The following is a 72,089-nucleotide window of genomic DNA, read 5'->3' as shown; positions in this document are numbered from 1 at the left end:
AGCCCTGTTTCATAGCTTCGAAACGGTGGGTCTTACACCCCCATCCGATAATCATAGTGAAATTGACACCATTACCGCAAAATGACGTCAAAACTGTTTTTCTGGTTTTGAGCTTAACCTTCATTTCCGGACTTTTTCCTAGCTTGACTTGTACTAGTACTACTTGGAGCTTGCTGAATGGATATTAGATGAACTTAGTTGTGTGACTTTGGGACTGGCTGAAGAAATAATGAAGCCATGATGGCTGGGAAAGTAAGCAAATTTAGGGGAAGTGCTATCCGAAGTTTTAAAGGACTTGTTTGCATTGAGTTTGTGATCTAAGACTTGGATTTGAGCAAGGCAATGTTATGTGATGGATGATTTCTGAGCCGTGGAGGTGAGTGACCCCAAACTATTGTTAAAGCTTCTTATGAACCGTTTCTTGCACTATTTACTTGATTGCATATCATGAGTGCTTGCATGTGGCCCATGACATGTTTTGGCTTAAATGAGTGCTTGGAATTCGTGTGCTGAACACCAACGTCTCCACCTCTGTGTACTGTTCATCTGGAGCAAATGGCTTCCCCACTGACTGTTTACTGTTTAATGTTTGTTTGGAGCGTTGGGTGTTTAAGTACAACGATCTCGCTGGCTCACGAGAGCAATAAATGTACATTTGATCTTGAAATCATGACATCACTGAAATGAACGACTGTGAAACTGAATTGATTACTGATTTTAATGGTTACTCGCTGAGCTTCTAGCTCACCCCAAAAATGTTTTATTTCCCCCCCACAGGGCTCAAGGCGAAGAAAAGCTTGGAGTGCTTATTCACGTGACTGGATGGCTTATATCGTGTACAGTTTAAGTTTGGATCTATTTTATGTATGAGTTGGTCTTGTGTAAATATTTGAAATTGATATGGATGTAAGTATACGTTCCACGATTGGAATCAGTTTCCGCTGCATTTGTAATATGTAATCATTGGAGAATTTGAGGTAATTTTGAGATTTATATTGTAATTGGGTTGAGAACTGTAGTGATCGACTGAGTCCCGGCGAGAGCTGGGCAGGCGGCCGCCGAACCCTCTGGTTCGCCTTAGGGGGAGGTGGGGCCGTTACAAGTGGTATCAGAGCTTAGGCTTCAGATCTCTGTAGTGTATCCTAGGCTTGAAGTTTAGGATGCCGGACTGTGGGCTTGGCTTGAAATATTAGTGATTCTTGCGGGATATCTCGACCTGATTAGTACAAGTGGAATGTCGAGGACGACATTCTTTTAAGGAGGGGAGATTGTGACGCCCCGAAAAAAAAAGAGTTTGAGAACCCGTAAAAACCCTAATCTTTTCCGAGGGTTTTATTTCCTTTAATAGCATGTTTTCTGCATTTCCTGGCTTAGGAAATTTTCCTGAGGAATTTTTATGAGTAATTATAGTTTTTAGATGGTTTTTCTAGTATTGGAGAGTTTTTGGAAAATTAAGAGTGTATAATGGACGTGGGACCCACTAGTGCGAAAAGTTCGGAAAAATTCGGCCAATAAGGTTAAGTTTCGGATACTGTGTAAAATTTATCGGGTGTTAAGAGATAAGTAGAGAGTGAGATTTGATTGAGGTGAGAGGAAAAAGAAGTGATAAGATTGCATTAATGAGGTGACAAGTGTCACCCTATTATTGGTTTTACTTTAAGATTTACTATTCCAATTTTTGACTTTTTTTGACCAAAGGTTAAATATCTTAAAAATTGCCCAAAAATCACCATTTCTTACCTTTGGATGGCCGGCCCTCTCTAGCAAGAAGAAAGACAAAACTCTTCAACATCTTGGCAAATTCCTAGCTCAAATCATCCAAACTACTTGCCTAAATTAGTTTTTACTCCATAAAATTCCTTCCTTGGGTGCTAGTAGGTAGTTTAGTGAAGTTTGTTTGAAGAGCTAAGGTGTCCAACATCTCTATCTCTCTTGGTTACTAGGTGAGTGGTGTGTGAATTCCCTCTTGCACTTAATGAAGCTTAAGTTATGCTTATTAGTGATTAAAGTGCTGAAATTTCTGGTTTTCATCTCGGTTTGAAGTGATTTGGTGAAGTTTTTATTTTATTGATGATTTTTCTGGTTTAATTGGATTATGATGGTGTGGTTGTTTATGATGATTGGCAATGGCCTATAATGACACTAGTAGGTGTGAATTGTTGATATTTGCAATCAATTTTGGGTTTGGAATGAATTGTGAAAAGTTAGGGTTCATAAACCCCTAATTCTGTCCGGTTTTAGATCATAGGGTTAGAGGCCGAATTGGACTTTGCTCAAAACATGAAAGTTGTAGGTATTGATGAGTTTGAAGTGCCTGCAAAATTTCAGGTCATTTGGATTAGTGTAGAGTGAGATATGTCAATTTTACTATTGCTGATCTGGGTTGCTCAGAATGTGAAACTGCGCTTGTAATCGTTTGTTTTGACTGGAATTGGTTTGGATTTTGTTGTTGGTGTCTTCTGAGGAAATGTAGCTGGATGTCTTAGCTAACATATGCCTTTGGAATTTCGGCATTTGGACCTGTATAGACTGAGTTGGACTCATTACAGCATTGTGTGATTTGTGAACCTGTTTTAGTGGTTCTGGTTTGGTATTTTTGGCATATTTGACCTAGTTGTGCTAGGATTTGGATTGAGTGGCCTTCTACATTGTTGTAGCCCTGTTTCATAGCTTCGAAACGGTGGGTCTTACACCCCCATCCGATAATCATAGTGAAATTGACACCATTACCGCAAAATGACGTCAAAACTGTTTTTCTGGTTTTGAGCTTAACCTTCATTTCCGGACTTTTTCCTAGCTTGACTTGTACTAGTACTACTTGGAGCTTGCTGAATGGATATTAGATGAACTTAGTTGTGTGACTTTGGGACTGGCTGAAGAAATAATGAAGCCATGATGGCTGGGAAAGTAAGCAAATTTAGGGGAAGTGCTATCCGAAGTTTTAAAGGACTTGTTTGCATTGAGTTTGTGATCTAAGACTTGGATTTGAGCAAGGCAATGTTATGTGATGGATGATTTCTGAGCCGTGGAGGTGAGTGACCCCAAACTATTGTTAAAGCTTCTTATGAACCGTTTCTTGCACTATTTACTTGATTGCATATCATGAGTGCTTGCATGTGGCCCATGACATGTTTTGGCTTAAATGAGTGCTTGGAATTCGTGTGCTGAACACCAACGTCTCCACCTCTGTGTACTGTTCATCTGGAGCAAATGGCTTCCCCACTGACTGTTTACTGTTTAATGTTTGTTTGGAGCGTTGGGTGTTTAAGTACAACGATCTCGCTGGCTCACGAGAGCAATAAATGTACATTTGATCTTGAAATCATGACATCACTGAAATGAACGACTGTGAAACTGAATTGATTACTGATTTTAATGGTTACTCGCTGAGCTTCTAGCTCACCCCAAAAATGTTTTATTTCCCCCCCACAGGGCTCAAGGCGAAGAAAAGCTTGGAGTGCTTATTCACGTGACTGGATGGCTTATATCGTGTACAGTTTAAGTTTGGATCTATTTTATGTATGAGTTGGTCTTGTGTAAATATTTGAAATTGATATGGATGTAAGTATACGTTCCACGATTGGAATCAGTTTCCGCTGCATTTGTAATATGTAATCATTGGAGAATTTGAGGTAATTTTGAGATTTATATTGTAATTGGGTTGAGAACTGTAGTGATCGACTGAGTCCCGGCGAGAGCTGGGCAGGCGGCCGCCGAACCCTCTGGTTCGCCTTAGGGGGAGGTGGGGCCGTTACAAGTGGTATCAGAGCTTAGGCTTCAGATCTCTGTAGTGTATCCTAGGCTTGAAGTTTAGGATGCCGGACTGTGGGCTTGGCTTGAAATATTAGTGATTCTTGCGGGATATCTCGACCTGATTAGTACAAGTGGAATGTCGAGGACGACATTCTTTTAAGGAGGGGAGATTGTGACGCCCCGAAAAAAAAAGAGTTTGAGAACCCGTAAAAACCCTAATCTTTTCCGAGGGTTTTATTTCCTTTAATAGCATGTTTTCTGCATTTCCTGGCTTAGGAAATTTTCCTGAGGAATTTTTATGAGTAATTATAGTTTTTAGATGGTTTTTCTAGTATTGGAGAGTTTTTGGAAAATTAAGAGTGTATAATGGACGTGGGACCCACTAGTGCGAAAAGTTCGGAAAAATTCGGCCAATAAGGTTAAGTTTCGGATACTGTGTAAAATTTATCGGGTGTTAAGAGATAAGTAGAGAGTGAGATTTGATTGAGGTGAGAGGAAAAAGAAGTGATAAGATTGCATTAATGAGGTGACAAGTGTCACCCTATTATTGGTTTTACTTTAAGATTTACTATTCCAATTTTTGACTTTTTTTGACCAAAGGTTAAATATCTTAAAAATTGCCCAAAAATCACCATTTCTTACCTTTGGATGGCCGGCCCTCTCTAGCAAGAAGAAAGACAAAACTCTTCAACATCTTGGCAAATTCCTAGCTCAAATCATCCAAACTACTTGCCTAAATTAGTTTTTACTCCATAAAATTCCTTCCTTGGGTGCTAGTAGGTAGTTTAGTGAAGTTTGTTTGAAGAGCTAAGGTGTCCAACATCTCTATCTCTCTTGGTTACTAGGTGAGTGGTGTGTGAATTCCCTCTTGCACTTAATGAAGCTTAAGTTATGCTTATTAGTGATTAAAGTGCTGAAATTTCTGGTTTTCATCTCGGTTTGAAGTGATTTGGTGAAGTTTTTATTTTATTGATGATTTTTCTGGTTTAATTGGATTATGATGGTGTGGTTGTTTATGATGATTGGCAATGGCCTATAATGACACTAGTAGGTGTGAATTGTTGATATTTGCAATCAATTTTGGGTTTGGAATGAATTGTGAAAAGTTAGGGTTCATAAACCCCTAATTCTGTCCGGTTTTAGATCATAGGGTTAGAGGCCGAATTGGACTTTTCTCAAAACATGAAAGTTGTAGGTATTGATGAGTTTGAAGTGCCTGCAAAATTTCAGGTCATTTGGATTAGTGTAGAGTGAGATATGTCAATTTTACTATTGCTGATCTGGGTTGCTCAGAATGTGAAACTGCGCTTGTAATCGTTTGTTTTGACTGGAATTGGTTTGGATTTTGTTGTTGGTGTCTTCTGAGGAAATGTAGCTGGATGTCTTAGCTAACATATGCCTTTGGAATTTCGGCATTTGGACCTGTATAGACTGAGTTGGACTCATTACAGCATTGTGTGATTTGTGAACCTGTTTTAGTGGTTCTGGTTTGGTATTTTTGGCATATTTGACCTAGTTGTGCTAGGATTTGGATTGAGTGGCCTTCTACATTGTTGTAGCCCTGTTTCATAGCTTCGAAACGGTGGGTCTTACACCCCCATCCGATAATCATAGTGAAATTGACACCATTACCGCAAAATGACGTCAAAACTGTTTTTCTGGTTTTGAGCTTAACCTTCATTTCCGGACTTTTTCCTAGCTTGACTTGTACTAGTACTACTTGGAGCTTGCTGAATGGATATTAGATGAACTTAGTTGTGTGACTTTGGGACTGGCTGAAGAAATAATGAAGCCATGATGGCTGGGAAAGTAAGCAAATTTAGGGGAAGTGCTATCCGAAGTTTTAAAGGACTTGTTTGCATTGAGTTTGTGATCTAAGACTTGGATTTGAGCAAGGCAATGTTATGTGATGGATGATTTCTGAGCCGTGGAGGTGAGTGACCCCAAACTATTGTTAAAGCTTCTTATGAACCGTTTCTTGCACTATTTACTTGATTGCATATCATGAGTGCTTGCATGTGGCCCATGACATGTTTTGGCTTAAATGAGTGCTTGGAATTCGTGTGCTGAACACCAACGTCTCCACCTCTGTGTACTGTTCATCTGGAGCAAATGGCTTCCCCACTGACTGTTTACTGTTTAATGTTTGTTTGGAGCGTTGGGTGTTTAAGTACAACGATCTCGCTGGCTCACGAGAGCAATAAATGTACATTTGATCTTGAAATCATGACATCACTGAAATGAACGACTGTGAAACTGAATTGATTACTGATTTTAATGGTTACTCGCTGAGCTTCTAGCTCACCCCAAAAATGTTTTATTTCCCCCCCACAGGGCTCAAGGCGAAGAAAAGCTTGGAGTGCTTATTCACGTGACTGGATGGCTTATATCGTGTACAGTTTAAGTTTGGATCTATTTTATGTATGAGTTGGTCTTGTGTAAATATTTGAAATTGATATGGATGTAAGTATACGTTCCACGATTGGAATCAGTTTCCGCTGCATTTGTAATATGTAATCATTGGAGAATTTGAGGTAATTTTGAGATTTATATTGTAATTGGGTTGAGAACTGTAGTGATCGACTGAGTCCCGGCGAGAGCTGGGCAGGCGGCCGCCGAACCCTCTGGTTCGCCTTAGGGGGAGGTGGGGCCGTTACAAGTGGTATCAGAGCTTAGGCTTCAGATCTCTGTAGTGTATCCTAGGCTTGAAGTTTAGGATGCCGGACTGTGGGCTTGGCTTGAAATATTAGTGATTCTTGCGGGATATCTCGACCTGATTAGTACAAGTGGAATGTCGAGGACGACATTCTTTTAAGGAGGGGAGATTGTGACGCCCCGAAAAAAAAAGAGTTTGAGAACCCGTAAAAACCCTAATCTTTTCCGAGGGTTTTATTTCCTTTAATAGCATGTTTTCTGCATTTCCTGGCTTAGGAAATTTTCCTGAGGAATTTTTATGAGTAATTATAGTTTTTAGATGGTTTTTCTAGTATTGGAGAGTTTTTGGAAAATTAAGAGTGTATAATGGACGTGGGACCCACTAGTGCGAAAAGTTCGGAAAAATTCGGCCAATAAGGTTAAGTTTCGGATACTGTGTAAAATTTATCGGGTGTTAAGAGATAAGTAGAGAGTGAGATTTGATTGAGGTGAGAGGAAAAAGAAGTGATAAGATTGCATTAATGAGGTGACAAGTGTCACCCTATTATTGGTTTTACTTTAAGATTTACTATTCCAATTTTTGACTTTTTTTGACCAAAGGTTAAATATCTTAAAAATTGCCCAAAAATCACCATTTCTTACCTTTGGATGGCCGGCCCTCTCTAGCAAGAAGAAAGACAAAACTCTTCAACATCTTGGCAAATTCCTAGCTCAAATCATCCAAACTACTTGCCTAAATTAGTTTTTACTCCATAAAATTCCTTCCTTGGGTGCTAGTAGGTAGTTTAGTGAAGTTTGTTTGAAGAGCTAAGGTGTCCAACATCTCTATCTCTCTTGGTTACTAGGTGAGTGGTGTGTGAATTCCCTCTTGCACTTAATGAAGCTTAAGTTATGCTTATTAGTGATTAAAGTGCTGAAATTTCTGGTTTTCATCTCGGTTTGAAGTGATTTGGTGAAGTTTTTATTTTATTGATGATTTTTCTGGTTTAATTGGATTATGATGGTGTGGTTGTTTATGATGATTGGCAATGGCCTATAATGACACTAGTAGGTGTGAATTGTTGATATTTGCAATCAATTTTGGGTTTGGAATGAATTGTGAAAAGTTAGGGTTCATAAACCCCTAATTCTGTCCGGTTTTAGATCATAGGGTTAGAGGCCGAATTGGACTTTTCTCAAAACATGAAAGTTGTAGGTATTGATGAGTTTGAAGTGCCTGCAAAATTTCAGGTCATTTGGATTAGTGTAGAGTGAGATATGTCAATTTTACTATTGCTGATCTGGGTTGCTCAGAATGTGAAACTGCGCTTGTAATCGTTTGTTTTGACTGGAATTGGTTTGGATTTTGTTGTTGGTGTCTTCTGAGGAAATGTAGCTGGATGTCTTAGCTAACATATGCCTTTGGAATTTCGGCATTTGGACCTGTATAGACTGAGTTGGACTCATTACAGCATTGTGTGATTTGTGAACCTGTTTTAGTGGTTCTGGTTTGGTATTTTTGGCATATTTGACCTAGTTGTGCTAGGATTTGGATTGAGTGGCCTTCTACATTGTTGTAGCCCTGTTTCATAGCTTCGAAACGGTGGGTCTTACACCCCCATCCGATAATCATAGTGAAATTGACACCATTACCGCAAAATGACGTCAAAACTGTTTTTCTGGTTTTGAGCTTAACCTTCATTTCCGGACTTTTTCCTAGCTTGACTTGTACTAGTACTACTTGGAGCTTGCTGAATGGATATTAGATGAACTTAGTTGTGTGACTTTGGGACTGGCTGAAGAAATAATGAAGCCATGATGGCTGGGAAAGTAAGCAAATTTAGGGGAAGTGCTATCCGAAGTTTTAAAGGACTTGTTTGCATTGAGTTTGTGATCTAAGACTTGGATTTGAGCAAGGCAATGTTATGTGATGGATGATTTCTGAGCCGTGGAGGTGAGTGACCCCAAACTATTGTTAAAACTTCTTATGAACCGTTTCTTGCACTATTTACTTGATTGCATATCATGAGTGCTTGCATGTGGCCCATGACATGTTTTGGCTTAAATGAGTGCTTGGAATTCGTGTGCTGAACACCAACGTCTCCACCTCTGTGTACTGTTCATCTGGAGCAAATGGCTTCCCCACTGACTGTTTACTGTTTAATGTTTGTTTGGAGCGTTGGGTGTTTAAGTACAACGATCTCGCTGGCTCACGAGAGCAATAAATGTACATTTGATCTTGAAATCATGACATCACTGAAATGAACGACTGTGAAACTGAATTGATTACTGATTTTAATGGTTACTCGCTGAGCTTCTAGCTCACCCCAAAAATGTTTTATTTCCCCCCCACAGGGCTCAAGGCGAAGAAAAGCTTGGAGTGCTTATTCACGTGACTGGATGGCTTATATCGTGTACAGTTTAAGTTTGGATCTATTTTATGTATGAGTTGGTCTTGTGTAAATATTTGAAATTGATATGGATGTAAGTATACGTTCCACGATTGGAATCAGTTTCCGCTGCATTTGTAATATGTAATCATTGGAGAATTTGAGGTAATTTTGAGATTTATATTGTAATTGGGTTGAGAACTGTAGTGATCGACTGAGTCCCGGCGAGAGCTGGGCAGGCGGCCGCCGAACCCTCTGGTTCGCCTTAGGGGGAGGTGGGGCCGTTACAAGTGGTATCAGAGCTTAGGCTTCAGATCTCTGTAGTGTATCCTAGGCTTGAAGTTTAGGATGCCGGACTGTGGGCTTGGCTTGAAATATTAGTGATTCTTGCGGGATATCTCGACCTGATTAGTACAAGTGGAATGTCGAGGACGACATTCTTTTAAGGAGGGGAGATTGTGACGCCCCGAAAAAAAAAGAGTTTGAGAACCCGTAAAAACCCTAATCTTTTCCGAGGGTTTTATTTCCTTTAATAGCATGTTTTCTGCATTTCCTGGCTTAGGAAATTTTCCTGAGGAATTTTTATGAGTAATTATAGTTTTTAGATGGTTTTTCTAGTATTGGAGAGTTTTTGGAAAATTAAGAGTGTATAATGGACGTGGGACCCACTAGTGCGAAAAGTTCGGAAAAATTCGGCCAATAAGGTTAAGTTTCGGATACTGTGTAAAATTTATCGGGTGTTAAGAGATAAGTAGAGAGTGAGATTTGATTGAGGTGAGAGGAAAAAGAAGTGATAAGATTGCATTAATGAGGTGACAAGTGTCACCCTATTATTGGTTTTACTTTAAGATTTACTATTCCAATTTTTGACTTTTTTTGACCAAAGGTTAAATATCTTAAAAATTGCCCAAAAATCACCATTTCTTACCTTTGGATGGCCGGCCCTCTCTAGCAAGAAGAAAGACAAAACTCTTCAACATCTTGGCAAATTCCTAGCTCAAATCATCCAAACTACTTGCCTAAATTAGTTTTTACTCCATAAAATTCCTTCCTTGGGTGCTAGTAGGTAGTTTAGTGAAGTTTGTTTGAAGAGCTAAGGTGTCCAACATCTCTATCTCTCTTGGTTACTAGGTGAGTGGTGTGTGAATTCCCTCTTGCACTTAATGAAGCTTAAGTTATGCTTATTAGTGATTAAAGTGCTGAAATTTCTGGTTTTCATCTCGGTTTGAAGTGATTTGGTGAAGTTTTTATTTTATTGATGATTTTTCTGGTTTAATTGGATTATGATGGTGTGGTTGTTTATGATGATTGGCAATGGCCTATAATGACACTAGTAGGTGTGAATTGTTGATATTTGCAATCAATTTTGGGTTTGGAATGAATTGTGAAAAGTTAGGGTTCATAAACCCCTAATTCTGTCCGGTTTTAGATCATAGGGTTAGAGGCCGAATTGGACTTTTCTCAAAACATGAAAGTTGTAGGTATTGATGAGTTTGAAGTGCCTGCAAAATTTCAGGTCATTTGGATTAGTGTAGAGTGAGATATGTCAATTTTACTATTGCTGATCTGGGTTGCTCAGAATGTGAAACTGCGCTTGTAATCGTTTGTTTTGACTGGAATTGGTTTGGATTTTGTTGTTGGTGTCTTCTGAGGAAATGTAGCTGGATGTCTTAGCTAACATATGCCTTTGGAATTTCGGCATTTGGACCTGTATAGACTGAGTTGGACTCATTACAGCATTGTGTGATTTGTGAACCTGTTTTAGTGGTTCTGGTTTGGTATTTTTGGCATATTTGACCTAGTTGTGCTAGGATTTGGATTGAGTGGCCTTCTACATTGTTGTAGCCCTGTTTCATAGCTTCGAAACGGTGAGTCTTACACCCCCATCCGATAATCATAGTGAAATTGACACCATTACCGCAAAATGACGTCAAAACTGTTTTTCTGGTTTTGAGCTTAACCTTCATTTCCGGACTTTTTCCTAGCTTGACTTGTACTAGTACTACTTGGAGCTTGCTGAATGGATATTAGATGAACTTAGTTGTGTGACTTTGGGACTGGCTGAAGAAATAATGAAGCCATGATGGCTGGGAAAGTAAGCAAATTTAGGGGAAGTGCTATCCGAAGTTTTAAAGGACTTGTTTGCATTGAGTTTGTGATCTAAGACTTGGATTTGAGCAAGGCAATGTTATGTGATGGATGATTTCTGAGCCGTGGAGGTGAGTGACCCCAAACTATTGTTAAAGCTTCTTATGAACCGTTTCTTGCACTATTTACTTGATTGCATATCATGAGTGCTTGCATGTGGCCCATGACATGTTTTGGCTTAAATGAGTGCTTGGAATTCGTGTGCTGAACACCAACGTCTCCACCTCTGTGTACTGTTCATCTGGAGCAAATGGCTTCCCCACTGACTGTTTACTGTTTAATGTTTGTTTGGAGCGTTGGGTGTTTAAGTACAACGATCTCGCTGGCTCACGAGAGCAATAAATGTACATTTGATCTTGAAATCATGACATCACTGAAATGAACGACTGTGAAACTGAATTGATTACTGATTTTAATGGTTACTCGCTGAGCTTCTAGCTCACCCCAAAAATGTTTTATTTCCCCCCCACAGGGCTCAAGGCGAAGAAAAGCTTGGAGTGCTTATTCACGTGACTGGATGGCTTATATCGTGTACAGTTTAAGTTTGGATCTATTTTATGTATGAGTTGGTCTTGTGTAAATATTTGAAATTGATATGGATGTAAGTATACGTTCCACGATTGGAATCAGTTTCCGCTGCATTTGTAATATGTAATCATTGGAGAATTTGAGGTAATTTTGAGATTTATATTGTAATTGGGTTGAGAACTGTAGTGATCGACTGAGTCCCGGCGAGAGCTGGGCAGGCGGCCGCCGAACCCTCTGGTTCGCCTTAGGGGGAGGTGGGGCCGTTACAAGTGGTATCAGAGCTTAGGCTTCAGATCTCTGTAGTGTATCCTAGGCTTGAAGTTTAGGATGCCGGACTGTGGGCTTGGCTTGAAATATTAGTGATTCTTGCGGGATATCTCGACCTGATTAGTACAAGTGGAATGTCGAGGACGACATTCTTTTAAGGAGGGGAGATTGTGACGCCCCGAAAAAAAAAGAGTTTGAGAACCCGTAAAAACCCTAATCTTTTCCGAGGGTTTTATTTCCTTTAATAGCATGTTTTCTGCATTTCCTGGCTTAGGAAATTTTCCTGAGGAATTTTTATGAGTAATTATAGTTTTTAGATGGTTTTTCTAGTATTGGAGAGTTTTTGGAAAATTAAGAGTGTATAATGGACGTGGGACCCACTAGTGCGAAAAGTTCGGAAAAATTCGACCAATAAGGTTAAGTTTCGGATACTGTGTAAAATTTATCGGGTGTTAAGAGATAAGTAGAGAGTGAGATTTGATTGAGGTGAGAGGAAAAAGAAGTGATAAGATTGCATTAATGAGGTGACAAGTGTCACCCTATTATTGGTTTTACTTTAAGATTTACTATTCCAATTTTTGACTTTTTTTGACCAAAGGTTAAATATCTTAAAAATTGCCCAAAAATCACCATTTCTTACCTTTGGATGGCCGGCCCTCTCTAGCAAGAAGAAAGACAAAACTCTTCAACATCTTGGCAAATTCCTAGCTCAAATCATCCAAACTACTTGCCTAAATTAGTTTTTACTCCATAAAATTCCTTCCTTGGGTGCTAGTAGGTAGTTTAGTGAAGTTTGTTTGAAGAGCTAAGGTGTCCAACATCTCTATCTCTCTTGGTTACTAGGTGAGTGGTGTGTGAATTCCCTCTTGCACTTAATGAAGCTTAAGTTATGCTTATTAGTGATTAAAGTGCTGAAATTTCTGGTTTTCATCTCGGTTTGAAGTGATTTGGTGAAGTTTTTATTTTATTGATGATTTTTCTGGTTTAATTGGATTATGATGGTGTGGTTGTTTATGATGATTGGCAATGGCCTATAATGACACTAGTAGGTGTGAATTGTTGATATTTGCAATCAATTTTGGGTTTGGAATGAATTGTGAAAAGTTAGGGTTCATAAACCCCTAATTCTGTCCGGTTTTAGATCATAGGGTTAGAGGCCGAATTGGACTTTTCTCAAAACATGAAAGTTGTAGGTATTGATGAGTTTGAAGTGCCTGCAAAATTTCAGGTCATTTGGATTAGTGTAGAGTGAGATATGTCAATTTTACTATTGCTGATCTGGGTTGCTCAGAATGTGAAACTGCGCTTGTAATCGTTTGTTTTGACTGGAATTGGTTTGGATTTTGTTGTTGGTGTCTTCTGAGGAAATGTAGCTGGATGTCTTAGCTAACATATGCCTTTGGAATTTCGGCATTTGGACCTGTATAGACTGAGTTGGACTCATTACAGCATTGTGTGATTTGTGAACCTGTTTTAGTGGTTCTGGTTTGGTATTTTTGGCATATTTGACCTAGTTGTGCTAGGATTTGGATTGAGTGGCCTTCTACATTGTTGTAGCCCTGTTTCATAGCTTCGAAACGGTGAGTCTTACACCCCCATCCGATAATCATAGTGAAATTGACACCATTACCGCAAAATGACGTCAAAACTATTTTTCTGGTTTTGAGCTTAACCTTCATTTCCGGACTTTTTCCTAGCTTGACTTGTACTAGTACTACTTGGAGCTTGCTGAATGGATATTAGATGAACTTAGTTGTGTGACTTTGGGACTGGCTGAAGAAATAATAAAGCCATGATGGCTGGGAAAGTAAGCAAATTTAGGGGAAGTGCTATCCGAAGTTTTAAAGGACTTGTTTGCATTGAGTTTGTGATCTAAGACTTGGATTTGAGCAAGGCAATGTTATGTGATGGATGATTTCTGAGCCGTGGAGGTGAGTGACCCCAAACTATTGTTAAAGCTTCTTATGAACCGTCTCTTGCACTATTTACTTGATTGCATATCATGAGTGCTTGCATGTGGCCCATGACATGTTTTGGCTTAAATGAGTGCTTGGAATTCGTGTGCTGAACACCAACGTCTCCACCTCTGTGTACTGTTCATCTGGAGCAAATGGCTTCCCCACTGACTGTTTACTGTTTAATGTTTGTTTGGAGCGTTGGGTGTTTAAGTACAACGATCTCGCTGGCTCACGAGAGCAATAAATGTACATTTGATCTTGAAATCATGACATCACTGAAATGAACGACTGTGAAACTGAATTGATTACTGATTTTAATGGTTACTCGCCGAGCTTCTAGCTCACCCCAAAAATGTTTTATTTCCCCCCCACAGGGCTCAAGGCGAAGAAAAGCTTGGAGTGCTTATTCACGTGACTGGATGGCTTATATCGTGTACAGTTTAAGTTTGGATCTATTTTATGTATGAGTTGGTCTTGTGTAAATATTTGAAATTGATATGGATGTAAGTATACGTTCCACGATTGGAATCAGTTTCCGCTGCATTTGTAATATGTAATCATTGGAGAATTTGAGGTAATTTTGAGATTTATATTGTAATTGGGTTGAGAACTGTAGTGATCGACTGAGTCCCGGCGAGAGCTGGGCAGGCGGCCGCCGAACCCTGTGGTTCGCCTTAGGGGGAGGTGGGGCCGTTACAAGTGGTATCAGAGCTTAGGCTTCAGATCTCTGTAGTGTATCCTAGGCTTGAAGTTTAGGATGCCGGACTGTGGGATTGGCTTGAAATATTAGTGATTCTTGCGGGATATCTCGACCTGATTAGTACAAGTGGAATGTCGAGGACGACATTCTTTTAAGGAGGGGAGATTGTGACGCCCCGAAAAAAAAAGAGTTTGAGAACCCGTAAAAACCCTAATCTTTTCCGGGGGTTTTATTTCCTTTAATAGCATGTTTTCTGCATTTCCTGGCTTAGGAAATTTTCCTGAGGAATTTTTATGAGTAATTATAGTTTTTAGATGGTTTTTCTAGTATTGGAGAGTTTTTGGAAAATTAAGAGTGTATAATGGACGTGGGACCCACTAGTGCGAAAAGTTCGGAAAAATTCGACCAATAAGGTTAAGTTTCGGATACTGTGTAAAATTTATCGGGTGTTAAGAGATAAGTAGAGAGTGAGATTTGATTGAGGTGAGAGGAAAAAGAAGTGATAAGATTGCATTAATGAGGTGACAAGTGTCACCCTATTATTGGTTTTACTTTAAGATTTACTATTCCAATTTTTGACTTTTTTTGACCAAAGGTTAAATATCTTAAAAATTGCCCAAAAATCACCATTTCTTACCTTTGGATGGCCGGCCCTCTCTAGCAAGAAGAAAGACAAAACTCTTCAACATCTTGGCAAATTCCTAGCTCAAATCATCCAAACTACTTGCCTAAATTAGTTTTTACTCCATAAAATTCCTTCCTTGGGTGCTAGTAGGTAGTTTAGTGAAGTTTGTTTGAAGAGCTAAGGTGTCCAACATCTCTATCTCTCTTGGTTACTAGGTGAGTGGTGTGTGAATTCCCTCTTGCACTTAATGAAGCTTAAGTTATGCTTATTAGTGATTAAAGTGCTGAAATTTCTGGTTTTCATCTCGGTTTGAAGTGATTTGGTGAAGTTTTTATTTTATTGATGATTTTTCTGGTTTAATTGGATTATGATGGTGTGGTTGTTTATGATGATTGGCAATGGCCTATAATGACACTAGTAGGTGTGAATTGTTGATATTTGCAATCAATTTTGGGTTTGGAATGAATTGTGAAAAGTTAGGGTTCATAAACCCCTAATTCTGTCCGGTTTTAGATCATAGGGTTAGAGGCCGAATTGGACTTTTCTCAAAACATGAAAGTTGTAGGTATTGATGAGTTTGAAGTGCCTGCAAAATTTCAGGTCATTTGGATTAGTGTAGAGTGAGATATGTCAATTTTACTATTGCTGATCTGGGTTGCTCAGAATGTGAAACTGCGCTTGTAATCGTTTGTTTTGACTGGAATTGGTTTGGATTTTGTTGTTGGTGTCTTCTGAGGAAATGTAGCTGGATGTCTTAGCTAACATATGCCTTTGGAATTTCGGCATTTGGACCTGTATAGACTGAGTTGGACTCATTACAGCATTGTGTGATTTGTGAACCTGTTTTAGTGGTTCTGGTTTGGTATTTTTGGCATATTTGACCTAGTTGTGCTAGGATTTGGATTGAGTGGCCTTCTACATTGTTGTAGCCCTGTTTCATAGCTTCGAAACGGTGAGTCTTACACCCCCATCCGATAATCATAGTGAAATTGACACCATTACCGCAAAATGACGTCAAAACTGTTTTTCTGGTTTTGAGCTTAACCTTCATTTCCGGACTTTTTCCTAGCTTGACTTGTACTAGTACTACTTGGAGCTTGCTGAATGGATATTAGATGAACTTAGTTGTGTGACTTTGGGACTGGCTGAAGAAATAATGAAGCCATGATGGCTGGGAAAGTAAGCAAATTTAGGGGAAGTGCTATCCGAAGTTTTAAAGGACTTGTTTGCATTGAGTTTGTGATCTAAGACTTGGATTTGAGCAAGGCAATGTTATGTGATGGATGATTTCTGAGCCGTGGAGGTGAGTGACCCCAAACTATTGTTAAAGCTTCTTATGAACCGTTTCTTGCACTATTTACTTGATTGCATATCATGAGTGCTTGCATGTGGCCCATGACATGTTTTGGCTTAAATGAGTGCTTGGAATTCGTGTGCTGAACACCAACGTCTCCACCTCTGTGTACTGTTCATCTGGAGCAAATGGCTTCCCCACTGACTGTTTACTGTTTAATGTTTGTTTGGAGCGTTGGGTGTTTAAGTACAACGATCTCGCTGGCTCACGAGAGCAATAAATGTACATTTGATCTTGAAATCATGACATCACTGAAATGAACGACTGTGAAACTGAATTGATTACTGATTTTAATGGTTACTCGCTGAGCTTCTAGCTCACCCCAAAAATGTTTTATTTCCCCCCCACAGGGCTCAAGGCGAAGAAAAGCTTGGAGTGCTTATTCACGTGACTGGATGGCTTATATCGTGTACAGTTTAAGTTTGGATCTATTTTATGTATGAGTTGGTCTTGTGTAAATATTTGAAATTGATATGGATGTAAGTATACGTTCCACGATTGGAATCAGTTTCCGCTGCATTTGTAATATGTAATCATTGGAGAATTTGAGGTAATTTTGAGATTTATATTGTAATTGGGTTGAGAACTGTAGTGAGCGACTGAGTCCCGGCGAGAGCTGGGCAGGCGGCCGCCGAACCCTCTGGTTCGCCTTAGGGGGAGGTGGGGCCGTTACAAGTGGTATCAGAGCTTAGGCTTCAGATCTCTGTAGTGTATCCTAGGCTTGAAGTTTAGGATGCCGGACTGTGGGCTTGGCTTGAAATATTAGTGATTCTTGCGGGATATCTCGACCTGATTAGTACAAGTGGAATGTCGAGGACGACATTCTTTTAAGGAGGGGAGATTGTGACGCCCCGAAAAAAAAAGAGTTTGAGAACCCGTAAAAACCCTAATCTTTTCCGAGGGTTTTATTTCCTTTAATAGCATGTTTTCTGCATTTCCTGGCTTAGAAAATTTTCCTGAGGAATTTTTATGAGTAATTATAGTTTTTAGATGGTTTTTCTAGTATTGGAGAGTTTTTGGAAAATTAAGAGCGTATAATGGACGTGGGACCCACTAGTGCGAAAAGTTCGGAAAAATTCGGCCAATAAGGTTAAGTTTCGGATACTGTGTAAAATTTATCGGGTGTTAAGAGATAAGTAGAGAGTGAGATTTGATTGAGGTGAGAGGAAAAAGAAGTGATAAGATTGCATTAATGAGGTGACAAGTGTCACCCTATTATTGGTTTTACTTTAAGATTTACTATTCCAATTTTTGACTTTTTTTGACCAAAGGTTAAATATCTTAAAAATTGCCCAAAAATCACCATTTCTTACCTTTGGATGGCCGGCCCTCTCTAGCAAGAAGAAAGACAAAACTCTTCAACATCTTGGCAAATTCCTAGCTCAAATCATCCAAACTACTTGCCTAAATTAGTTTTTACTCCATAAAATTCCTTCCTTGGGTGCTAGTAGGTAGTTTAGTGAAGTTTGTTTGAAGAGCTAAGGTGTCCAACATCTCTATCTCTCTTGGTTACTAGGTGAGTGGTGTGTGAATTCCCTCTTGCACTTAATGAAGCTTAAGTTATGCTTATTAGTGATTAAAGTGCTGAAATTTCTGGTTTTCATCTCGGTTTGAAGTGATTTGGTGAAGTTTTTATTTTATTGATGATTTTTCTGGTTTAATTGGATTATGATGGTGTGGTTGTTTATGATGATTGGCAATGGCCTATAATGACACTAGTAGGTGTGAATTGTTGATATTTGCAATCAATTTTGGGTTTGGAATGAATTGTGAAAAGTTAGGGTTCATAAACCCCTAATTCTGTCCGGTTTTAGATCATAGGGTTAGAGGCCGAATTGGACTTTTCTCAAAACATGAAAGTTGTAGGTATTGATGAGTTTGAAGTGCCTGCAAAATTTCAGGTCATTTGGATTAGTGTAGAGTGAGATATGTCAATTTTACTATTGCTGATCTGGGTTGCTCAGAATGTGAAACTGCGCTTGTAATCGTTTGTTTTGACTGGAATTGGTTTGGATTTTGTTGTTGGTGTCTTCTGAGGAAATGTAGCTGGATGTCTTAGCTAACATATGCCTTTGGAATTTCGGCATTTGGACCTGTATAGACTGAGTTGGACTCATTACAGCATTGTGTGATTTGTGAACCTGTTTTAGTGGTTCTGGTTTGGTATTTTTGGCATATTTGACCTAGTTGTGCTAGGATTTGGATTGAGTGGCCTTCTACATTGTTGTAGCCCTGTTTCATAGCTTCGAAACGGTGAGTTTTACACCCCCATCCGATAATCATAGTGAAATTGACACCATTACCGCAAAATGACGTCAAAACCGTTTTTCTGGTTTTGAGCTTAACCTTCATTTCCGGACTTTTTCCTAGCTTGACTTGTACTAGTACTACTTGGAGCTTGCTGAATGGATATTAGATGAACTTAGTTGTGTGACTTTGGGACTGGCTGAAGAAATAATGAAGCCATGATGGCTGGGAAAGTAAGCAAATTTAGGGGAAGTGCTATCCGAAGTTTTAAAGGACTTGTTTGCATTGAGTTTGTGATCTAAGACTTGGATTTGAGCAAGGCAATGTTATGTGATGGATGATTTCTGAGCCGTGGAGGTGAGTGACCCCAAACTATTGTTAAAACTTCTTATGAACCGTTTCTTGCACTATTTACTTGATTGCATATCATGAGTGCTTGCATGTGGCCCATGACATGTTTTGGCTTAAATGAGTGCTTGGAATTCGTGTGCTGAACACCAACGTCTCCACCTCTGTGTACTGTTCATCTGGAGCAAATGGCTTCCCCACTGACTGTTTACTGTTTAATGTTTGTTTGGAGCGTTGGGTGTTTAAGTACAACGATCTCGCTGGCTCACGAGAGCAATAAATGTACATTTGATCTTGAAATCATGACATCACTGAAATGAACGACTGTGAAACTGAATTGATTACTGATTTTAATGGTTACTCGCTGAGCTTCTAGCTCACCCCAAAAATGTTTTATTTCCCCCCCACAGGGCTCAAGGCGAAGAAATGCTTGGAGTGCTTATTCACGTGACTGGATGGCTTATATCGTGTACAGTTTAAGTTTGGATCTATTTTATGTATGAGTTGGTCTTGTGTAAATATTTGAAATTGATATGGATGTAAGTATACGTTCCACGATTGGAATCAGTTTCCGCTGCATTTGTAATATGTAATCATTGGAGAATTTGAGGTAATTTTCAGATTTATATTGTAATTGGGTTGAGAACTGTAGTGAGCGACTGAGTCCCGGCGAGAGCTGGGCAGGCGGCCGTCGAACCCTCTGGTTCACCTTAGGGGGAGGTGGGGCCGTTACAAGTGGTATCAGAGCTTAGGCTTCAGATCTTTGTAGTGTATCCTAGGCTTGAAGTTTAGGATGCCGGACTGTGGGCTTGGCTTGAAATATTAGTGATTCTTGCGGGATATCTCGACCTGATTAGTACAAGTGGAATGTCGAGGACGACATTCTTTTAAGGAGGGGAGATTGTGACGCCCCGAAAAAAAAGAGTTTGAGAACCCGTAAAAACCCTAATCTTTTCCGAGGGTTTTATTTCCTTTAATAGCATGTTTTCTGCATTTCCTGGCTTAGAAAATTTTCCTGAGGAATTTTTATGAGTAATTATAGTTTTTAGATGGTTTTTCTAGTATTGGAGAGTTTTTGGAAAATTAAGAGCGTATAATGGACGTGGGACCCACTAGTGCGAAAAGTTCGGAAAAATTCGGCCAATAAGGTTAAGTTTCGGATACTGTGTAAAATTTATCGGGTGTTAAGAGATAAGTAGAGAGTGAGATTTGATTGAGGTGAGAGGAAAAAGAAGTGATAAGATTGCATTAATGAGGTGACAAGTGTCACCCTATTATTGGTTTTACTTTAAGATTTACTATTCCAATTTTTGACTTTTTTTGACCAAAGGTTAAATATCTTAAAAATTGCCCAAAAATCACCATTTCTTACCTTTGGATGGCCGGCCCTCTCTAGCAAGAAGAAAGACAAAACTCTTCAACATCTTGGCAAATTCCTAGCTCAAATCATCCAAACTACTTGCCTAAATTAGTTTTTACTCCATAAAATTCCTTCCTTGGGTGCTAGTAGGTAGTTTAGTGAAGTTTGTTTGAAGAGCTAAGGTGTCCAACATCTCTATCTCTCTTGGTTACTAGGTGAGTGGTGTGTGAATTCCCTCTTGCACTTAATGAAGCTTAAGTTATGCTTATTAGTGATTAAAGTGCTGAAATTTCTGGTTTTCATCTCGGTTTGAAGTGATTTGGTGAAGTTTTTATTTTATTGATGATTTTTCTGGTTTAATTGGATTATGATGGTGTGGTTGTTTATGATGATTGGCAATGGCCTATAATGACACTAGTAGGTGTGAATTGTTGATATTTGCAATCAATTTTGGGTTTGGAATGAATTGTGAAAAGTTAGGGTTCATAAACCCCTAATTCTGTCCGGTTTTAGATCATAGGGTTAGAGGCCGAATTGGACTTTTCTCAAAACATGAAAGTTGTAGGTATTGATGAGTTTGAAGTGCCTGCAAAATTTCAGGTCATTTGGATTAGTGTAGAGTGAGATATGTCAATTTTACTATTGCTGATCTGGGTTGCTCAGAATGTGAAACTGCGCTTGTAATCGTTTGTTTTGACTGGAATTGGTTTGGATTTTGTTGTTGGTGTCTTCTGAGGAAATGTAGCTGGATGTCTTAGCTAACATATGCCTTTGGAATTTCGGCATTTGGACCTGTATAGACTGAGTTGGACTCATTACAGCATTGTGTGATTTGTGAACCTGTTTTAGTGGTTCTGGTTTGGTATTTTTGGCATATTTGACCTAGTTGTGCTAGGATTTGGATTGAGTGGCCTTCTACATTGTTGTAGCCCTGTTTCATAGCTTCGAAACGGTGAGTTTTACACCCCCATCCGATAATCATAGTGAAATTGACACCATTACCGCAAAATGACGTCAAAACCGTTTTTCTGGTTTTGAGCTTAACCTTCATTTCCGGACTTTTTCCTAGCTTGACTTGTACTAGTACTACTTGGAGCTTGCTGAATGGATATTAGATGAACTTAGTTGTGTGACTTTGGGACTGGCTGAAGAAATAATGAAGCCATGATGGCTGGGAAAGTAAGCAAATTTAGGGGAAGTGCTATCCGAAGTTTTAAAGGACTTGTTTGCATTGAGTTTGTGATCTAAGACTTGGATTTGAGCAAGGCAATGTTATGTGATGGATGATTTCTGAGCCGTGGAGGTGAGTGACCCCAAACTATTGTTAAAACTTCTTATGAACCGTTTCTTGCACTATTTACTTGATTGCATATCATGAGTGCTTGCATGTGGCCCATGACATGTTTTGGCTTAAATGAGTGCTTGGAATTCGTGTGCTGAACACCAACGTCTCCACCTCTGTGTACTGTTCATCTGGAGCAAATGGCTTCCCCACTGACTGTTTACTGTTTAATGTTTGTTTGGAGCGTTGGGTGTTTAAGTACAACGATCTCGCTGGCTCACGAGAGCAATAAATGTACATTTGATCTTGAAATCATGACATCACTGAAATGAACGACTGTGAAACTGAATTGATTACTGATTTTAATGGTTACTCGCTGAGCTTCTAGCTCACCCCAAAAATGTTTTATTTCCCCCCCACAGGGCTCAAGGCGAAGAAATGCTTGGAGTGCTTATTCACGTGACTGGATGGCTTATATCGTGTACAGTTTAAGTTTGGATCTATTTTATGTATGAGTTGGTCTTGTGTAAATATTTGAAATTGATATGGATGTAAGTATACGTTCCACGATTGGAATCAGTTTCCGCTGCATTTGTAATATGTAATCATTGGAGAATTTGAGGTAATTTTCAGATTTATATTGTAATTGGGTTGAGAACTGTAGTGAGCGACTGAGTCCCGGCGAGAGCTGGGCAGGCGGCCGTCGAACCCTCTGGTTCACCTTAGGGGGAGGTGGGGCCGTTACAAGTGGTATCAGAGCTTAGGCTTCAGATCTTTGTAGTGTATCCTAGGCTTGAAGTTTAGGATGCCGGACTGTGGGCTTGGCTTGAAATATTAGTGATTCTTGCGGGATATCTCGACCTGATTAGTACAAGTGGAATGTCGAGGACGACATTCTTTTAAGGAGGGGAGATTGTGACGCCCCGAAAAAAAAGAGTTTGAGAACCCGTAAAAACCCTAATCTTTTCCGAGGGTTTTATTTCCTTTAATAGCATGTTTTCTGCATTTCCTGGCTTAGAAAATTTTCCTGAGGAATTTTTATGAGTAATTATAGTTTTTAGATGGTTTTTCTAGTATTGGAGAGTTTTTGGAAAATTAAGAGCGTATAATGGACGTGGGACCCACTAGTGCGAAAAGTTCGGAAAAATTCGGCCAATAAGGTTAAGTTTCGGATACTGTGTAAAATTTATCGGGTGTTAAGAGATAAGTAGAGAGTGAGATTTGATTGAGGTGAGAGGAAAAAGAAGTGATAAGATTGCATTAATGAGGTGACAAGTGTCACCCTATTATTGGTTTTACTTTAAGATTTACTATTCCAATTTTTGACTTTTTTTGACCAAAGGTTAAATATCTTAAAAATTGCCCAAAAATCACCATTTCTTACCTTTGGATGGCCGGCCCTCTCTAGCAAGAAGAAAGACAAAACTCTTCAACATCTTGGCAAATTCCTAGCTCAAATCATCCAAACTACTTGCCTAAATTAGTTTTTACTCCATAAAATTCCTTCCTTGGGTGCTAGTAGGTAGTTTAGTGAAGTTTGTTTGAAGAGCTAAGGTGTCCAACATCTCTATCTCTCTTGGTTACTAGGTGAGTGGTGTGTGAATTCCCTCTTGCACTTAATGAAGCTTAAGTTATGCTTATTAGTGATTAAAGTGCTGAAATTTCTGGTTTTCATCTCGGTTTGAAGTGATTTGGTGAAGTTTTTATTTTATTGATGATTTTTCTGGTTTAATTGGATTATGATGGTGTGGTTGTTTATGATGATTGGCAATGGCCTATAATGACACTAGTAGGTGTGAATTGTTGATATTTGCAATCAATTTTGGGTTTGGAATGAATTGTGAAAAGTTAGGGTTCATAAACCCCTAATTCTGTCCGGTTTTAGATCATAGGGTTAGAGGCCGAATTGGACTTTTCTCAAAACATGAAAGTTGTAGGTATTGATGAGTTTGAAGTGTCTACAAAATTTCAGGTCATTTGGATAAGTGTAGAGTGAGATATGTCAATTTTACTATTGCTGATCTGGGTTGCTCAGAATGTGAAACTGCGCTTGTAATCGTTTGTTTTGACTGGAATTGGTTTGGATTTTGTTGTTGGTGTCTTCTGAGGAAATGTATCTGGATGTCTTAGCTAACAAATGCCTTTGGAATTTCAGCATTTGGACCTGTATAGACTGAGTTGGACTCATTACAGCATTGTGTGATTTGTGAACCTATTTTAGTGGTTCTGGTTTGGTATTTTTGGCATATTTGACCTAGTTGTGCTAGGATTTGGATTGAGTGGCCTTCTACATTGTTGTAGCCCTGTTTCATAGCTTCGAAACGGTGGGTCTTACACCCCCATCCGATAATCATAGTAAAATTGACACCATTACCGCAAAATGACGTCAAAACTGTTTTTCTGGTTTTGAGCTTAACTTTCATTTCCGGACTTTTTCCTAGCTTGACTTGTACTAGTACTACTTGGAGCTTGCTGAATGGATATTAGATGAACTTATTTGTGTGACTTTGGGACTGGTTGAAGAAATAATGAAGCCATGATGGCTGGGAAAGTAAGCAAATTTAGGAGAAGTGCTATCCGAAGTTTTAAAGGACTTGTTTGCATTGAGTTTGTGATCTAAGACTTGGATTTGAGTAAGGCAATGTTATGTGATGGATGATTTCTGAGCCGTGGAGGTGAGTGACCCCAAACTATTGTTAAAGCTTCTTATGAACCGTTTCTTGCACTATTTACTTGATTGCATATCATGAGTGCTTGCATGTGGCCCATGACATGTTTTGGCTTAAATGAGTGCTTGGAATTCGTGTGCTGAACACCAACGTCTCCACCTCTGTGTACTGTTCATCTGGAGCAAATGGCTTCCCCACCGACTGTTTACTGTTTAATGTTTGTTTGGAGCGTTGGGTGTTTAAGTACAACGATCTCGCTGGCTCACGAGAGCAATAAATGTACATTTGATCTTGAAATCATGACATCACTGAAATGAACGACTGTGAAACTGAATTGATTACTGATTTTAATGGTTACTCGCTGAGCTTCTAGCTCACCCCAAAAATGTTTTATTTCCCCCCCACAGGGCTCAAGGCGAAGAAAAGCTTGGAGTGCTTATTCACGTGACTGGATGGCTTATATCGTGTACAGTTTAAGTTTGGATCTATTTTATGTATGAGTTGGTCTTGTGTAAATATTTGAAATTGATATGGATGTAAGTATACGTTCCACGATTGGAATCAGTTTCCGCTGCATTTGTAATATGTAATCATTGGAGAATTTGAGGTAATTTTGAGATTTATATTGTAATTGGGTTGAGAACTGTAGTGAGCGACTGAGTCCCGGCGAGAGCTGGGCAGGCGGCCGCCGAACCCTCTGGTTCGCCTTAGGGGGAGGTGGGGCCGTTACAAGTGGTATCAGAGCTTAGGCTTCAGATCTCTGTAGTGTATCCTAGGCTTGAAGTTTAGGATGCCGGACTGTGGGCTTGGCTTGAAATATTAGTGATTCTTGCGGGATATCTCGACCTGATTAGTACAAGTGGAATGTCGAGGACGACATTCTTTTAAGGAGGGGAGATTGTGACGCCCCGAAAAAAAAAGAGTTTGAGAACCCGTAAAAACCCTAATCTTTTCCGAGGGTTTTATTTCCTTTAATAGCATGTTTTCTGCATTTCCTGGCTTAGGAAATTTTCTTGAGGAATTTTTATGAGTAATTATAGTTTTTAGATGGTTTTTCTAGTATTGGAGAGTTTTTGGAAAATTAAGAGTGTATAATGGACGTGGGACCCACTAGTGCGAAAAGTTCGGAAAAATTCGGCCAATAAGGTTAAGTTTCGGATACTGTGTAAAATTTATCGGGTGTTAAGAGATAAGTAGAGAGTGAGATTTGATTGAGGTGAGAGGAAAAAGAAGTGATAAGATTGCATTAATGAGGTGACAAGTGTCACCCTATTATTGGTTTTACTTTAAGATTTACTATTCCAATTTTTGACTTTTTTTGACTGTAGACACCAAATTTTGGTGTAATTTCATTTACTATTTATTTTTTTAGGTTGTGCTCGTTTTATTTACTCTTTAGTTTTTAGTTTTTTTAGTTTTTTGTGTTATTATTATTATTTTTAAGTTTTTAGCATAGAATTTCTCGAAAAGAAAAGAAAAGCATTCAAAAAATATGTTTTCTTGGAAAAATGGAAAAAAATGAAAATGAGAATGAAAATGAAAAAAAAGGAAAAAAAAGAGAAAAATGATAAAAATTGCAACTTTGCTGTTTATTATTTCTAGTTTATTTATTTATTTTTATCTGATGTTAATCAAATTGTTGGTTTTTACTTAATTTTATTATCATTTTTGGTAAATTATTTAAAAAAGGAAAAAGGAAAAATGATGAAAATGGAAAATGAAAAATTGCATTTTTGTTGTTTCTAGTTTGTTTATTTTATCCAATGTTAATTAAGTGGGTTTTGTTATTATTATTGTTATTATTATTATCATTTTTGGTTTTGTTAAATATCTTTTGGAAAAAAAAAGAAAAAAAAAAGACAAATGCAGAAAGCTGCGTTTTGTCGCAGCTTTGCAAGAAGGGCTCGGCAGCCCTTAGCTGCAATTATAGCAGAGATGTTTGGGTGTTTAGGGTTGGGGGGACTTCCATATAAAAGCCAAGAGAATGGCAGCCGCCAAAGGAAAAAAAAAGGGTCGACAACAGCAAAAGGAAAAGGGGAGGAAGTTTGAGAAGGTAACAAAAGAAAAGGCAGCCGAGAGGAGGGTTTTGAGTGTGGAGTGACGGCAGAAAACAGAGAAAGAGGCTGAGATAGAGGACGGCTGAAAAGAGCAGGGTGTTGGAGAGGTTGAGAAGGAGTGAAAGAAAAACGAAAGCGAGAGAGCGAGGGGGAGGTTACAGGAACTTTCTGGAAGGGAATGAAAAAGAGACCGAGAGAAAACCAGAGGCGATGGGCTGAGCAACGGAAAAGCAGCGAACACTGGACAAACTTTGGGCAGTGAGGGTTTCGGCTAAGGGAAAAGAGAGAAATAGAATCTGGAAGGGAAGAAACCAGAAATAGAGAATTTTGCTGCAAAAAGCTGCATTCGAACAGGCTGGGTTTCGGGTCACCTTGTGACCAACTTTCCGTTTTCCTGGAAGCTTGGTTTGATTGGATATTGATTTCTGCACAAATTAGTGAATCAGTAGAGCAAGTTTGTTTCAGAATGTCTACGCAAAAAGCATCAACGAGGCCCTTGAATCTGGCCCCCAAATCCACAGCTTTGACTTCGTTGGTGCGGTTTCGGATCCATAACGGGACAGCTTCAGCCGTGCTCTCACGGCATTTCCCATTTGGATTTTGATCCACCAAGCTTCATTAGGTACTCTTCTGAACTAATCCTATAGTTCCTCCCCTTGTCATTCGTTGATTTATTTCATTTGCAGTTTTCTTTCAGTCCCTTTCCTCCCCTTGATTTCTTGTTTGTTCGGTCTACTCCAAAGCTGATGTTATAAAAACAGGATATGAGGCAGCTAGATGGTTTTGTATGTTTAAGAAATATCGAATATGTTGATTGAAGTTGATAAAAGTCCAAACTTTGAATCTTTGTTTGTCTGTTATGGTGGTGATGCTAAGCTTGTTGCAGACACATTGTTTTCCTTGGTTGCTGAATTTGCAGCGGGTCTGGCATGTTTGACGTGATGTATTCTTAGGCCAAATTCACTTAAGTCAAACTCAAATGCTTGCTAGATGGATAAGCTTCCGTAGAAAATTTAGCAAAACTGGTGGAAAGTTGTTTTGAAGTAAAACTGAATTTACAAGCTTCTCCCCACGATTTGCTGGTCTCCCTCTCCTTTGTATGTTTAGTATGCTGTTTTAAGGATAAGCTTACGGCTGGATTCTTGTTTGGGATGATCCTCAAATTTGGCCGCATGAGATCACTGAAATTCCAAAGCATAGCTAATGATAACTAGAAAATTGCAGCAAGAACTATGTGAAAATATTTGGAACTTGCCAGTTTTATTTAGATTTCCTTTGCTTGCATGTTTAATTTGTGTTTTGATGAGAATCTAGGGAGTCTGAATGTTGGACATGAATCTCTGTTTCAAATTGTCTTGAGCTGCATGGGTTACTAAATGCCACAAGTCGCAGGAGCCTGCGGATGAAAATTGCATAAGAATAGCTTGGCTGTTGAAAGTTCTCTTGTTGCTGGAATATTTCTCAATTAACTTGTATGAAAAAGCTTCTAAGAATTGCATTGCCATGAGGTGTTTAGTCATGTTTTGTTTAGAGTTAGTTCAAAGTTTGTTAGTTGAAGGTTTGAAATGAAACTTGCGTGTAAAATGGAAGCTGCCAATACATTTTGTTTGAAAGGCAGTAGGCTTCATCTTAAGTTGCAGAAATTTGCAACAAGAAATCTGGTTCTATGGTCACATCTTGGCTTTATTTCATTGCGCTTTGCATGATTAGTTTTTGGGCATGATGTTGGTCTTAAGGAAGCTAATAAACGTTGAATTTGAAGCCCTGTCCAAGATGTTTGGGTGACTAGTAAAATGTTTGAGTTTGCAGAAAATATAGCAACCAGAAATGAAGAAGCTGTCCGTATGCATGCATGTAAATGTTCAAGAAAATTGCATTAAACCCCCCCAAGTCTCCCCTTGTTCCACCATGACCCAACCAATTGAATGTTTTCTCAATTTGGTCCTTGGTAGTTTTTAATTTTACAACTTCATTGCTTGTTTGCTTCAATTAACTACTATGCTTTGTTTAAATTGCACCTCATGCATGAATTTAAGAGCTTTATGACCATGTGAGCCCGTGTTTGCATGTTTTCTTTAATTTTCCCAAATAAATTGGTACCTTGACCATTTCTTTTATTTTGGAGGATAAATAAGTGATTTCACTCCATTTAGGGCATCAATTCAAAGGGGACGGTATAATTTCTTTTATCCCTTTTTGTGTCTCTCCTATGTGGCTCAACGTGCTAAGTGAATTGCATGTCCACTTTGCTTTCCTAGCTTTTCTTTAATTCCTTTTACTTGTGTCATTTACTTTTTGTTTTCATTAAGTTATTCTTTCAATGGGGTATGTGTACACCTCTTGGCTTGTAATAGATAGGGCTGTGGCGAGCAATTTGGTCCATTTTCCCTTTCCCCTTTTGTTTTAGTTAGTGAATGTAATAGGTTCATTAGCTTGGTTGCATGCCTACGTGTTACGTGTTTAATCGCCTTTTTAGGTCCTTGCATCTAGTCAAGCATGCTAAGTGTTATGTGCTACGTGTTTATAAGTGATTCGCATGTCTACTCGCTTTTTATAGTCATGAATGAATGTGATGGATGAATGGACGTCACCACACTAGTCCAATGCTAGTTGTGGCCCCCTTTCCCGTCACCACACTAGTCCAACGCTAGTTATGGTTCACTGTTCCGTTTCCGCTAGTCCAACGCTAGTCGGAATTCATAGAATGGGCTAGTCCAACGCTAGACCCTTAGGGATTTCCCCTCGTTAGTACATGTTTGCATGTTTCACTTCATTTCATTTTTCTTAGTTTTATCATTTGGCATGCACCTCGAACCCCTTTTCCCTCCATTTTAGGATTTTTGCATTTCATGCTAGTTATAGGGTTCATTTGCTTGAGAGTCCCCTTAAATATGGGATATAGACGAGTGTGGCTTTTTCTAAGCCTTAGCACGCTTGTATCCTCTCTATCAAAGGGCAAATTGAGTCACGATTTAGGTCTCCCCGTACCCATTATGCATGAATTCCCTAGGTTCATGCATCCACTCTATCATTACACTTTCACTTTTGTCTCATTTGCACACGTACACCTTTTTATCCCTTCACTTGCACACTTTCACTTTTGTCTCATTTGCACACGTACACCTTTTATCCCTTCACTTGCACACTAACACTTTTTATCATCACTTGCACATATGCACTTCATATTACCATTGCACATACCATACCTTGCCCACTCACGTGCACATTTTTCACTTATGCATCTTTGTTTTTTTATTATTACTTTTTCAAACTCATGCCTTCACATTGCATACATGCATTCCATTCATTTGCATCCCACTCGCATTATTCGTGACCTCTTCAAAAGATCGTTATTGGGCTTCACAATTGATGTGATTGGCACCATTCAACCTTTGAAGAGAAATCCCCCCAATACCCCTAGGTCTAGGGTTTGCATTCATGTAGTGCATCCAAATGTAATAAATTCTTTGGTTAAAACAAGAAAATTTTTGATTAAATCAACGCAACTAGCCTTGGCTAGGTCGAGGGGGTGCCTTGGATTTTTATCCTTGCCTTCCCCTTCGTCAAATGTGACTCCCGAACCTTTTTTTCTTTGTTTGCGTGGACTAGGAGTCGTTCAAAAGGGTTTCTTACTTTTTTTTCCTTAAAAAAATTCACTTTTTGGGTGACTTGGTACACCCTAACTCTATACCAAGTGGCGACTCCATTTCTCATATAAAAAAACCCTTTTTGAACTATTTTTCTTGGGTCAAATCGTCGCATTTTCAAACCCCCATTTAGACCCATTTTTTCTTTTAAATCACGATTCATTTTCCAATCACAAAATCCATTTTTCAAACCATTTTATTTATTTTATTCAAAAAATGGGGCGCGACATTGACCAAAGGTTAAATATCTTAAAAATTGCCCAAAAATCACCATTTCTTACCTTTGGATGGCCGGCCCTCTCTAGCAAGAAGAAAGACAAAACTCTTCAACATCTTGGCAAATTCCTAGCTCAAATCATCCAAACTACTTGCCTAAATTAGTTTTTACTCCATAAAATTCCTTCCTTGGGTGCTAGTAGGTAGTTTAGTGAAGTTTGTTTGAAGAGCTAAGGTGTCCAACATCTCTATCTCTCTTGGTTACTAGGTGAGTGGTGTGTGAATTCCCTCTTGCACTTAATGAAGCTTAAGTTATGCTTATTAGTGATTAAAGTGCTGAAATTTCTGGTTTTCATCTCGGTTTGAAGTGATTTGGTGAAGTTTTTATTTTATTGATGATTTTTCTGGTTTAATTGGATTATGATGGTGTGGTTGTTTATGATGATTGGCAATGGCCTATAATGACACTAGTAGGTGTGAATTGTTGATATTTGCAATCAATTTTGGGTTTGGAATGAATTGTGAAAAGTTAGGGTTCATAAACCCCTAATTCTGTCCGGTTTTAGATCATAGGGTTAGAGGCCGAATTGGACTTTACTCAAAACATGAAAGTTTTAGGTATTGATGAGTTTGAAGTGCCTGCAAAATTTCAGGTCATTTGGATTAGTGTAGAGTGAGATATGTCAATTTTACTATTGCTGATCTATGTTGCTCAGAATGTGATACTGCGCTTGTAATCGTTTGTTTTGACTGGAATTGGTTTGGATTTTGTTGTTGGTGTCTTCTGAGGAAATGTAGCTGGATGTCTTAGCTAACATATGCCTTTGGAATTTCGGCATTTGGACCTGTATAGACTGAGTTGGACTCATTACAGCATTGTGTGATTTGTGAACCTGTTTTAGTGGTTCTGGTTTGGTATTTTTGGCATATTTGACCTAGTTGTGCTAGGATTTGGATTGAGTGGCCTTCTACATTGTTGTAGCCCTATTTCATAGCTTCGAAACGGTGGGTCTTACACCCCCATCCGATAATCATAGTGAAATTGACACCATTACCGCAAAATGACGTCAAAACTGTTTTTCTGGTTTTGAGCTTAACCTTCATTTCCGGACTTTTTCCTAGCTTGACTTGTACTAGTACTACTTGGAGCTTTCTGAATGGATATTAGATGAACTTAGTTGTGTGACTTTGGGACTGGCTGAAGAAATAATGAAGCCATGATGGCTGGGAAAGTAAGCAAATTTAGGGGAAGTGCTATCCGAAGTTTTAAAGGACTTGTTTGCATTGAGTTTGTGATCTAAGACTTGGATTTGAGCAAGGCAATGTTATGTGATGGATGATTTCTGAGCCGTGGAGGTGAGTGACCCCAAACTATTGTTAAAGCTTCTTATGAACCGTTTCTTGCACTATTTACTTGATTGCATATCATGAGTGCTTGCATGTGGCCCATGACATGTTTTGGCTTAAATGAGTGCTTGGAATTCGTGTGCTGAACACCAACGTCTCCACCTCTGTGTACTGTTCATCTGGAGCAAATGGCTTCCCCACTGACTGTTTACTGTTTAATGTTTGTTTGGAGCGTTGGGTGTTTAAGTACAACGATCTCGCTGGCTCACGAGAGCAATAAATGTACATTTGATCTTGAAATCATGACATCACTGAAATGAACGACTGTGAAACTGAATTGATTACTAATTTTAATGGTTACTCGCTGAGCTTCTAGCTCACCCCAAAAATGTTTTATTTCCCCCCCACAGGGCTCAAGGCGAAGAAAAGCTTGGAGTGCTTATTCACGTGACTGGATGGCTTATATCGTGTACAGTTTAAGTTTGGATCTATTTTATGTATGAGTTGGTCTTGTGTAAATATTTGAAATTGATATGGATGTAAGTATACGTTCCACGATTGGAATCAGTTTCCGCTGCATTTGTAATATGTAATCATTGGAGAATTTGAGGTAATTTTGAGATTTATATTGTAATTGGGTTGAGAACTGTAGTGATCGACTGAGTCCCGGCGAGAGCTGGGCAGGCGGCCGCCGAACCCTCTGGTTCGCCTTAGGGGGAGGTGGGGCCGTTACAAGTGGTATCAGAGCTTAGGCTTCAGATCTCTGTAGTGTATCCTAGGCTTGAAGTTTAGGATGCCGGACTGTGGGCTTGGCTTGAAATATTAGTGATTCTTGCGGGATATCTCGACCTGATTAGTACAAGTGGAATGTCGAGAACGACATTCTTTTAAGGAGGGGAGATTGTGACGCCCCGAAAAAAAAAGAGTTTGAGAACCCGTAAAAACCCTAATCTTTTCCGAGGGTTTTATTTCCTTTAATAGCATGTTTTCTGCATTTCCTGGCTTAGGAAATTTTCCTGAGGAATTTTTATGAGTAATTATAGTTTTTAGATGTTTTTCTAGTATTGGAGAGTTTTTGGAAAATTAAGAGTGTATAATGGACGTGGGACCCAGTAGTGCGAAAAGTTCGGAAAAATTCGGCCAATAAGGTTAAGTTTCGGATACTGTGTAAAATTTATCGGGTGTTAAGAGATAAGTAGAGAGTGAGATTTGATTGAGGTGAGAGGAAAAAGAAGTGATAAGATTGCATTAATGAGGTTACAAGTGTCACCCTATTATTGGTTTTACTTTAAGATTTACTATTCCAATTTTTGACTTTTTTTGACCAAAGGTTAAATATCTTAAAAATTGCCCAAAAATCACCATTTCTTACCTTTGGATGGCCGGCCCTCTCTAGCAAGAAGAAAGACAAAACTCTTCAACATCTTGGCAAATTCCTAGCTCAAATCATCCAAACTACTTGCCTAAATTAGTTTTTACTCCATAAAATTCCTTCCTTGGGTGCTAGTAGGTAGTTTAGTGAAGTTTGTTTGAAGAGCTAAGGTGTCCAACATCTCTATCTCTCTTGGTTACTAGGTGAGTGGTGTGTGAATTCCCTCTTGCACTTAATGAAGCTTAAGTTATGCTTATTAGTGATTAAAGTGCTGAAATTTCTGGTTTTCATCTCGGTTTGAAGTGATTTGGTGAAGTTTTTATTTTATTGATGATTTTTCTGGTTTAATTGGATTATGATGGTGTGGTTGTTTATGATGATTGGCAATGGCCTATAATGACACTAGTAGGTGTGAATTGTTGATATTTGCAATCAATTTTGGGTTTGGAATGAATTGTGAAAAGTTAGGGTTCATAAACCCCTAATTCTGTCCGGTTTTAGATCATAGGGTTAGAGGCCGAATTGGACTTTTCTCAAAACATGCAAGTTGTAGGTATTGATGAGTTTGAAGTGTCTGCAAAATTTCAGGTCATTTGGATTAGTGTAGAGTGAGATATGTCAATTTTACTATTGCTGATCTGGGTTGCTCAGAATGTGAAACTGCGCTTGTAATCGTTTGTTTTGACTGGAATTGGTTTGGATTTTGATGTTGGTGTCTTCTGAGGAAATGTATCTGGATGTCTTAGCTAACATATGCCTTTGGAATTTCGGCATTTGGACCTGTATAGACTGAGTTGGACTCATTACAGCATTGTGTGATTTGTGAACCTGTTTTAGTGGTTCTGGTTTGGTATTTTTGGCATATTTGACCTAGTTGTGCTAGGATTTGGATTAAGTGGCCTTCTACATTGTTGTATCCCTGTTTCATAGCTTCGAAACGGTGGGTCTTACACCCCCATCCGATAATCATAGTGAAATTGACACCATTACCGCAAAATGACGTCAAAACTGTTTTTCTGGTTTTGAGCTTAACCTTCATTTCCAGACTTTTTCCTAGCTTGACTTGTACTAGTACTACTTGGAGCTTGCTGAATGGATATTAGATGAACTTAGTTGTGTGACTTTGGGATTGGCTGAAGAAATAATGAAGCCATGATGGCTGGGAAAGTAAGCAAATTTAGGGGAAGTGCTATCCGAAGTTTTAAAGGACTTGTTTGCATTGAGTTTGTGATCTAAGACTTGGATTTGAGCAAGGCAATGTTATGTGATGGATGATTTCTGAGCCGTGGAGGTGAGTGACCCCAAACTATTGTTAAAGCTTCTTATGAACCGTTTCTTGCACTATTTACTTGATTGCATATCATGAGTGCTTGCATGTGGCCCATGACATGTTTTGGCTTAAATGAGTGCTTGGAATTCGTGTGCTGAACACCAACGTCTCCACCTCTGTGTACTGTTCATCTGGAGCAAATGGCTTCCCCACTGACTGTTTACTGTTTAATGTTTGTTTGGAGCGTTGGGTGTTTAAGTACAACGATCTCGCTGGCTCACGAGAGCAATAAATGTACATTTGATCTTGAAATCATGACATCACTGAAATGAACGACTGTGAAACTGAATTGATTACTGATTTTAATGGTTACTCGCTGAGCTTCTAGCTCACCCCAAAAATGTTTTATTTCCCCCCCACAGGGCTCAAGGCGAAGAAAAGCTTGGAGTGCTTATTCACGTGACTGGATGGCTTATATCGTGTACAGTTTAAGTTTGGATCTATTTTATGTATGAGTTGGTCTTGTGTAAATATTTGAAATTGATATGGATGTAAGTATACGTTCCACGATTGGAATCAGTTTCCGCTGCATTTGTAATATGTAATCATTGGAGAATTTGAGGTAATTTTGAGATTTATATTGTAATTGGGTTGAGAACTGTAGTGATCGACTGAGTCCCGGCGAGAGCTGGGCAGGCGACCGCCGAACCCTCTGGTTCGCCTTAGGGGGAGGTGGGGCCGTTACAAGTGGTATCAGAGCTTAGGCTTCAGATCTCTGTAGTGTATCCTAGGCTTGAAGTTTAGGATGCCGGACTGTGGGCTTGGCTTGAAATATTAGTGATTCTTGCGGGATATCTCGACCTGATTAGTACATGTGGAATGTCGAGGACGACATTCTTTTAAGGAGGGGAGATTGTGACGCCCCGAAAAAAAAAGAGTTTGAGAACCCGTAAAAACCCTAATCTTTTCCGAGGGTTTTATTTCCTTTAATAGCATGTTTTCTGCATTTCCTGGCTTAGGAAATTTTCCTGAGGAATTTTTATGAGTAATTATAGTTTTTAGATGGTTTTTCTAGTATTGGAGAGTTTTTGGAAAATTAAGAGTGTATAATGGACGTGGGACCCACTAGTGCGAAAAGTTCGGAAAAATTCGGCCAATAAGGTTAAGTTTCGGATACTGTGTAAATTTTATCGGGTGTTAAGAGATAAGTAGAGAGTGAGATTTGATTGAGGTGAGAGGAAAAAGAAGTGATAAGATTGCATTAATGAGGTGACAAGTGTCACCCTATTATTGGTTTTACTTTAAGATTTACTATTCCAATTTTTGACTTTTTTTGACCAAAGGTTAAATATCTTAAAAATTGCCCAAAAATCACCATTTCTTACCTTTGGATGGCCGGCCCTCTCTAGCAAGAAGAAAGACAAAACTCTTCAACATCTTGGCAAATTCCTAGCTCAAATCATCCAAACTACTTGCCTAAATTAGTTTTTACTCCATAAAATTCCTTCCTTGGGTGCTAGTAGGTAGTTTAGTGAAGTTTGTTTGAAGAGCTAAGGTGTCCAACATCTCTATCTCTCTTGGTTACTAGGTGAGTGGTGTGTGAATTCCCTCTTGCACTTAATGAAGCTTAAGTTATGCTTATTAGTGATTAAAGTGCTGAAATTTCTGGTTTTCATCTCGGTTTGAAGTGATTTGGTGAAGTTTTTATTTTATTGATGATTTTTCTGGTTTAATTGGATTATGATGGTGTGGTTGTTTATGATGATTGGCAATGGCCTATAATGACACTAGTAGGTGTGAATTGTTGATATTTGCAATCAATTTTGGGTTTGGAATGAATTGTGAAAAGTTAGGGTTCATAAACCCCTAATTCTGTCCGGTTTTAGATCATAGGGTTAGAGGCCGAATTGGACTTTTCTCAAAACATGCAAGTTGTAGGTATTGATGAGTTTGAAGTGTCTGCAAAATTTCAGGTCATTTGGATTAGTGTAGAGTGAGATATGTCAATTTTACTATTGCTGATCTGGGTTGCTCAGAATGTGAAACTGCGCTTGTAATCGTTTGTTTTGACTGGAATTGGTTTGGATTTTGTTGTTGGTGTCTTCTGAGGAAATGTAGCTGGATGTCTTAGCTAACATATGCCTTTGGAATTTCAGCATTTGGACCTGAATAGACTGAGTTGGACTCATTACAGCATTGTGTGATTTGTGAACCTGTTTTAGTGGTTCTGGTTTGGTATTTTTGGCATATTTGACCTAGTTGTGCTAGGATTTGGATTGAGTGTCCTTCTACATTGTTGTAGCCCTGTTTCATAGCTTCGAAACGGTGGGTCTTACACCCCCATCCGATAATCATAGTGAAATTGACACCATTACCGCAAAATGACGTCAAAACTGTTTTTCTGGTTTTGAGCTTAACCTTCATTTCCGGACTTTTTCCTAGCTTGACTTGTACTAGTACTACTTGGAGCTTGCTGAATGGATATTAGATGAACTTAGTTGTGTGACTTTGGGACTGGCTAAAGAAATAATGAAGCCATGATGGCTGGGAAAGTAAGCAAATTTAGGGGAAGTGCTATCCGAAGTTTTAAAGGACTTGTTTGCATTGAGTTTGTGATCTAAGACTTGGATTTGAGCAAGGCAATGTTATGTGATGGATGATTTCTGAGCCGTGGAGGTGAGTGACCCCAAACTATTGTTAAAGCTTCTTATGAACCGTTTCTTGCACTATTTACTTGATTGCATACCATGAGTGCTTGCATGTGGCCCATGACATGTTTTGGCTTAAATGAGTGCTTGGAATTCGTGTGCTGAACACCAACGTCTCCACCTCTGTGTACTGTTCATCTGGAGCAAATGGCTTCCCCACTGACTGTTTACTGTTTAATGTTTGTTTGGAGCGTTGGGTGTTTAAGTACAACGATCTCGCTGGCTCACGAGAGCAATAAATGTACATTTGATCTTGAAATCATGACATCACTGAAATGAACGACTGTGAAACTGAATTGATTACTAATTTTAATGGTTACTCGCTGAGCTTCTAGCTCACCCCAAAAATGTTTTATTTCCCCCCCACAGGGCTCAAGGCGAAGAAAAGCTTGGAGTGCTTATTCACGTGACTGGATGGCTTATATCGTGTACAGTTTAAGTTTGGATCTATTTTATGTATGAGTTGGTCTTGTGTAAATATTTGAAATTGATATGGATGTAAGTATACGTTCCACGATTGGAATCAGTTTCCGCTGCATTTGTAATATGTAATCATTGGAGAATTTGAGGTAATTTTGAGATTTATATTGTAATTGGATTGAGAACTGTAGTGAGCGACTGAGTCCCGACGAGAGTTGGGCAGGCGGCCGCCGAACCCTCTGGTTCGCCTTAGGGGGAGGTAGGGCCGTTACAAGTGGTATCAGAGCTTAGGCTTCAGATCTCTGTAGTGTATCCTAGGCTTGAAGTTTAGGATGCCGGACTGTGGGCTTGGCTTGAAATATTAGTGATTCTTGCGGGATATCTCGACCTGATTAGTACAAGTGGAATGTCGAGGACGACATTCTTTTAAGGAGGGGAGATTGTGACGCCCCGAAAAAAAAAGAGTTTGAGAACCCGTAAAAACCCTAATCTTTTCCGAGGGTTTTATTTCCTTTAATAGCATGTTTTCTGCATTTCCTGGCTTAGGAAATTTTCCTGAGGAATTTTTATGAGTAATTATAGTTTTTAGATGGTTTTTCTAGTATTGGAGAGTTTTTGGAAAATTAAGAGTGTATAATGGACGTGGGACCCACTAGTGCGAAAAGTTCGGAAAAATTCGGCCAATAAGGTTAAGTTTCGGATACTGTGTAAAATTTATCGGGTGTTAAGAGATAAGTAGAGAGTGAGATTTGATTGAGGTGAGAGGAAAAAGAAGTGATAAGATTGCATTAATGAGGTGACAAGTGTCACCCTATTATTGGTTTTACTTTAAGATTTACTATTCCAATTTTTGACTTTTTTTGACCAAAGGTTAAATATCTTAAAAATTGCCCAAAAATCACCATTTCTTACCTTTGGATGGCCGGCCCTCTCTAGCAAGAAGAAAGACAAAACTCTTCAACATCTTGGCAAATTCCTAGCTCAAATCATCCAAACTACTTGCCTAAATTAGTTTTTACTCCATAAAATTCCTTCCTTGGGTGCTAGTAGGTAGTTTAGTGAAGTTTGTTTGAAGAGCTAAGGTGTCCAACATCTCTATCTCTCTTGGTTACTAGGTGAGTGGTGTGTGAATTCCCTCTTGCACTTAATGAAGCTTAAGTTATGCTTATTAGTGATTAAAGTGCTGAAATTTCTGGTTTTCATCTCGGTTTGAAGTGATTTGGTGAAGTTTTTATTTTATTGATGATTTTTCTGGTTTAATTGGATTATGATGGTGTGGTTGTTTATGATGATTGGCAATGGCCTATAATGACACTAGTAGGTGTGAATTGTTGATATTTGCAATCAATTTTGGGTTTGGAATGAATTGTGAAAAGTTAGGGTTCATAAACCCCTAATTCTGTCCGGTTTTAGATCATAGGGTTAGAGGCCGAATTGGACTTTTCTCAAAACATGAAAGTTGTAGGTATTGATGAGTTTGAAGTGTTTGCAAAATTTCAGGTCATTTGGATTAGTGTAGAGTGAGATATGTCAATTTTACTATTGCTGATCTGGGTTGCTCAGAATGTGAAACTGCGCTTGTAATCGTTTGTTTTGACTGGAATTGGTTTGGATTTTGTTGTTGGTGTCTTCTGAGGAAATGTAGCTGGATGTCTTAGCTAACATATGCCTTTGGAATTTCAGCATTTGGACCTGAATAGACTGAGTTGGACTCATTACAGCATTGTGTGATTTGTGAACCTGTTTTAGTGGTTCTGGTTTGGTATTTTTGGCATATTTGACCTAGTTGTGCTAGGATTTGGATTGAGTGTCCTTCTACATTGTTGTAGCCCTGTTTCATAGCTTCGAAACGGTGGGTCTTACACCCCCATCCGATAATCATAGTGAAATTGACACCATTACCGCAAAATGACGTCAAAACTGTTTTTCTGGTTTTGAGCTTAACCTTCATTTCCGGACTTTTTCCTAGCTTGACTTGTACTAGTACTACTTGGAGCTTGCTGAATGGATATTAGATGAACTTAGTTGTGTGACTTTGGGACTGGCTAAAGAAATAATGAAGCCATGATGGCTGGGAAAGTAAGCAAATTTAGGGGAAGTGCTATCCGAAGTTTTAAAGGACTTGTTTGCATTGAGTTTGTGATCTAAGACTTGGATTTGAGCAAGGCAATGTTATGTGATGGATGATTTCTGAGCCGTGGAGGTGAGTGACCCCAAACTATTGTTAAAGCTTCTTATGAACCGTTTCTTGCACTATTTACTTGATTGCATACCATGAGTGCTTGCATGTGGCCCATGACATGTTTTGGCTTAAATGAGTGCTTGGAATTCGTGTGCTGAACACCAACGTCTCCACCTCTGTGTACTGTTCATCTGGAGCAAATGGCTTCCCCACTGACTGTTTACTGTTTAATGTTTGTTTGGAGCGTTGGGTGTTTAAGTACAACGATCTCGCTGGCTCACGAGAGCAATAAATGTACATTTGATCTTGAAATCATGACATCACTGAAATGAACGACTGTGAAACTGAATTGATTACTAATTTTAATGGTTACTTGCTGAGCTTCTAGCTCACCCCAAAAATGTTTTATTTCCCCCCCCACAGGGCTCAAGGCGAAGAAAAGCTTGGAGTGCTTATTCACGTGACTGGATGGCTTATATCGTGTACAGTTTAAGTTTGGATCTATTTTATGTATGAGTTGGTCTTGTGTAAATATTTGAAATTGATATGGATGTAAGTATACGTTCCACGATTGGAATCAGTTTCCGCTGCATTTGTAATATGTAATCATTGGAGAATTTGAGGTAATTTTGAGATTTATATTGTAATTGGGTTGAGAACTGTAGTGAGCGACTGAGTCCCGGCGAGAGCTGGGCAAGCGGCCGCCGAACCCTCTGGTTCGCCTTAGGGGGAGGTGGGGCCGTTACAAGTGGTATCAGAGCTTAGGCTTCAGATCTCTGTAGTGTATCCTAGGCTTGAAGTTTAGGATACCGGACTGTGGGCTTGGCTTGAAATATTAGTGATTCTTGCGGGATATCTCGACCTGATTAGTACAAGTGGAATGTCGAGGACGACATTCTTTTAAGGAGGGGAGATTGTGACGCCCCGAAAAAAAAAGAGTTTGAGAACCCGTAAAAACCCTAATCTTTTCCGAGGGTTTTATTTCCTTTAATAGCATGTTTTCTGCATTTCCTGGCTTAGGAAATTTTCCTGAGGAATTTTTATGAGTAATTATAGTTTTTAGATGGTTTTTCTAGTATTGGAGAGTTTTTAGAAAATTAAGAGTGTATAATGGACGTGGGACCCACTAGTGCGAAAAGTTCGGAAAAATTCGGCCAATAAGGTTAAGTTTCGGATACTGTGTAAAATTTATCGGGTGTTAAGAGATAAGTAGAGAGTGAGATTTGATTGAGGTGAGAGGAAAAAGAAGTGATAAGATTGCATTAATGAGGTGACAAGTGTCACCCTATTATTGGTTTTACTTTAAGATTTACTATTCCAATTTTTGACTTTTTTTGACCAAAGGTTAAATATCTTAAAAATTGCCTAAAAATCACCATTTCTTACCTTTGGATGGCCGGCCCTCTCTAGCAAGAAGAAAGACAAAACTCTTCAACATCTTGGCAAATTCCTAGCTCAAATCATCCAAACTACTTGCCTAAATTAGTTTTTACTCCATAAAATTCCTTCCTTGGGTGCTAGTAGGTAGTTTAGTGAAGTTTGTTTGAAGAGCTAAGGTGTCCAACATCTCTATCTCTCTTGGTTACTAGGTGAGTGGTGTGTGAATTCCCTCTTGCACTTAATGAAGCTTAAGTTATGCTTATTAGTGATTAAAGTGCTGAAATTTCTGGTTTTCATCTCGGTTTGAAGTGATTTGGTGAAGTTTTTATTTTATTGATGATTTTTCTGGTTTAATTGGATTATGATGGTGTGGTTGTTTATGATGATTGGCAATGGCCTATAATGACACTAGTAGGTGTGAATTGTTGATATTTGCAATCAATTTTGGGTTTGGAATGAATTGTGAAAAGTTAGGGTTCATAAACCCCTAATTCTGTCCGGTTTTAGATCATAGGGTTAGAGGCTGAATTGGACTTTTCTCAAAACATGAAAGTTGTAGGTATTGATGAGTTTGAAGTGTCTGCAAAAGTTCAGGTCATTTGGATTAGTGTAGAGTGAGATATGTCAATTTTACTATTGCTGATCTGGGTTGCTCAGAATGTGAAACTGCGCTTGTAATCGTTTGTTTTGACTGGAATTGGTTTGGATTTTGTTGTTGGTGTCTTCTGAGGAAATGTAGCTGGATGTCTTAGCTAACATATGCCTTTGGAATTTCAGCATTTGGACCTGTATAGACTGAGTTGGACTCATTATAGCATTGTGTGATTTGTGAACCTGTTTTAGTGGTTCTGGTTTGGTATTTTTGGCATATTTGACCTAGTTGTGCTAGGATTTGGATTGAGTGTCCTTCTACATTGTTGTAGCCCTGTTTCATAGCTTCGAAACGGTGGGTCTTACACCCCCATCCGATAATCATAGTGAAATTGACACCATTACCGCAAAATGACGTCAAAACTGTTTTTCTGGTTTTGAGCTTAACCTTCATTTCCGGACTTTTTCCTAGCTTGACTTGTACTAGTACTACTTGGAGCTTGCTGAATGGATATTAGATGAACTTAGTTGTGTGACTTTGGGACTGGCTGAAGAAATAATGAAGCCATGATGGCTGGGAAAGTAAGCAAATTTAGGGGAAGTGCTATCCGAAGTTTTAAAGGACTTGTTTGCATTGAGTTTGTGATCTAAGACTTGGATTTGAGCAAGGCAATGTTATGTGATGGATGATTTCTGAACCGTGGAGGTGAGTGACCCCAAACTATTGTTAAAGCTTCTTATGAACCGTTTCTTGCACTATTTACTTGATTGCATATCATGAGTGCTTGCATGTGGCCCATGACATGTTTTGGCTTAAATGAGTGCTTGGAATTCGTGTGCTGAACACCAACGTCTCCACCTCTGTGTACTGTTCATCTGGAGCAAATGGCTTCCCCACTGACTGTTTACTGTTTAATGTTTGTTTGGAGCGTTGGGTGTTTAAGTACAACGATCTCGCTGGCTCACGAGAGCAATAAATGTACATTTGATCTTGAAATCATGACATCACTGAAATGAACGACTGTGAAACTGAATTGATTACTAATTTTAATGGTTACTCGCTGAGCTTCGAGCTCACCCCAAAAATGTTTTATTTCCCCCCCCACAGGGCTCAAGGCGAAGAAAAGCTTGGAGTGCTTATTCACGTGACTGGATGGCTTATATCGTGTACAGTTTAAGTTTGGATCTATTTTATGTATGAGTTGGTCTTGTGTAAATATTTGAAATTGATATGGATGTAAGTATACGTTCCACGATTGGAATCAGTTTCCGCTGCATTTGTAATATGTAATCATTGGAGAATTTGAGGTAATTTTGAGATTTATATTGTAATTGGGTTGAGAACTGTAGTGAGCGACTGAGTCCCGGCGAGAGCTGGGCAAGCGGCCGCCGAACCCTCTGGTTCGCCTTAGGGGGAGGTGGGGCCGTTACAAGTGGTATCAGAGCTTAGGCTTCAGATCTCTGTAGTGTATCCTAGGCTTGAAGTTTAGGATGCCGGACTGTGGGCTTGGCTTGAAATATTAGTGATTCTTGCGGGATATCTCGACCTGATTAGTACAAGTGGAATGTCGAGGACGACATTCTTTTGAGGAGGGGAGATTGTGACGCCCCGAAAAAAAAAGAGTTTGAGAACCCGTAAAAACCCTAATCTTTTCCGAGGGTTTTATTTCCTTTAATAGCATGTTTTCTGCATTTCCTGGCTTAGGAAATTTTCCTGAGGAATTTTTATGAGTAATTATAGTTTTTAGATGGTTTTTCTAGTATTGGAGAGTTTTTAGAAAATTAAGAGTGTATAATGGACGTGGGACCCACTAGTGCGAAAAGTTCGGAAAAATTCGGCCAATAAGGTTAAGTTTCGGATACTGTGTAAAATTTATCGGGTGTTAAGAGATAAGTAGAGAGTGAGATTTGATTGAGGTGAGAGGAAAAAGAAGTGATAAGATTGCATTAATGAGGTGACAAGTGTCACCCTATTATTGGTTTTACTTTAAGATTTACTATTCCAATTTTTGACTTTTTTTGACCAAAGGTTAAATATCTTAAAAATTGCCCAAAAATCACCATTTCTTACCTTTGGATGGCCGGCCCTCTCTAGCAAGAAGAAAGACAAAACTCTTCAACATCTTGGCAAATTCCTAGCTCAAATCATCCAAACTACTTGCCTAAATTAGTTTTTACTCCATAAAATTCCTTCCTTGGGTGCTAGTAGGTAGTTTAGTGAAGTTTGTTTGAAGAGCTAAGGTGTCCAACATCTCTATCTCTCTTGGTTACTAGGTGAGTGGTGTGTGAATTCCCTCTTGCACTTAATGAAGCTTAAGTTATGCTTATTAGTGATTAAAGTGCTGAAATTTCTGGTTTTCATCTCGGTTTGAAGTGATTTGGTGAAGTTTTTATTTTATTGATGATTTTTCTGGTTTAATTGGATTATGATGGTGTGGTTGTTTATGATGATTGGCAATGGCCTATAATGACACTAGTAGGTGTGAATTGTTGATATTTGCAATCAATTTTGGGTTTGGAATGAATTGTGAAAAGTTAGGGTTCATAAACCCCTAATTCTGTCCGGTTTTAGATCATAGGGTTAGAGGCTGAATTGGACTTTTCTCAAAACATGAAAGTTGTAGGTATTGATGAGTTTGAAGTGTCTGCAAAAGTTCAGGTCATTTGGATTAGTGTAGAGTGAGATATGTCAATTTTACTATTGCTGATCTGGGTTGCTCAGAATGTGAAACTGCGCTTGTAATCGTTTGTTTTGACTGGAATTGGTTTGGATTTTGTTGTTGGTGTCTTCTGAGGAAATGTAGCTGGATGTCTTAGCTAACATATGCCTTTGGAATTTCAGCATTTGGACCTGTATAGACTGAGTTGGACTCATTACAGCATTGTGTGATTTGTGAACCTGTTTTAGTGGTTCTGGTTTGGTATTTTTGGCATATTTAACGTAGTTGTGCTAGGATTTGGATTGAGTGGCCTTCTACATTGTTGTAGCCCTGTTTCATAGCTTCGAAACGGTGGGTCTTACACCCCCATCCGATAATCATAGTGAAATTGACACCATTACCGCAAAATGACGTCAAAACTATTTTTCTGGTTTTGAGCTTAACCTTCATTTTCGGACTTTTTCCTAGCTTGACTTGTACTAGTACTACTTGGAGCTTGCTGAATGGATATTAGATGAACTTAGTTGTGTGACTTTGGGACTGGCTGAAGAAATAATGAAGCCATGATGGCTGGGAAAGTAAGCAAATTTAGGGGAAGTGCTATCCGAAGTTTTAAAGGACTTGTTTGCATTGAGTTTGTGATCTAAGACTTGGATTTGAGCAAGGCAATGTTATGTGATGGATGATTTCTGAGCCGTGGAGGTGAGTGACCCCAAACTATTGTTAAAGCTTCTTATGAACCGTTTCTTGCACTATTTACTTGATTGCATATCATGAGTGCTTGCATGTGGCCCATGACATGTTTTGGCTTAAATGAGTGCTTGAAATTCGTGTGCTGAACACCAACGTCTCCACCTCTGTGTACTGTTCATCTGGAGCAAATGGCTTCCCCACTGACTGTTTACTGTTTAATGTTTGTTTGGAGCGTTGGGTGTTTAAGTACAACGATCTCGCTGGCTCACGAGAGCAATAAATGTTCATTTGATCTTCAAATCATGACATCACTGAAATGAACGACTGTGAAACTGAATTGATTACTGATTTTAATGGTTACTCGCTGAGCTTCTAGCTCACCCCAAAAATGTTTTATTTCCCCCCCCCACAGGGCTCAAGGCGAAGAAAAGCTTGGAGTGCTTATTCACGTGACTGGATGGCTTATATCGTGTACAGTTTAAGTTTGGATCTATTTTATGTATGAGTTGGTCTTGTGTAAATATTTGAAATTGATATGGATGTAAGTATACGTTCCACGATTGGAATCAGTTTCCGCTGCATTTGTAATATGTAATCATTGGAGAATTTGAGGTAATTTTGAGATTTATATTGTAATTGGGTTGAGAACTGTAGTGAGCGACTGAGTCCCGGCGAGAGTTGGGCAGGCGGCCGCCGAACCCTCTGGTTCGCCTTAGGGGGAGGTGGGGCCGTTACAATAAGACTCGATTACAAGTCATGAACCAATTCTACATACTACCAAAATAAGATTCCATAAGCATACACAAGCAATAGAGGAAACCAGAAAAAATCCGGAAATGATTTAGCTTTAACCCTGAAAAAAAAACAGTTTTCGACATCATTTTGCGGTAATGGCACCAAAGGTACTACGATGATCGGATGAAGGTACAAGATCCACCGTTTCGAAGCTAAAAGATAGGGTTACAATATTGCAGAAGGTCACTTAACCCAGTTTCGAGTGTAACCAGGTCAAAAATGCAAGAAACCACACCAGAATCTGAAAAACAGATTCACAGAACACGTTCTAGTACAAACATCATAACTCAGCCTACCCAAGTCCAAATCCAGAAATTCCAAAACCTGCTGAAAGCTAAGAAACTGGGCTACATCTCATCAGAAGACCTCAACAACCAATTCGGAAGCAATTCCAGCCAAAACAACCAATTACAGGCGCAATTCTAGCATTCGGATAAAACCAGGACAGCAAGCGTAATTTCGATATTTCTCATTCTACGCTACTCTGATTAACCTAAAATTTTGTAGGCACCTCTAAAATGTCATTCCCTAGAACTTTCATGTTTTAAGCCAAGGCCAATTCGGCCTCTAACTAGGAGCTATAAATTCGGGCAGAATGTTCCCAACTAAAACCCTAACTTTCTACAATTTCTTCCAAACCAGAAATTGGTTGCAATAACCCACTTTTTCCACCTTCTAGAGTCATTATATACCATTTCCAATCATCATAGGTAGCTACACAATCATGTTCATATTAAAACAGAAAAATCCCCAAAAATAATAAAACTTCATCACTTCAACCACAAATCAATAAATAATCCATAAACTTGCATCTCATACTACCACTAATCATGATTTAAGCATCAATTAAGGGAGGAGGGTGGTTCTTCACAACTCACCTTAGAAACAAGAGAGAGAGAGCAATAGGTCCTCTTAGCTTTCCATTTAACTCCACAAATCAACTCACAAACACTAAGTGAAGAGGTGTTTTTATGGAACAAAGACAAGTTTAAATGGTTGGTTTAGTGATTTGGTGTAACAGCCCCACTTTCCCCTAAGGCGAACCAAAGGGGTTAGCGGACTGCCTGCCCAGCTCTCGCCAGGACTACGGATCAGATTAGAGCTATCTGCTTCACTCCGGAACTTACAAACTCGCGTAAACACATCAAAATGGTAAAATAACCCAAAATAAAAAAAAATAAAATCCGGAGCCGGTCATGAATAGTAACCGACCCGTCAGAACCCAACCGAAATAGTTAACAAACATTTACATCTGAACTTTAGCGTTTACAAATCAAAATGACATACAAAAGCTTTCAAAAGTTAATACATATACACGGTTTGCCAAATCAAAAGAGAAAACGCCCCAAAAGTACACTTAGGGTTTTAATACATGAGCTATACAAAAGATATGTTCATCTAGCTCAATTTGGCAGCCATTTGTCAAATCCAGACCAAAAGGGTTTATTTTCCTGTAAGGAAAACAAAAGGAACGGAAAGGGGTGAGCTTGCGCTCAATGAGGTACCAAACAAAAAGCATTAAAATCATGGCATTTCACATTTAACAAATCAGATACACATGTCAGATGTAAAGCACAGAAACCAATGATTCAAATCAGAAGGATACGGATGGCTCTCAGGAGCCAAATTTCCAACGCAGTACTTGATCCAAACCGGTTGACTCTCCGTCAACGTATATAGAACCAAAACGTCCGTAGACCCCTCTTTACACCGAATTCCGTCCACCAAACACCCATTTACGGGGCCCGCTCACCGTAACCGAACAGAAATGGTAATACTCGAGTATACCGGAATCAAGGGTCTCAATACCCAAAAATCCCCGAACAGACTACCGTGGTTCGTTATCTAATCGTCCAGGCCCTTGCCGGCCCGACTCGAATAACTTAGCCACAGGATTGAGCTCATAGGTCATAGAAATCCGAACAGATGCAGACACAGATAACAGATTCAGATACAGATACAGAATAGCAGATTCAGATAGCAGATTCAGACGGCAGATTCAGATAGGCACTCAAATTTGGCATATGAACAGATAGAAGAACGAGTGTGATAAAGTACACCCTCGCCTCCATTTTATCAAAACAGTATTTGGCTTCAATAATCATAAATCAAGTATTCAGATATTCAGATATTTCACATAATGGGTAGCAGGTAGTGGAACACTCACCGGCTCAACTTCAAAAGTTTTCACTTCAGATTGGCCTTAATCGCCAAGAAACCCTAAAATAATCAAAATAAACCAATTGAAGGTTTTACTTCCAGAATCGAGTAAACAGAATGCACATATGAGGCTCGACTACACGTCGTACGCCTTGCCAAATAAATACTAGTGCAAGAATGCAAAAACATGATTCCCTTGGAAACGAAAAGGTAGCATGAAGACCTAGGCGCAAACAACCCAAAAGCCTTTCATTCTACCAAAAGGCAAATCCAATTTAAAGGAACCAAACGGCCTCGAAAATCGGGCAGCACTTCCCCTAAATTTCTTACTTTTCCAGGCATTAAGGCTTCATTATATCCTCAAATCAGTCCCAACATCTCACACAAAATTCATCTCATTTCCCAAAAGCCGTTCGCTAGGCTCAAAGTGGTACAAGTACAAAAGTTAGCTACGAAACATCCGAAATGAAAGCAAGCCCTAAAAGAGACTCGATAACGAGTCATATAGCCATACCAATTATAACCCTAATAGGGTTTCATATGCATAAATAAGCATCATAGGTAACCAGAAATTAAGAAATGGCTTTAACTTAGGCCTTAACAAAAAAAAACGTATTTGACCTCATAATGCGGTAATGACACCATTTTCACTACGGTTATCGGATGGGGGTGCAAGACCCACCGTTTCGAAGCTATGAAACAGGGCTACAACAATGTAGAAGGCCACTCAGTCCAAATCCTAGCACAACTAGGTCGAAAATGCAGAATACCACAACCTGAACCGTAATTGCAGGTTTACAAATCACAGAAAACTGTAATCCGTACAACTCGGTCTATACAGGTCCAAATACATTGATTCGAAAGGCATATGGTAGCTAAGACATTCAGCTACATTTCATCAGAAGACACCAACAACAAAATCCAAACCAATTCCAGCCAAAATGGCCAATTACTAGTGCAGTTTTTGCATTCTGATCAACCCAGAACAGCAATAGTAAAAATGCCATATCTCACTCTACACTACTCCAAATGACCTGAAATTTTACAGGCACCTCAAACACATCAATACCTACAACTTTCATGTTTTAGGCCAAGGCCAATTCTGTGAGGACTCGCAAAAATTTACTTATTTAATCTCCTATTTCTAGCTTATTTAATTATTTATTTGGTCTTTTACTCCGAATATTATTTTCTAAGCTCTTGAGACCTAATTACATGGAAATATTGTTTCATTATATTTTTAAAATGACTTGTTTCAAAAATTAATTTTCGGAAGCTCGTTTTGTAAAAATAGTGAACACGTCTTTGGAAATCTTGATCGATTGAGAGTACAATAGGTTTGAAATATTGGAGACATGTACAATGGACCTAAATTAGGCATTTTAATGTTTAAATACTCAAGTGACAGTTATTAGTACTATCGTTATAAGAATTTCTCGGAAGTTTCGCGTTATTGCGCTTAAATTGGAGATACGCGTTTTCACACGCGCAATTTAAATTGAGGAACTTTAGACCCTTATTTTGGGACAATTAAGAGTGAATAATATTTATATGAATATAAATGCATTAGAAGTTTAGTACACTAGTGAAACAAACGCGAGAGGAATCGAGCACAAAACGCGCGCGTGCGCGCACTTTTTGCGGTTGACTTTTGTGCACCCAATCCTTAGTCATTAAGCTTCCTTTGGAAGCCTCATTTCAGACCACAATTTCTCTCTCTTGCTCCCTCATCTGGCCGAACAACAAAGCAAGAAAAACAGCTCAAGAGCTCTTCCAATTCCTCCATCAAATCATCACCAAACCTCTTCCAATTCACTCCAAATTCGAACTACACTTAGCTTAACACTTGAGGAGTATTTTGAGCTGCAAAAGGGAGCTGAAAAGCCACGATTTTCTGGAGCAAAGAGTGACCAAAATTTCTGATCTAATCATCCAAGAAGGTAGCAAATCATCCAACCCATAGATCTTAGTTTTTGTAAGATTTATTGCACATATAAGGTTATATAATCATGTGGGTAGTCTTGTTTATGGTATAAAATGTGAAAGTGGGCTCTATGAACTCCCACTCTTGGGTTGTTGCTGATTTGATGTTGGATGATGAAATTAATGGTGGTTTAGTGCTTATATTAGTAGATTAATGTTGTATTGTTGGTAGAAAATCAAAGGAGGTGCTTGGAGCAAAAGTGACCGTTTTACCCCTGCCTTGTCCGACCGTTTTCGTGCCAGATTTTGAGATTCTAATGAATTGATTATGTTTTTTATCTATTATTGTAAGTGTGTACAAAATTTCATTGAAAAATAACATGATTTGGTTGGTCAAATGAGTTGATTTCCAAAGTTAGCAAAACTGGAAAATGAATCCCGTATTGCCCAGGCAGTCATTTTGTAACGGCCATAACTCTTTGTTCCGATGTCGAAATCAAGTGCCGTTTGTGGCATTGGAAACTAGACATTCCTAGCTTTCCATCGGTACCAATTTCACATTCTGGTTCCACTTGAGTGAGCCACACCATTCGATTGAATATCACTGTCCTGTTTCGTTGCTCTCCAGGAGACAGGACAGAAATTGCTTCTTGATGCTCAAAAACGAGCTATTTTTGAATGGAATTTGAAAATGGTTTCTTCTGAGAAAATTCAACTTTAGAAGAGAGCTTTCCAACGCCATCAACCACGCCCATTTCCAAGTTGAATGGAGTGAGTTGTGGCCAAAGTTTGAAACTGCTACAGTGATAGAATTTTCCACTTGGACAGATTTGTAACTAACAATGATTTGGGACTTGTTGTTTTGGAAACTTTGATGTCTGACATCTACCAAACTTTAGATTAGATGTTCCTTGGACTTTGTTTCACAAATAAACCAGATTTGGGTTGGTTGCTTTGGACAAAATGTTTAAAAAGGAAAGAAGAGCTAGAAGACAGTTTTACCTTGGGAAATTTCCTGAACTTTGATGGTTTAGTTAACTACCTTCCCGTGTGAATTTTCAAATGAAATTTGATAGAAGAGTAATCCTCATATGGAGGTTTAATTGTACAAAATTTGGTAATATTCTAAGACCATTTTGATATGCAAATGATGTCACAAAATTCGCTCATCGAATCTGGAAAACTTTTCGTTTTCTCTTAGCCAAATGGTCAAATCTGATTTGGAGAGTTTTATTTCTAGAATTTGGATGTCAATGGTCTTTAAATTGCTCAGTGGATGTTTATGAACTCTTGGTTTCAATAATGGAGAGATTTGGAACTGATTTCATGGTACAAAAAGTTTGTAAACGAAAGAAAAGTGAGAAGGTAGTTTAGCCTTGAAACTCTTCATAAACTTTGGTTGTTTTAATGACTACCTTACCGTGAGAGTTTTTGTACGAAACTTAGTAGAAATGTTGTTCACACATGGAAGATTTAGTGTACCAAGTTTGATGTATTTCTAATGCCAACTTGATGACCAAATGATATTTCGAATCTAGTTTTAAACCTGGAAAATAGCCCAACAGTCTTAACTTTTTCAGCAAATTGGAGGTACTATATCTTGGTGCTCGAAACTCCGTTTCTCGTTCCGCTTGTTTTGTTATACTCTTGGATTGCAACACTAATTGATTTCCAAATTTCAAAGGTTAGTTCAAAACAAGTGAATTTTGCCGAATTTCTAAAGTTGGCCAAAAACCAACTTAAATCTGTCTTGGTAATTCAAGTTACCAACTTTGAGCCAAAATTTGAGTGCCTTTCACTTACATTCGTGGAAAAGTGTCTTCTAAGAACTTTGAGTACTTTGAAAGAGGATTCCAACAGTACCAAGTTTTCCAATTTTGGACTTGTGGAGAGTGAAATATGATTTTTCAAATATTGCTTGTTAAATCTGGAATTTTCTAACTTAAAGGAAACTAAGGGTTTCAAACCCTCCATTTTCCTTCAATATCATTTGATCGTTTTACATTTGATTTCAAATATGGAAATCAGATTTGTCTTGTATTTTAAAACCCACTTTTGAAACTCGAGTTACACGAACTCTTAGACTTGTCTCTGCATTAATTTCTTAGATTGTACTAGTGTACAATTTTCCTCGATAATTAGAATGATTTTGAGTGGTAGTTGATTATTGTTTGCTCAGGCACTCGAGGGAATCTCCCAGAGGAACTCGGAGCGGACACCTAAGACGCTTGTTTAAGAACTACTCGCTTGTTTTGACTAGGTGAGTGTTCCATATAGGAATACGTAATTGGAATAAGTCTATGACATGCTTAACCCATGGTCATTAAGTATTTACCACACTCATGCACATTTGAATAATGTATACTTGAATTACTCGACATGAAACACCTGAAGTAGGTATATTTGAACTATTCGATATGAAATGCTTAAAGAGCATACTTATGTGATTACTTGAAATACTAGATATGAAATGTTTGGAGAGCATATTTACATGATGTGTTTAAATGATTAATTATGCTATGGAAGCATAAGTCGGTTGGAGTAAATCTCCTCGACTCTTACGTGGTGAAAGTGAAAAACGGCCAATGGCGGCCTATTGAAATGACATATGTCTACCAATTAACCGTAATTACTACCGTTAACCGTTTACCGTGTTTACTTACCGTTTTCTAATCTATTTGGTTACTTGCTTACTTGGTTATCTGCTTACGTGATCACCAACTTACTTGGTTACGTGACCACCTGATTACTTGATTATCATGAATCACATGTTATATGAAGCTGTCCATCATTATTAGGCGAGTGTGTACTTTACCTCACTCGACCTACTCAAATGATGAATTTTACCTTTTGTCGAATTACTTGGTTACCTGTGCATGTTGTAAGCTCTAAGCTGAACTTGGGCCCTGCCCTTGGTTACTGACCTACTCGAGCCAGGACTGGGCTCGGTCGGGTAGGTTGGAACCCTGGGCCACCGTTTCGGTATACTCGAGTATTACCACTGGAGGGATAAGGCGATGGCCAGACCGTACCGTGGGGATCAGAAGTCATAAGGTGCAGATGACCGACAGAGTTCCACTGGAACACCGTATCCTACCGTATATGTTTACCTTGTATCATGATAATTGTTTCATGCTAAAATGCCAACATGAAATCCTGAACTATGCCTGTGATATGCTCCATACCTGTTACCTGACCAATGTACTTATATCATGATACCTGTGTCATGCTAAATGTCTCAAATTACTCGTACAATGATTATCACCTCATGATAACACGCCATTGTGTAACATTGAACCATGCATATGATATGCCCAACTTACTTGATTTATTTGAACTTTTAGAGTGTATTGGAACCTCACTGGGCTATGTAGCTCATCCCACGTTGTGGTTTTCTTTTACAGGGTTCGAGACCAAGGGTGCTCGTGAGTAGTACTAGATTGTTTTCTTTTGAAAACTTTAAGTTATATTATAACGGATGGCTATTGTACCCTTTTCCGTTGGGTTGTATTTAAGCTTGGAAGCTGCATAATTGTAAGTGTGAGATATTTGGAGTACTTTAATTATGTATTGAAGTTACTTAAAGTATTTCGAGCTTTTGAATGATGGATTGTAGTGAGTCCTGGCGAGAGCTGGGCAGGCGTCCCGCGGATACCCTTTGGTTCGCCTTAGGGAGAAGTGGGGGCGTCACAATTGGTATCAGAGCTTAGGCTTCAAATCTTGTAGTGTATCCTAGGCTTAAATGTTTAGGATGCCGGACTGTGGGACTGTTCTGAAAGTTAAATGATTGCTTGTAATGATAAAATTTAGAGCCACTTCACGTGGTCTCTACAGAGGAGTAAAATAGGGCCAAGTGGTGTTATGGTCCTTCCCATGTGATTGAGTAAAGACTTAAGTGCCCTTCTAGAAATGTAAGCTGTGAATCATGAATGTTATAGGTTGTAAAACCTTTATCTTGATAATTGGAGGGAATTTGATATGTATGTTGGGTAGGAATCTCGAATGTGGTGATTTACTCTTGGGACCGGCCGGCTCGAGATGTGAATTATCCTATTTTGGATTCTTGAACCCGAGTACTTGGGAGTGGAAAGCAACCATAGGGACTTTATATCTCCATTTGTGGGGAATAAGAATGAATCGATATTTCATGTGAATGGTTACAGGAAACCAATAATTGTTTGGTTAAGATGGTACAATAATTAAGAGTGGAAGATGAAAAATATCGTAACCCAAAAGATCCTTGTTGTCGCGCCCCATTTTTTTGATAAATAAATAAAATGGTTTGAAAATGTGTTTTTTTGATTCAATTTGTGATTTGAAAAATGAATTGTGATTTAAAAGAAAGATGGGTCTAAATGGGACTTTTGAAAATGCGACGATTTGACCCAAGAAAAATAGTTCAAAAAGGGTTTTTTATATGAAAAATGGAGTCGCCACTTGGTATAGAGTTAGGGTGTACCAAGTCACCCAAAAAATGAATTTTTAAGAAAAATAGGAAAAAGTAGTAAAAAAAAACCCCTTTTAAACGACTCCTAGTCCACGCAAACAAAGAAAAAGGTTCGGGAGTCACATTTGACGAAGGGGAAGGCAAGGATAAAAATCCAAGGCACCCCTTCGACCTAGCCAAGGCTAGTTGCGTTGATTTAATCAAAGATTTTCTTGTTTTAACCAAAGAATTTATTACATTTGGATGCACTACATGAATGCCAACCCTAGACCTAGAGGTATTGGGGGAAATTTCTCTTCAAAGGTTAGGTGGTGCCAATCACATTAATTGTGAAGCCCAATAACGATCCTTTGAAGAAGTCACGAATAATGCGAGTGGGATGCAAATGAATGGAATGCATGTATGCAATGTGAAGGTATGTGAAGTGAGAAAAATAATAAAAATAATAGGATGTAAGTGGAGGTGTGCAAATGTATTTACAAGTGTTTGTGTGCAAGCGAAGGGATAAAAAGGTGCATGTGTGCAAATGACAAAAGTGAAAGTGTGCAAGTGAAGGGATAAAAGGTGTACGTGTGCAAATGGGAGGAAAAGTGAAAGTGTAATGATGGAGTGGATTTAGAATGCATGGGCCTAGGGAATGCATGCATATTGGGTACGGGGAGACCTAAATCGTGACTCAATTTACCCTTTTGTAGAGGGAATACAAGCGTGCTAAGGCTTAGAAAAAGCCACACTCGTCTATATCCCATATTTAAGGGGACTCTCAATCAAATGAACCCTATAGCTAGCATGAAATGCAAAAATCCTAAAATGGAGGGAAAAGGGGTTCGAGGGGCATGCAAAATGATAAAACTAAAAAGAATGCATGACATGTAATGATCATGCAAATATGTGCTAACGAGGGGAAATCCCTAAGGGTCTAGCATTGGACTAGCCCATTCTATGAATTCCGACTAGCGTTGGACTAGTGGAAACGTACATTCATCCATCACATTCATTCAAGGATATGGAAAGCGAGTAGACATGTCAATCACATAGCACATAACACTTAGCATGCATATCTAAATGCCAAAACCTAAGAAAACGATTAAACATATAGCACATAGACATGCAAGACACATAAGGTGATTAAGGCCCTAACTATTACATTTGCTAGCTAGGCAGAAGTCTTCAACAGCTCTTCATCGAATGCTCCTCCAAACCCTATCTATTACAAGCCAAGAGGTGTACACATACCCCATAAAGAATAACTTAAATAAAAAGCAAAAGTAAATGACATAAATAAAAGAAATTAAAGAAAGGCTAGGAAAGCAAAGTAGACATGTATATCTCACATAGCACGTTGGTTCACATAGGAGAGACACAAAAAGGGATAAAAGAAAATATACCACCCTTGAAAGGAAGCTCTAATGGAGTGAAATCAACTTATTTATCCTCCAAAATAAAAGAAATGGTCAAGGTACCAATTTATTTGGCAAATAATCACAAAGGATAAAAAATAAACATGAATTTGAATCAATTAAATCATGTCAACAACCCACATTTAAGAAGTCAAAAGAAGAAAGGACTTGATTGCACAAATTAACAAAGTTTGGAGGTTAAAATTAAAGAAAAATAAAGTTCAGGGACCTATTTGCAATTAAATTAAGGACCGAATTGAAAGAAGTTAAAAATGTCTAGGGCCACAGTACAGTTAAAGAGAAATTCAGGGACTGATTTGCAAATGCATTTTTCTAGTTTCTTAGTGGATCAGGCCACTTGGGCCATTTTATCTATTTTTGGGCCAAAGATCCCTTCAGCCTGCCGCAAAGCCCAGAGGCTACATATGGGCTGGCTTCTACTTATCAATCAAACAAACCCAACCAAAAGAGTGCCAGAAACCCAAACAAAACAAATTAAATCCACTTTTACAAATCCAAACAAATATTATTGCCCACAACCTAAATCCAAACTAAACCCAACAAGATTAGCAAATCAACTAAAATTATTAAGCCACAATTATGACCTAAAATCAAGAATTAATCTATTCAAAAAGTCACATAAAATATGCAAACAAAAGATTAAACTTAAGAGGGTAACGTTAGTTTCAATTTTCCAGATTTTGGGCCATATCAGAATAAGGGGGGAACTTAGGGAATCCAAAGTGCAATTTCCAGAGAGTTACAATTTTTACAGCCAAACAATCTTTCTGCAACGTCACAACTTTCTTGCTGCAGTTTTCTTAGGCAATCTTATCATACAAACAAAATCACTAAAAACCCAAGGTTTTGACTATGCAAGCACCAACTAAATCAAACACAAAAATTTTGTTGCGGTACTCAGGCAAGAAACTTGAATTGACCGACAGAAGTGCAGCAGAAAAATTCTCTGCAACTTTTCTCATGCTTTTGAGCTTCAACAATTTCGCGTGGCAGATTTACAAACCTCCCAAACCAAAACCCAAGCCCAAACTATTACCAATCATTGTTTCAATATTCTATCATACATGCGAGAGGATGGCAGAACCAAGAATAAATTGAGTGCCATAGCTTGGGCAGCAACTACAACAAAGCACGGCACCCTGGAGGAGCTAAAGGTTTTAAGGAGAAATTTTAGTCGGGCATTTTATCAAACGGGTTAGGGGCATCAGAAGATTTCGCCAATTCCTTGCTCAATTGAAGTTAATCAATCCCCAAAATTTATCAGAGAACACAGATTGCATTCCAATCAACCATGAAAACACATACGATCAGAAAATTATAGACAATCCCCAGGAAAATGGCAATAACAAATTCACAAGAGACATGCCTGGGATTTCCAGCGTTTGCAAGTGCTCTTGTTTCGGTGAAAATCTGCAGGCAATGACGGCGGAATCGGTGAGGTGGTCGCGGCTATGAGCGGCGACGGATCCAGCAGCGCTTCAAATGAGCAGACCTTGCTCTGTTTCATTACAGCTCTTCCTTCTCCTCTGTTTTCTTTCTCTTTTTTTTTTCAGTTTCTTTTTCTGCTCTTCGCTTAGCCCAAAACCTTTAGTTTCTTTGCAGCCCCCTTTTCTCAACTCTCCCCGTAGCTTCAACCTCTGGTTTTTTCTTCCTCCGCCGCCACAGATTTTCAGATTTCTTCTTGCGCTCTGTTTTTTCTCTCTCGGTCTCCCCCAACCGCCATAAGCCTCCCCTGCTGTTTTCTTTTCTATCCTCTGTTTTTGCTCAGCCGAAAAACCCCTCTCGGCCTTTCTCTTCTGTTTTCGGTCCCTCTCAAAGCTGTCCCGGTTAATCCTTCTTGCGTTTTTTCGATTCCTCTGTTCTCCGCCGAAAACCTTCCCCATTTTCTTGCTCTCTATTCTTTCTCTTTTCCTCTTTTCCCGCTGCTCTGTTTTTTTCTTGTTTTTTCTTGGCTCTGCAGCCGCTTGCGGCTCTCTATTTTTTTTCTGTTCTGCTTCCCGAAGCCTTTACTTTTTTTCTGTTTTTTTTTTCATTTTCCTGTTTTTTCCGTAACCTCCCTAGCCGGCCATCCCCAATCCTTTTCCCCTTTTTTTTTTTTTTTAATTCCTTTCTTCTAAGTGACTAAGCACTTTGCCACCTATGTGATGTGTTGTTAAAAAACTAAAAGTGACATTTGCCTCCATGCATGCCTATCCACTTGTCATTTTTTCCTTTTTTTCCTTTTTCCTCTTTTCCCTTTTTCCTTTTGTTTTTCCATTTTCATCATTTTTCATTTTCATTCATTTTTCCTTTTTTTTTCAATATTGAATTTTGAGTCAAAAATAATTAAAGCATGTTCTTTTTGAATTTTCCTCATTTTCCCAAGAAATTTGATGCTAAAACAAAAAACTAAAAATAAAAAAGTGAATAAAACTAAAACAACAAATAAAAAACTAAAAAAACAGTAAATGAAATTACACCAAAAATTTGGTGTCTACAGTTTGCCTCTCTTTGTCTGAGTTTTGAAAAAACTTGAGACAAAGAAGTAGACACCAAATACTTACCTGTGTTATTCGGCTGCGAACGATCCGGACGACGGACGCTTCTGAAACGAAGACTGACCTCTTTTAAAATTTTTTTTTTTTGAATGAAAACTTTAAAATGGGATTGATCCAGACGGGAAATTTAAAACGGGACTGGCCCGAACAGGAATTTAAAACGAGATAGACCCGAACATGAAATCTAAAACGGGATAGACCCGGACAGAAATTTAAATGGGATAGACCCACGGGATAGACCCGGACAGAAATGTAAATGGGATAGACCCAAACAGAAAATTTAAAACGGGATAGACCCGGACAGAAATTTAAAACGGGATAGACCCGGACAGAAATTTAAATGGGATAGACCCGGACAGAAATGTAAATGGGATAGACCCAAACAGAAAATTTAAAACGGGATAGACCCGGACAGAAAATGCAAACGGGATAGACCTGAACAGGAAACTTAAAACGGGATAGACCCGAGCCTGCAATGATGAACATGATTTGATTTTTGACTTTGATTTTTTTTTATTTTTGATTTTGATTTTTTTATTTTTATTTTGATTTTGACTTTTTGATTTTTTTTTTTTTTTTTTTTGACTGAGAGAGACTTGTCGAAATAACTTGCCCCAGTATAATGAATTGGTCAGTGGGATTAAACCCGAGCCTGCCAAGGTTGGCGGGATAAAATCCGGTCCCAACGAAATAAGCGGTCAGCGGGATAAAACCCGGTCCTGCCGAGGAAATTGGCGGGATGAAACCCGGTCCCAATGCGATAAACGGTCAGCGGGATTAGACTCGGTCCTGCCGAGGTAAGCGGTCAGCGGGATAAAACCCGGTCCTGCCGAAATAAGCGGTCAGCGGGATAAAACCCGGTCCTGCCGTAATAAGCGGATAAAACCCGGTCCTGCCGTAATAAGCGGTCAGCGGGATAAAACCCGGTCCTGCCGTAATAAGCGGTCAGCGGGATAGAACCCGGTCCTGCCATTCATTGGCGGGATGAAACCTGGTCCCAATTTGATAAAAGCGGTCAGCGGGATTATACCCGGTACTGCCGTGATTGGCGGGATGAAACCCGATCCCAATTTGATAAAAGCGGTCAGCGGGATTAAACCCGGTCCTGCCGTGATTGGCGGGATGAAACCCGGTCCCAATTTGACAAAAGCGGTCAGCGGGATTATACCCGGTCCTGCCATAAAAGCGGTCAGCGGGATTATACCCGGTCCTGCCGTGATTGGCGGGATGAAACCCGGTCCCAATTTGATAAAAGCGGTCAGCGGGATTATACCCGGTCCTGCCGTGATTGGCGGGATGAAACCCGGTCCCAATTTGATAAAAGCGGTCAGCGGGATTAAACCCGGTCCTGCCGAGGTAAGCTTGATTTGATTTTGATTTTGACTCTTTTCTTTTTTTTCCTGATTTTTCTGATTTTTTTGTAAGAATCTTTTCAAAAATAATTTGCCCCAGTGTAGGGCCCTTTTCCCTTCTTTTTCTCTTTCTTCGGCATCGGCCTTCCACGTCACCAGATGCTCTTTCGTCGATTTCAACAATGGATACCGGCACAGGGGCTTACCGAAATATGACATGCATTCACATTTACATGAAAAGAGCAGCGTGATGGATTTGAAAGATGCATTATTTGATTCTTGGACGAAATTCTCAATTGGACTAACAAAAATATTTGCCCCTGTGTGGGCTTGTTTTCACGAAATCTCATAACAAAAATTTGCCCCAGTATGGGCCATTTAATTGCCAAACTTGTTTGGATGACTTTTCATTTACTGAACATAGTAAGAAACTATGTTTCCAAAAAGAAAAATTTCATGATGAATTTCTTGAAATAAAACCAAATCACAGAGGATTTCTTCCTCATTTTTAGCATCTGTGCTTTGGGTAATGGGTCACCATTTCCAATTGGCTCATCTTTTCGGGACCAATCAAGTGACTGTATTTTTGAAATGGCTAAGGAAATGGGAAGTCAGAATTTGTCTCATTTTTGTGCCCCAGTTGTATGTAATCCATCAAATGTCACATCTTAGTGAAAGCAAATAGTTTGTCACCCTCATTTCTTAAGAAAACGTAGTCAACATGCAAGCTTCTAGGCTTGTAACGTATGGACAGAAGTGATAGCTAAACATGTGGAAAAGGGTTATACCCTTATGATCACAAATGATTTGATGAATTTCTTATGAGCATGATCCTCCCTTTGGATTGTCATGAAGGCATAAGTCAACGATGGACTTTGTTAGCTTGTAATGTGGCTTGAAAGCGATAGCTAAAGAATAAAACTTTCAAGGACATAGCTCCGAAGATTGCATTGCCCCTATTTTGAACTCGAAGATTCTGAACTTTGTTTGGATTTTCTTATCATTCCCCAGGGACCTCAGCGTCGAATTTTTCTGCATTTTTCTTGCATTTACTTTCCTTGCTTTGCTTTTTGTCTTTTTTCCTTTCCCTCAACTTGGTGGATTTTCATATGGTGAGTAGCGCCAACCCCATACCCAAACAATTCAGAAATACAGCTAAAATTTTCGGCATCAGAAATTTTCTTGACAGGGCCATTGCAAAGAACAGAAGTCAGGATTTTTCAGCTTTTGTAATGAGGTCAGGTGGGGTGTTTTAGAAAAGTTGAGGCTTGAAGGCAGATTTTAAAAAGGTTTGAAGAATCTGAGATCGCATTGTTGCGCCAACCCTATTTTAGGGTTAAATCAGAATTTGCCCCAGTTTATGCTCAATTGAGGCTTTTTCTCTTTCATTTTCTTTTGATTTTTCGGCCTTTTGCCATTTTTTCAAAAATTTGCCCCAGTTTATTTTTGAACTGAGGTTCTCTTTCCTTCTTTTGCTTTTGATTTTGTGACTTTTCACTTTTTCACTTCTTGAATTTTCCCTTTTCAACTCAAAACTGCCCCCAGTGTGGGGTTTGCGATTCTCAGGGGTTGCCAAATGAAGTATTTTATTCTGAAGGCTCAAAAGGGATAAGTAGGGATAGAATGTCCGATTGGAAAAGAAGAGGGCCTGACTTTTATTCCGTTCCTTACAATAACTCTGAAAGGAAACTTTCATTAATGCGAAATTTTTGGCGTGTATCTGAATTAATTGACTGAGGAAGACTCTTGGTCAACCATATCTGTGAAACATAGAGGATCCGCCAGACAACTTTTCTTTCTTTTCTTTTCACTCTTCTTTTCTCACAATTGAAGCTCAGGTAGAATCAAATTTCCCCAATTTGCGGTTCCCCCTTTTTAGTTTTAGCATTTTTTGCTTTTCTTTTTTTTTGGAAAAATCTCCAATCTCCCTCCCCAATGTGGGGTGCGATCATAGGTGCTTTGAAAAGAACCACCGATTTAGCTCAAATGAGAATGCAAGGGGTAAATTGTGTTTAGATTGTAGAAACGACGGCTAAAGCATCATTCTTACGCTCCATGACAATTAAGGTGACGAAACGCTCATTGAGAATCCATTCCCCTTTTGATATTTGAAAATTTTCCATGTAGGGTAGTGATCATCAAGGCGCTTATTTGAAACGAAATTATTCTTTTAAAGGCTCAAACGGGAGAGCAAATGATAAACTCTGTATAGATAGAGAAAAGACTGCTCAAAGTATCATTCCAACTTTTCAAAACAAATAAAAATAATGCACATTTTTGCTTTCACTTAGATGTGAATTGAATCGGTTAAACACAATGGATATTTTTAAGCAAAGATTGCCCCAATTTATGATTTATCAATCAATGTGACTGATTTTATTTTGGGGTTAAATGAAGGAGAAAAGGTATCTCATTGGGCCTTTCGAGTGACCTCTTACTTTTTCCTGAGCACTCTTATTGTATAACTCGGATCACCAATCGAGTGTAAGGATCTTAGGAAGCATTCACTTGTGAATTTTCAGGCTGGAGATTAAAAATATCTCAATTTGGTCTTTTTTCTCAAAATTCATCATGAAATCTCCAATGAGTAAGAATAAAGAATGAAATGTACATAAATATACACAAAACAATAATTGTCCAAAAACTTTATTGCTGAAAAACAATTTGAAACAAAATTTCTCGTTCAATTATGATACAAATGAGAAGAGAATTTATTGTTTCCTTTTCTTTTGGAACAAAATTTAACAAATCAAATAGACAGAACAATTACGACATCTCTCAGAGCCTTTAGCGTAGAGCTTCCAGATGGATCATTTATGTTTTAATCGTAGGATCTGCCCAAGAATCAAATAACACTTGTAATCTTCAAACTTTATGGGATTAAAATTAGCATCAGATATAGAAGAATATTTTCGTCTTATTGAAACATTTTTATGAATGCAGGGGAGGGGGAAAACAAAAGAAAAATACCCAGAGTTAGTAGGCAAAACTGCAAAATCGGTATGCATGTCCTATGGGGGAACTCTTTTTGTGCCAAGGGTAGGCCTAGCATGAAAATGCAATCCGCTAGAGTAGGCACTATACAATACCTGATGGATCTGATCAATTCATTGAGTGAAAAAATAATTTTGAAGAATTTGGTCAATTGGAGAGACGAAAGACACTTTGTCAAAAAGAGGACCTCGTCCGAAGGGATTGATCACTTTTGATCGATATTTGCAAAAACGCACGGGTTTGACCTTGACGAACTTCCTATCGAAGAGATTGGAATTCCTTGATAAAATTTTCTCAGTGAAGCACGGGTCAAAATTCCAACTGATCAAATGTCTGGATGCAATGAATGGTTTTCTCAAAACCGACTAGGTTTCCAAATTGAAATTCGTCATTGAAACCCTACTTGGTCAAATGGGTTGAACGAAATTGACAATTTTATTTAAAATCGACTGCATTACCCTAAAAAGGGAATCGGGTCAAATGAATTGAGTGAAATTTAAAAACTTACTCAAAATTGACCGAATCATTCTAAAAAAGGGATTTGGTCAAATGAAATCGAGAATTTATTCAAAATTGACCGGATCGCCCTAAAAGGGTAAACTGGTCAAATGAATCGGACGAAATTAATGATTTACTCGAAATCGATAAGATCGCCCTAAGAATGGAAAAATTGGTGATTTATTCAGAAAATCGACTAGATTGCCCTAAAAATGGGTGAATTGGCCAAATGAAACGAAATGAAGATTTATTCAAAAATCAACCAGATGACCCTAAAAAAGGGTAAATTGGTCAAATGACCCTAAAAAGCGTAAATTGGTCAAATGAATTGACGATTTATTCAAAATCGACCAGGTGACCCTAAAAAGGGTAAATTGGTCAAATGAATGGATGATTTTTCAAAAATTGACCGGATGACCCTAAAAAGGGTAAATTGGTCAAATGAATTGATGATTTATTCAAAATCGACCAGGTGACCCTAAAAAGGGTAAATTGATCAAATGAATTGACGATTTATTCAAAATTGCTTATAATTTGACAAAATGGATCGATTGAATCGGCCGGCCATTGGTGGTTTCAGAAAATTAGTCTATGAGCCTTCTACAATCACGATTTGGCCTCAATTTATTCATCGTCTCAACAAGAGGAATCATTTGTGAATTTCTTCAAATTAATGTCCTTTTACGCAAGGGATTTTACCAACTTTGATAAAATGGCCAAAAAGTGATTATTAGACGTTCATATTCCAAAAATCACTCTATGAAAATGATTGGATCCTACCTTACCTTGTGCACTACCCCTTTGGATGGTACAAAATGTAAACGTGCAAGTCTCGTTGGATTAAGTATCCGAGACACAAGGTGGCTTATTCCTAACACGGGATCCCCTAAATGGCATTCCCTTTCTAGGGTTTATGCATGATGCCATTTATTAAAGCGGTAAAATGTGCAATTCGAAATGAAACGTGACCTAAAAGAACCTTTTATACGCCAAGGTGGGCTTAGAATGCTATGCAATTATTAATCTATGAATGCAATATACCAAAATCTTTAAACGTGCAATAACCTATCTACGAGGGTAGGTTCCTAAAAAAAAAGTCATGCCCGACCTCTTATTTGCTAGGGTTGTGAATGCAAAAACAAGAAACAAGAAAAGTTAGTTCCACATTTAATCACATAACACGTTGGACAATTAAATGATAAAAAACAGGAAAAGTAAATAAGGAAAAGGATGGGATCCCTCCTCTCGTGAATGGTGTCCCTAATAGGGTAAGGCAGACTCTACCCTAGGTGAACTATATGGATGCATGAGGTTGGGGTTCACTAATGCATCTAACTCGATAAGCTCAGGTCCCCAAGCCTTCAGACTTAGGGCCAAGGGTCATCAATTCCATGGCCCTTTGTCGGTGGCTCGAGCGATTCCCCAAACACCGCTACGCACACGTCGTGTCACGGCCGCATGTTTGAGTGAATCTATAAAAAACCTCAACCTTCGACTAAAAACTAAGGATATTAACCCAAAGTTTAAAGCGGAAGAGTGAGTGACCCATTGGATCGTGCTACGCACACGTCGTGTCACGATCACACGTCCAAGTGGGTCTCCTAATCCTAATAGGGTGGAGTGGCGTGACAAGCCACTAAAAAGAAAAATAAAGGGGGATGAATAGTAAAGCGTATGCACGTATGATAGTGCACGTTTTGGAGGGGAGGGATCAAGAACCAACGCGAGGCTCTAAGGTAGAATCCCCTCCCAAATGCAATGCAAAGCGCGGAATCACATACAAACATCCATTCATCAAAACAATCGTAGGCGAACGTGTGAGGAAGTGAATTGATACGCGAAATGCAAAAAATCCTAGAAAAGGGAAAAATGCAACCCTAAACATCCAATGTAATAAATAAAAAGGTTTAAAAGAAGAAAAAGATTGATTAAATCAAATTTGCTCGGACTCTCGAATGTCCCCAGTGGAGTAGCCAACTGTCGCGCCCCATTTTTTTGATAAATAAATAAAATGGTTTGAAAATGTGTTTTTTTGATTCAATTTGTGATTTGAAAAATGAATTGTGATTTAAAAGAAAGATGGGTCTAAATGGGACTTTTGAAAATGCGACGATTTGACCCAAGAAAAATAGTTCAAAAAGGGTTTTTTATATGAAAAATGGAGTCGCCACTTGGTATAGAGTTAGGGTGTACCAAGTCACCCAAAAAATGAATTTTTAAGAAAAATAGGAAAAAGTAGTAAAAAAAACCCCTTTTAAACGACTCCTAGTCCACGCAAACAAAGAAAAAGGTTTGGGAGTCACATTTGACGAAGGGGAAGGCAAGGATAAAAATCCAAGGCACCCCTTCGACCTAGCCAAGGCTAGTTGCGTTGATTTAATCAAAGATTTTCTTGTTTTAACCAAAGAATTTATTACATTTGGATGCACTACATGAATGCCAACCCTAGACCTAGAGGTATTGGGGGAAATTTCTCTTCAAATGTTAGGTGGTGCCAATCACATTAATTGTGAAACCCAATAACGATCCTTTGAAGAAGTCACGAATAATGCGAGTGGGATGCAAATGAATGGAATGCATGTATGCAATGTGAAGGTATGTGAAGTGAGAAAAATAATAAAAATAATAGGATGTAAGTGGAGGTGTGCAAATGTATTTACAAGTGTTTGTGTGCAAGCGAAGGGATAAAAAGGTGCATGTGTGCAAATGACAAAAGTGAAAGTGTGCAAGTGAAGGGATAAAAGGTGTACGTGTGCAAATGGGAGGAAAAGTGAAAGTGTAATGATGGAGTGGATTTAGAATGCATGGGTCTAGGGAATGCATGCATATTGGGTACGGGGAGACCTAAATCGTGACTCAATTTACCCTTTTGTAGAGGGAATACAAGCGTGCTAAGGCTTAGAAAAAGCCACACTCGTCTATATCCCATATTTAAGGGGACTCTCAATCAAATGAACCCTATAGCTAGCATTAAATGCAAAAATCCTAAAATGGAGGGAAAAGGGGTTCGAGGGGCATGCAAAATGATAAAACTAAAAAGAATGCATGACATGTAATGATCATGCAAATATGTGCTAACGAGGGGAAATCCCTAAGGGTCTAGCGTTGGACTAGCCCATTCTATGAATTCCGACTAGCGTTGGACTAGTGGAAACGTACATTCATCCATCACATTCATTCAAGGATATGGAAAGCGAGTAGACATGTCAATCACATAGCACATAACACTTAGCATGCATATCTAAATGCCAAAACCTAAGAAAACGATTAAACATATAGCACATAGACATGCAAGACACATAAGGTGATTAAGGCCCTAACTATTACATTTGCTAGCTAGGCACAAGTCTTCAACAGCTCTTCATCGAATGCTCCTCCAAACCCTATCTATTACAAGCCAAGAGGTGTACACATACCCCATAAAGAATAACTTAAATAAAAAGCAAAAGTAAATGACATAAATAAAAGAAATTAAAGAAAGGCTAGGAAAGCAAAGTAGACATGTATATCTCACGTAGCACGTTGGTTCACATAGGAGAGACACAAAAAGGGATAAAAGAAAATATACCACCCTTGAAAGGAAGCTCTAATGGAGTGAAATCAACTTATTTATCCTCCAAAATAAAAGAAATGGTCAAGGTACCAATTTATTTGGCAAATAATCACAAAGGATAAAAAATAAACATGAATTTGAATCAATTAAATCATGTCAACAACCCACATTTAAGAAGTCAAAAGAAGAAAGGACTTGATTGCACAAATTAACAAAGTTTGGAGGTTAAAATTAAAGAAAAATAAAGTTCAGGGACCTATTTGCAATTAAATTAAGGACCGAATTGAAAGAAGTTAAAAATGTCTAGGGCCACAGTACAGTTAAAGAGAAATTCAGGGACTGATTTGCAAATGCATTTTTCTAGTTTCTTAGTGGATCAGGCCACTTGGGCCATTTTATCTATTTTTGGGCCAAAGATCCCTTCAGCCTGCCGCAAAGCCCAGAGGCTACATATGGGCTGGCTTCTACTTATCAATCAAACAAACCCAACCAAAAGAGTGCCAGAAACCCAAACAAAACAAATTAAATCCACTTTTACAAATCCAAACAAATATTATTGCCCACAACCTAAATCCAAACTAAACCCAACAAGATTAGCAAATCAACTAAAATTATTAAGCCACAATTATGACCTAAAATCAAGAATTAATCTATTCAAAAAGTCACATAAAATATGCAAACAAAAGATTAAACTTAAGAGGGTAACGTTAGTTTCAATTTTCCAGATTTTGGGCCATATCAGAATAAGGGGGGAACTTAGGGAATCCAAAGTGCAATTTCCAGAGAGTTACAATTTTTACAGCCAAACAATCTTTCTGCAACGTCACAACTTTCTTGCTGCAGTTTTCTTAGGCAATCTTATCATACAAACAAAATCACTAAAAACCCAAGGTTTTGACTATGCAAGCACCAACTAAATCAAACACAAAAATTTTGTTGCGGTACTCAGGCAAGAAACTTGAATTGACCGACAGAAGTGCAGCAGAAAAATTCTCTGCAACTTTTCTCATGCTTTTGAGCTTCAACAATTTCGCGTGGCAGATTTACAAACCTCCCAAGCCCAAACTATTACCAATCATTGTTTCAATATTCTATCATACATGCGAGAGGATGGCAGAACCAAGAATAAATTGAGTGCCATAGCTTGGGCAGCAACTACAACAAAGCACGGCACCCTGGAGGAGCTAAAGGTTTTAAGGAGAAATTTTAGTCGGGCATTTTATCAAACGGGTTAGGGGCATCAGAAGATTTCGCCAATTCCTTGCTCAATTGAAGTTAATCAATCCCCAAAATTTATCAGAGAACACAGATTGCATTCCAATCAACCATGAAAACACATACGATCAGAAAATTATAGACAATCCCCAGGAAAATGGCAATAACAAATTCACAAGAGACATGCCTGGGATTTCCAGCGTTTGCAAGTGCTCTTGTTTCGGTGAAAATCTGCAGGCAATGACGGCGGAATCGGTGAGGTGGTCGCGGCTATGAGCGGCGACGGATCCAGCAGCGCTTCAAATGAGCAGACCTTGCTCTGTTTCATTACAGCTCTTCCTTCTCCTCTGTTTTCTTTCTCTTTTTTTTTTTCAGTTTCTTTTTCTGCTCTTCGCTTAGCCCAAAACCTTTAGTTTCTTTGCAGCCCCCTTTTCTCAGCTCTCCCCGTAGCTTCAACCTCTGGTTTTTTCTTCCTCCGCCGCCACAGATTTCCAGATTTCTTCTTGCGCTCTGTTTTTTCTCTCTCGGTCTCCCCCAATCGCCATAAGCCTCCCCTGCTGTTTTCTTTTCTATCCTCTGTTTTTGCTCAGCCGAAAAACCCCTCTCGGCCTTTCTCTTCTGTTTTCGGTCCCTCTCAAAGCTGTCCCGGTTAATCCTTCTTGCGTTTTTTCGATTCCTCTGTTCTCCGCCGAAAACCTTCCCCATTTTCTTGCTCTCTATTCTTTCTCTTTTCCTCTTTTCCCGCTGCTCTGTTTTTTTCTTGTTTTTTCTTGGCTCTGCAGCCGCTTGCGGCTCTCTATTTTTTTTCTGTTCTGCTTCCCGAAGCCTTTACTTTTTTTCTGTTTTTTTTTTCATTTTCCTGTTTTTTCCGTAACCTCCCTAGCCGGCCATCCCCAATCCTTTTCCCCTTTTTTTTTTTTTTTTTTTAATTCCTTTCTTATAAGTGACTAAGCACTTTGCCACCTATGTGATGTGTTGTTAAAAAACTAAAAGTGACATTTGCCTCCATGCATGCCTATCCACTTGTCATTTTTTCCTTTTTTTCCTTTTTCCTCTTTTCCCTTTTTCCTTTTGTTTTTCCATTTTCATCATTTTTCATTTTCATTCATTTTTCCTTTTTTTTTTCAATATTGAATTTTGAATCAAAAATAATTAAAGCATGTTCTTTTTGAATTTTCCTCATTTTCCCAAGAAATTTGATGCTAAAACAAAAAACTAAAAATAAAAAAGTGAATAAAACTAAAACAACAAATAAAAAACTAAAAAAACAGTAAATGAAATTACACCAAAAATTTGGTGTCTACACTTGTGTTGGGATTGAAATCGAGCATGTTAGGGAACGAGAATCGTCTAGTTCCAATTAATCTAGTGAATCTCTACTGGTGATCTTTCATAGTGAGACGATGGGAGTAGAACTTAAGAGTTTGCGCCTTGGAGATGAATGTACTTGTGATAATCACTTGTTTATTTTTGTTATTGACTTTGACTTGGCATGAACTTTACTTGGCCATAATTTGTGTTATGATTTAATGAACTCTAGTTTGTGTTTACTTGCATAGTGATAATGTTATTTGTGAAAGTGTTTTCATCCTCTTTAAATGTTGCTACTGGTATATGAGTGTAGTTCAATTTTAACTAAGTGTGAGGGTTATGCATGTGCGTATAGATTAGTTGTGGACATGGAAACTAGAGGACAACGAAAGGGACGTCAACCTAGACAACCCCGAAATGAAAGAGTAGCTAATGGGTCCGATATCGATCAAAACGTTGAGCTAAGTGCTGGGAGAGGAAATGACCAGATAGGACAAGTTTTAACTCGCATGACGGATATCCTAGAGCTCTTGGTAGCTCAACAAGGTCAAGGTGTTGGACAAGGAAACCAACGTGGAAACCAAGAGATAGGGGAGGATCGAGCTTTAGAGCGGTTTCAGAAATTCTCTCCGCCCAAGTTTGCTGGAGGGCCTGATCCAGAGGTGGCTGAGAATTGGTTAGAAAATATAAGAAATATATTCGATGCCTTGGATTACACAGAGGAGAGACAAGTCACATTTGCTGTATTTCAACTTGAAGGAGCAGCCCGAGCATGGTGGAATGTTATAAGAAACAAGTGGGAAAGAGATCAAACTCCGAGAATTTGGATAAACTTCGTGCGTGAATTTAATGAGAAATTTCTTCCTCCACTTGTCCAAGAAAAGAGAGAAGATGATTTTATAAAGCTTCGTCAAGGAACTTTAAGCGTAGCTGAGTATGAAACACGCTTTACGAAGTTATCTACATATGCCCCAGAATTGGTGGCTACTGAACGGAAGAGAATAAGACGGTTTATCCAAGGATTAGATTTGGAAATCCAAGATGCCCTTGCCGCAGCACAGGTTGAAACATTTAGTGACGCTCTTGAAAAAGCGCAAAGGGTAGAAAGCACAAAATCTCAACTGAGAGCTTTTCAAAAAAGGAAAAGAGATACATCTGACAGTACACTAGGAAAAAATGGACCACCACCCAAAGTTAGAAAAGAAGTGGATGAAGTAGGACTGTTACTTCCTGCACCACTCATGATAAAGGAACCAAAAGGAACTATGTCACGAGGGACTTCAGTAGGACAAACACGATCAAAGAAAACCTCGCAAGCAAGTCAGGTCACAACACCTCGTCCGACTTGTGGATATTGTGGAAGGACAAATCACACTGAAGAAAACTGTTGGCTAAAGGGACGAAAGTGTATGGGATGTGGGAGTACCAATCATAAAGTTCATGACTGTCCAAGGAGGTATCCACGAGAAACTACTGCTCAACAAGGAAATGGAACTGTTCCTCGACAAGTCAATGGAAGGAGAAACCGACCAATGGCATCTGAAAGAACGCATGACATGAACACACCACACGGTTCAGAGTTGTCTGAGATTACAGAAGGTATGAATTTCGAGGACGAAATTCTTTTAAGGAGGGGAGGTTGTGAGGACTCGCAAAAATTTACTTATTTAATCTCCTATTTCTAGCTTATTTAATTATTTATTTGGTCTTTTACTCCGAATATTATTTTCTAAGCTCTTGAGACCTAATTACATGGAAATATAGTTTCATTATATTTTTAAAATGACTTGTTTCAAAAATTAATTTTCGGAAGCTCGTTTTGTAAAAATAGTGAACACGTCTTTGGAAATCTTGATCGATTGAGAGTACAATAGGTTTGAAATATTGGAGACATGTACAATGGACCTAAATTAGGCATTTTAATGTTTAAATACTCAAGTGACAGTTATTAGTACTATCGTTATAAGAATTTCTCGGAAGTTTCGCGTTATTGCGCTTAAATTGGAGATACGCGTTTTCACACGCGCAATTTAAATTGAGGAACTTTAGACCCTTATTTTGGGACAATTAAGAGTGAATAATATTTATATGAATATAAATGCATTAGAAGTTTAGTACACTAGTGAAACAAACGCGAGAGGAATCGAGCACAAAACGCGCGCGTGCGCGCACTTTTTGCGGTTGACTTTTGTGCACCCAATCCTTAGTCATTAAGCTTCCTTTGGAAGCCTCATTTCAGACCACAATTTCTCTCTCTTGCTCCCTCATCTGGCCGAACAACAAAGCAAGAAAAACAGCTCAAGAGCTCTTCCAATTCCTCCATCAAATCTTCACCAAACCTCTTCCAATTCACTCCAAATTCGAACTACACTTAGCTTAACACTTGAGGAGTATTTTGAGCTGCAAAAGGGAGCTGAAAAGCCACGATTTTCTGGAGCAAAGAGTGACCAAAATTTCTGATCTAATCATCCAAGAAGGTAGCAAATCATCCAACCCATAGATCTTAGTTTTTGTAAGATTTATTGCACATATAAGGTTATATAATCATGTGGGTAGTCTTGTTTATGGTATAAAATGTGAAAGTGGGCTCTATGAACTCCCACTCTTGGGTTGTTGCTGATTTGATGTTGGATGATGAAATTAATGGTGGTTTAGTGCTTATATTAGTAGATTAATGTTGTATTGTTGGTAGAAAATCAAAGGAGGTGCTTGGAGCAAAAGTGACCGTTTTACCCCTGCCTTGTCCGACCGTTTTCGTGCCAGATTTTGAGATTCTAATGAATTGATTATGTTGTTTATCTATTATTGTAAGTGTGTACAAAATTTCATTGAAAAATAACATGATTTGGTTGGTCAAATGAGTTGATTTCCAAAGTTAGCAAAACTGGAAAATGAATCCCGTATTGCCCAGGCAGTCATTTTGTAACGGCCATAACTCTTTGTTCCGATGTCGAAATCAAGTGCCGTTTGTGGCATTGGAAACTAGACATTCCTAGCTTTCCATCGGTACCAATTTCACATTCTGGTTCCACTTGAGTGAGCCACACCATTCGATTGAATATCACTGTCCTGTTTCG

The 72,089-nt window shown here is 38.7% G+C and overlaps 1 long non-coding RNA gene across 1 annotated transcript; it reads right to left on the bottom strand.

The window, feature by feature from the left end:
* Window positions 1-46,833: 46,833 nt before the first annotated feature.
* LOC140013773 (uncharacterized) lies at window positions 46,834-57,663 on the bottom strand. The gene is made up of 2 exons (XR_011820617.1): window positions 47,769-57,663; window positions 46,834-47,052 (listed from the first exon to the last, which is right to left on the bottom strand). It is a non-coding gene; the product is annotated as an uncharacterized lncRNA (long non-coding RNA).
* Between the last annotated feature and the right edge of the window lie 14,426 nt (window positions 57,664-72,089).

This window comes from Coffea arabica, chromosome 8c (assembly GCF_036785885.1).
Source record: "Coffea arabica cultivar ET-39 chromosome 8c, Coffea Arabica ET-39 HiFi, whole genome shotgun sequence".
In the NCBI taxonomy this organism is placed as follows: domain Eukaryota; kingdom Viridiplantae; phylum Streptophyta; class Magnoliopsida; order Gentianales; family Rubiaceae; genus Coffea; species Coffea arabica.
The sequence above is the reverse complement of the archived record's forward strand: the minus strand, read 5'-3'. Positions and strand labels throughout refer to the sequence as shown.